The 57,723-nt window shown below is 30.8% G+C and overlaps 5 protein-coding genes and 1 pseudogene across 5 annotated transcripts; all 6 read right to left on the reverse strand.

The window, feature by feature from the left end:
• Positions 1-14,614: 14,614 nt before the first annotated feature.
• On the reverse strand, positions 14,615-19,618 carry LOC125837637 (DEAD-box ATP-dependent RNA helicase 41). The gene is made up of 2 exons (XM_049516728.1): positions 19,520-19,618; positions 14,615-17,303 (listed from the first exon to the last, which is right to left on the reverse strand). The coding sequence occupies exons 1-2, from the start codon at positions 19,560-19,562 to the stop codon at positions 15,763-15,765; spliced, it is 1,584 nt and encodes a 527-aa protein (XP_049372685.1). The 5' UTR covers positions 19,563-19,618; the 3' UTR covers positions 14,615-15,762.
• A 1,223-nt stretch (positions 19,619-20,841) lies between these two features.
• Positions 20,842-25,423, reverse strand: LOC125837653 (probable plastid-lipid-associated protein 12, chloroplastic). The gene is made up of 11 exons (XM_049516739.1): positions 25,114-25,423; positions 23,712-23,765; positions 23,416-23,490; positions 23,012-23,131; positions 22,655-22,846; positions 22,316-22,399; positions 22,133-22,225; positions 21,720-21,773; positions 21,535-21,614; positions 21,150-21,257; positions 20,842-21,066 (listed from the first exon to the last, which is right to left on the reverse strand). The coding sequence occupies exons 1-11, from the start codon at positions 25,357-25,359 to the stop codon at positions 20,976-20,978; spliced, it is 1,197 nt and encodes a 398-aa protein (XP_049372696.1). The 5' UTR covers positions 25,360-25,423; the 3' UTR covers positions 20,842-20,975.
• A 4,142-nt stretch (positions 25,424-29,565) lies between these two features.
• LOC125837257 (protein NDR1-like) lies at positions 29,566-30,254 on the reverse strand. Its single transcript, XM_049516424.1, has one exon. It carries the CDS (start codon positions 30,184-30,186, stop codon positions 29,587-29,589), a length of 600 nt encoding a protein of 199 aa, XP_049372381.1. The 5' UTR covers positions 30,187-30,254; the 3' UTR covers positions 29,566-29,586.
• A 1,660-nt stretch (positions 30,255-31,914) lies between these two features.
• On the reverse strand, positions 31,915-35,271 carry LOC125837549 (peroxidase N-like; annotated as a pseudogene).
• Positions 35,272-36,929: 1,658 nt separating this feature from the next.
• LOC125837267 (protein NDR1-like) lies at positions 36,930-37,739 on the reverse strand. The gene has a single exon (XM_049516436.1). It carries the CDS (start codon positions 37,659-37,661, stop codon positions 37,062-37,064), a length of 600 nt encoding a protein of 199 aa, XP_049372393.1. The 5' UTR covers positions 37,662-37,739; the 3' UTR covers positions 36,930-37,061.
• A 4,612-nt stretch (positions 37,740-42,351) lies between these two features.
• LOC125837528 (peroxidase N-like) lies at positions 42,352-46,066 on the reverse strand. Its single transcript, XM_049516630.1, has 4 exons — positions 45,783-46,066; positions 44,308-44,496; positions 43,506-43,671; positions 42,352-42,773 (listed from the first exon to the last, which is right to left on the reverse strand). Exons 1-4 carry the CDS (start codon positions 45,999-46,001, stop codon positions 42,352-42,354), a joined length of 996 nt encoding a protein of 331 aa, XP_049372587.1. The 5' UTR covers positions 46,002-46,066.
• Between the last annotated feature and the right edge of the window lie 11,657 nt (positions 46,067-57,723).

The raw sequence follows: 57,723 nt of genomic DNA on the forward strand, positions 1-57,723 counted from the left end.
TGTTATTATTAATGAAACTGGAGCTGGTAGTGTTTGGTAATTGTATACAAATTATGTAATATAATTTACATGAATTTCATTGTGTAAATCATTGTGTAAAGAGCTAATTACAATATTTTTCTATTCTTTTCTAAATTACAAAAAACACTTAAAATGTATGAATTTCGGATACTTCACTAATGTATGAATTTCGGATACTTCACTATACTTTCGGATACATCTACATAGGCGAGGGATTTATCCGAAAGGGAAGAAATGTATTAGAGAGGAGATAGGACATCCGAAAAAGAGGGGATAGGACATCCGAACTAGACTTTCGGATACATCAGCAGACATCGAGATGCATAGGGAAAGGATGTATCCGAGAAGGGATAGGGATGTATCGGCAAGAGGGATACATATGTGAGGGTTGTATCTGAGAGAGGGATAGTATCCGAGATGGGGGATAGGAATGTATCGTGATGTAACCAAGAGGGGAATATGGATGTATCAGCGAGAGGAGAGTGATGTGTCCGTGAGGGGATTTTTGAAAAAAATTAAATGGACGGAAATTTAGAGATATGATAAAATAAGATGTATATTTAGATAATTCCAATTAGGTATGCAATTGGGCTTCTAAAAGCTAAATGGGCTTGGGCCTTGCTAAGCAACCTTTAGCTAGTCCAATAATACTACTTATGGACCTAAATGGGGCTAAAGAGAGCAGATCTAAAAATCTACATGATCCTATCCGCATGCAAAATCTTTCTCGAGTTCAAAATAGTAACATCATCATTTGACATATAAAATACATATTGGAATGAATACAATCTACGAAACGATACAAGATTCTGAAAAGAAAAGAAAATACAGAATGAAAAAATACATATCTACAAATATGCTTCTTAAATTACTAGAGATTCATTTGGCATACATATTGAAATGAATACAAACTAAGGGCCTGTTTAATCATGCAGGGAAATCATTATTTGAAATTATGAGATGAAGTTGAAGTTTTGTTTGGACATGCAATTTGAACCTTTTATGTTGTAAGTTTTCTCTTAAACATAAAAACCTCATAAGTTGTAAAAACATTAAAATTATCCCAATTATTTATACAATCTTACTAAATAAGCACAAGTTTATAAAATTGCATAACACACTATCACAAAGATTTTCTTGAAAAATACAATATTTATTGATCAAGTTTTTTCTTTAAAAAAATTAAACATAAGTTATGATGTACTAGTCTTTAATATAATCCTCGGACATAGTACATACAATCTTCTCATGTTGAACTTGCATTTCTCGTTCATACGACTGATGTTGACACCCAATTTTGGACCTCCACAATATAGATTAATTATCGAGCTTTTTTAATTTAAATGATTTGAAATAATTAGTTTTATAAAAAAAAAATCAAAGTTATTATGTCATTTTCATAATTTTTAAATAATATATATGTTTTTATATAGTTATGTATATAATTAGTGTCTTTTACAAATATTCAAAAATCGTCTCAAAAAGATTTTGTTTTTAATTAGCTTATAATTAAGTTAATTATTTTATTTTCGTTAAGATTAAGAAGCTTGTTAATTAATTCATCTTATTCGAGTTTTAACCGAATTTGCTAATTAACCCAATTCATACACTCAACCGGCCCACCAATATAATACCATAGCTTCTCCTTGTGTTTTTTGCTGCCTTTTGTAGTCAACTGTCATGATTCCTTTCCTTTGCTTAGAATTGTATACCAGCAATATCATCTTCTTCTTCTTTTTTTGCATGAATTCCTTCGAATTGAGTCCAAAGAACTCTCTTTTATTCCTCTCCTTGCATCTCGAGTTGTGTTGAAACTCAACTCTTTTTCGACAAAGCTGATGGGTGGCGAGAGGTAGCTATATTACAAGTCTTAGGAGTCCAGAATTGAGTCGTATACATTGGATATACAGAAGTATACAGAAACTGTATACAACTCCAATAAACTCGAAATTGGGCCTCAAGCCCAAGATTCCAAAGGGGACTAAAAGGAGAAGTTTCAAAACTAAATATCATTGTTATTTAAGTCTTTGTACAATTTTATTTATTTTTTGTGATTTTAGTTCTTAGTCTTTTAATTCGGAGTTGTTAATTTACATGAATATATAGATCTATTATTTTAGTCTCTAAATCTATGTATAATGATTAAATAAAGTTAGGCATAGACAATGAGATGTGCACTTTTCTATGGCCAATAAATCTATTTATCTTTTTTATTCAATATTCGGATTTTTTTTTCTTTTTCTTTTTTTAATTTATTATTGCAATAAAAAAGGCAATGATATTTTTTGAAGGCAATCTGAAAACCATAACCCTAATATATTAAAACATCTTCGTTTCATCTTCATAATCCCTAAATCTGAAAACCCTAACCCTAATATAGGAAATCCGCCGAAATTGGAGAAAAATGACATAAAGAAAAAAAGACTTCATCTTCGATTCATCTTTGTAATCCCCAAATTCAACAAATTCGTCGAAATTGGAGAAAAAAATGACATAAAGAGAAAAAAAAGATTTCATCTTCGATTCATCTTTGTAATCCCAAATGCGAAAATCTTAACCCTAATACAGCAAATCCGTTGAAATTGGAGAAAAAAATGACATAAAGAAAAAAAGATGTCATCTTGGATTCATCTTTGTAATCCCTAAATCCGAAAACCCTAACCTTAATACGATAGCAAAACTAAAAAAATAAATTACATCTTTATTTCTGGTGTTGAAGAACTGCATCGCGTCGTCAAAAATTACTTTTTTTTAGAGGAGGGTCATTGTCAATTTACACAGAACTTCGTTCTGAAGAGGTCTTGGAACAAGATCGTCAAGGATATAGACGACCATGCTAAACTTCAACATGTGTTCGTCGGGTTGTCGGATACCTTTTCTTTAGATTAATTTGTATGATTTTCCGTTTTCCGTTAAAGAATCTCCACTATTTTTGATATTTTAAAGTCATTGGTGCAAGTTGAAATTTTTTTAAGGTGTTTTTATATTTTTTATATATTTTTCTTTGATTTTTCTATTTTTCAGACATTTTCAAAAATAAAATTAAATTTGATTTTTTTCGAAAATCATTATTTTTTATATTTTAAAGTCATTGGTGCAAGTCGAAAATAGTGCCATGACCTGTGTTTTTCGAGAAAAAATCGCCAGCATTTTGAAAGTTTGATTTGAAACATACCTAATATAATATTAAATTCACCGTCCCTTTTTGAGTCACCACTTACAACGTGTATGCTACATAACGTGATGGTTGAAAGAGGACAATTAACATTTCTTTTTTATTCATATTCATAGGTGGACTTTTTTAATATGATATTATATTATTTTATATATTGTCTTTTTCATTTAGGTGATACTATTTATGAAAAATCATGTATATGCTACTACTGATATTTATACTAGTTCTACTTAATAAGAGGTAATATGTGTTTGCAATATATTACCTTGATGTTAATTTAAGAACTTTATTTATTAATATGTCAATTTAAGTTATTTAATTCAAAATTCTAAAATATTTTTGATAAATTATAAATAGTTTTTCTTCTTTTATTTATATCAAATTTGAACCTCTGTTTATTGACTTTATGTCTATAAGATGTTACTTGCATTACAACTTAATATGATTCATGTACTAATAGGATGCATATTTTATATTACTTCCCCTTTATTTTTTCTACCAACATATAATAGCAATTACAAAATTCACTAAATAATATGATAACTATGAGAAAATGAAGGAAAAAGGCTTAATTCCCATTTTGAAATGTCACAACACTTGGAATGTTCCTTTGTGACTGTATTTTTGTCATCCTTTTTTATTTGCAGGCTATGCATTTTGGAAGTCCAGACAACCTGTCATCTTTCTTAGCTCGTTACACAATTTCAGGACAGAATTTTACACTATTTTATGAAAAAAACTTTGTGAGAATCTCCGTAATTAGTTGGAAGAGTATTATGTACAGTTTCACTATTTTTGAAACATATTTTTATATTAGGGGTCAATTTCTGAAATTAGAATTTTTTGTGTGTGTTAACCCATGGATTTTGACGCCTTATGGCTCCTAATTAGTTTTTCTAAAAACACTTTATGAGGACCTCCGTAATAAGATGGAAGAGCATTATATATAGTCTGACTATATATTTGGATCTATGGCCAATTTACAGGAATTAAGTGATTTTTTTGGTTTTTCGTGTGTGTTAGTCCATTGATATTGACATCTTATGGCGCCCAAACGATTGTCCTCAAAAACCTTATAAGAACCTCTGTAATGAATTTAGAGAGCATTACATATATTCTCATCATTTTTTTTGTTACATATTTTTGCATTTAGGGGTCAGTTTATAGAAATTAGGCAACTTTATTAATTTTCTCATGTGTGTTATCCCATAGGTATTGACGCCTTATGGCGCTCAGATAATTTTTATCAAAAAACCTTATGAGGACCTCTGTAATGAGTTGAGGAGGATACCATATAGTCTCACCATTTTTTGAGACATATTTTTGCATTTAGGAGCCAATTTATAGGAATCAGGCGACTTCTTTGGTTTTTCATGTGTCCTAACCCATGAATATTGACGCATTATGGCGTTCGGACGATTTTTTTGAAAAACCCCTTATGAGGATCCTCGTAATGATTTGGGGGAGCATTGCGTAGTCTCACCATTTTTTAGGTAAATTTTTTCATTTATATGCCAATTTATAGGAATTAGATAAAAAAAAATTGTTTTTAGTGTGTGTTAACCCCTGGATTTTAACGTCTTATGGCACCCGGACAGTTTTTCTGAAAAAACATCTCGTGGACCTCTGTAATGAATTGAGAGAGCATTATGTATAGTCTCACCATTTTTTTGTGGCATGTTTTTGCATTTAGGAGTCAATTTATAGAAATTATTCTACTTTTTTGTTTTTCATGTGTGTTAGCCTATGAATATTTACGTCTTATGACGCCTGGATGATTTTTTTGAACAAACCTTATGAAAACCTCCATAATGAGTTGGGTAGCATTACGTATAGTCTCATTATTTTAGGCATATTTTTGCATTTAGATCCTAATTTATAGGAATTAGTTGATTTTTTTGGTTGTTTATGTGTGTTACCCCATAGATATTGACACTTAATGGTGCCCGAACGATTTTTCTGAAAAAACTTTATGAGGACCTCCATAATAAGTTTGGGGAGCATTATGTATAGTTTCGCCATTTTTTAGACATAATTTAACATTTAGAGATCTATTTACAAAAAATAGGCAACATTTTTTTTATTTTTTGTGTGTGTGTTAGCCCATATATATTAACGTTTTATGGCACCCGAATATTTTTTTTGAAAAAAATATTATGTGAACCTCCGTAATGAGTTGGATAAGCCTTTTTTATGCATATTTTGCATTTAGGGGCCAATTTATAGGAATTATGCGTCTTTTTTTGTTTCGTGTGTGTTAGCCCATGGATATTGACGCCTTATGGCGCTTGAACGGTTTTTGTGAAAAAACCTTATGAGGATCTTGGTAGTGAGTTGGGGAGCATTACGCATAGTCGCACCATTTTTTTGAGACATATTTTTGCATTTAAAGGTAAATTTATAGGAATTAAATGACTTTTTAAAAAAAATAAAAATGAATATGTTAACCATTGATATTGACGCCTTATGGCGCCCAAATAGTTTTTCCAAAAATATTTTATGAGGACCTCTATAATGAGTTGGGGAAACATTAAGTATAACCTCACCATTTTTTAGACATATTTTTGTAAGAATTAAGCGATTTTTTTGCTTTTTAGAGCATGTTAACCCATGGATATTGATGCCTTATGACATTTTTACAGTTAATAAAAAAAAATAAATTATGTGGACCTCCGTAATGAGTTAGGAGAGCGTTATGTATAGTCTCATCATTTTTTAGGCTTATTATTTCATAATAGGGAGCAATTTATAAGAATTAGGCAATTTTTGAATTTTTGTGTGTGTTAGCCTATCGATATTGATGCCTTAGGAAGGAATTCAATTTTTGTGTAGCCCAAGTTTTGTAATGAGCTGTACATATCTGTACTGGTAACAAAATTCAATTGTTACCAAAAAAATATAATTTATACATGAAGGAAATGTAGCAACAAATGATTTGGTAACGGTCTTCAGCACTATTATTCAAAGCCAATCATTACACTTCTTCTCACCGGCCTGAAAATATATATAAATTATAAATGATTTGTTTTGGATGCTTTAATTATTTATCACCATTTAATTAAACTATCGTCAAAATATCTTAGTTTATAATAATTAAATTGTAAAAAATATACAAAGAAAATATCACCAATAAATAAGTGAGAGCACAACTATAAGTATTCTAAAATCACTTGTCACTAAATTTTTATTTTTAAAAATTTCTTTTAAGCTTTTGTACCGATGTTGCACTTATGTTTAAAAATTTAAATTATAAATCTAAAAAATCAATCAAAAATACATAAACAAGGAAAGAAGACTGATATGTTTACTAAGTTCAATCTTTTAATCATATTAGCTAGCACAAGAAAAAAGAAATAAAATTTGGATTATTAATTTATGATTCTCTTCAATTTCTATAAAATAAAAATGTATCAAAATAAAATAAAATAGAGAGCTAAAATACTATGAGGAGATTATGTATGTATTGATCGTGAATCAATGTCGTCATCTTCAACTAGGGTTTTGATTAGATCTTTTATGTATGTTTCTTCGAATATAATCTATTTTTTAGACCACGACAATGAAAGACTTCCATAATTGCTTTCTATTAGAAATCACTTATATCTTTGAATTAGAATAGCAATTAGTAGGGGGTGTACAAAATCGAATCAAACCGCATACCGAGTCAAATCGAGAAAAAAAACTCGATTAGTGGTTGGTTTGACTTGGTTTGGTATTGAGAAAAAAAACCCGACTATATTTGGGTTGGTTTGGTTTTAACTAAAAAAAATCAACCCGAGACCAAACTAACCCGACATTATATATATATAATTTTATTTTATACATAAAAATATTTACTTTGATATATATTTTAAATATTTCTTATACTTTTTCATAGTTTTTATCTTTTAATATATTATTATTTCAAGTTTGAAACTTACATTTCTAAATAGTTCAATAAAGATTATAGTCCACATATGTTGGTGATTATAATAAAGCTTAAATCAAAATCAAATTAATACTAAAGCAAAAAAAAATCAATTCAACACTAAGAATGACAATAATATTGAATATTTATTCTATGGTTTTACATTGATTTATTCAAATACATAATCTAATTTTAATTTCCTTTAATATTTAGTCATGTAACTAATACTTATTAACCTTATTTTAGCATGACTTAGTACTTTTAAATTATGATCATTTTCATTATGACTTGTTAATTTGCAATATTTGTTTTATGCGATTTTATTATTATTATTTTTTGTGGGATATTTTAGCATCATTACTCATATAATATTTTGTGTTATTTTCTTAAGAAGCACCTTAGATAGTTGTATTTTGGTAGGACTAAAGAAATATTTGAAGTACAAGTAAATTATATGTTTGTATGAATACTTTACCAGAAAAATCCGAAAATCCAAAAAACCCAAAAAAAATTCGAAGTTGAAAAACTTGAGATTTATTGGTTTGGTTTGGTTTATAGATTTAAAAATCCGACACAAATGGTTTGATTTGATATTTGAAAAACCCGAACCAATCCGACCATGTACACCCCTAGCAATTAGGGATTCAGAGATGAACTAAAAAGAGAAAAACTTCATCTTTCTTGACATTTACATTGAAATACCTAATCTTTTGGTATATTCGTCACAAAACCCTAATGGAAAATTTAATTTTTTTTATATCTTCATCAACTTACAGATTACAATGTTTTTGAATTTGGCAGGCCTGGGAACGTAACGTCATCATCAATGGTGTACACCACCTTCTGATACTTTAGCTATTTTTTCGCAACTTCTCAAATTCTGTCTTTCGAATCAAACCAAACATCTTTCGTCTCCCCGGAACTTCTCCTTCAATGATGGTACTCTTGCCATGTCTTTCCAATATAAATCACCTGCGTTTCTGCCGGCTCAGACAGATCACCAATTAATCCATAAAATCATAAACCAAATCCCCAAAATTACAAAACCAAAATCTCTGGAAACTGGCAGATTTGAAAACTACTCAATCTCCGATTAACCATCAGTTCTTGAGTTACAAAACGTTACATTATTTTATTTATTGTCTTTATTCATTTAGGTGATACCACTTATGAAAAATTAGATGTATGCTGCTACTGATATTTATGCTAGTTCTATTTAATAAGAGGTAATATGTGTTTGCAATATATTACATTGATGTTAATTTAAGAACTTTATTTATTAATCTGACAATTTAAGTTATTTAATTCAAAATTCTAAAATATTTTTGATAAAATATAGGGATAAGGGTCTGAAAAATACCCTAATTTTGGTCGAATTTGTTGTTGCGATACTAAACTTTCATGAGGACCTATTACCTCCCTAGACTATTTAATACCGTATTTTAAACACATATATTTACCCACGTGGACATAAAAAATAATGCAAAATTATAAATAGTAATGTGTCCACGTGGACACATATATACCTTTAAAATACACTATTAAATAGTTCAGGGGGTAAAAAATACACTATTAAATAGTTTAGGTTTGGCTAGAATGTATTGTTTGTTGTTGTTTAATAACATTTTAATTGTTTGGTTTGATTGTATCGTATTGTATTATAATTTATAAATTTACTAAAATATCCTTAATTATTCTATGGTAGGAGGTTTGACTAGAATTAAATAATATAAGGTAAAGGGTAAAATAGTAATTTGAAATATTATGTAAAGATATAATTGGAAAAAGAAATTAAGTAACAATGGGAACACACCAAATCGACTGTTCCATAAAATATGGGTTTTCATTGTTGCGTAACAATAAAATTTAACAATACAATACATTTTAAGTAACAATCAAAACAAGCATTGTAGGTATAGTAACGATACAATACAATGGGTAACAATGATCCAAATAGACGGTAAAGGAAAGTATTTATTACTAATATAATAATAATAATTTATTTAATCCTAATCCTAATACAAGCACGAATCCTTTTTTATCACAACAACCGATAGTTTTATATATATACCTTCATCTATTAAATTTACCCTAACCAATTAATTTTCTCCAAAACAAAAAAAAAAAAAAACAGACATTATAATGCCTCATGATATTCTTCCATGTGATATTATGTTTTCCATCTTTATTTTTCTTCCAATTAAAAGTTTGTTGCGTTTTCAATCAATTTCTAAGTCATGGAAAGCTACAATATGTGATAGAAATTTTATAAAGATATAGTTGTGATTTTGTATTTAGAGATCCGGAATTAATTACGATGGATGATCCTAACCATTTTTTACCTCCAAAACGATTTCATTACTCTGATATCTCGTGCTCATATGATGGTTGAAATCTTTCTCTCAAACATAATCATGGAGGATATCAGTAGAATGGAATTTACATCCTCTTGTAGGATATTCCTCCTCCATCTACATATTGTGATGGTTGAAAGAGGACAATTAAATTTACATATTGTGATGGTTGAAAGAGGACACTTAACATTTCCTTTTTATTCATATTCATAGGTTATTCATATTCATAGGTGGATTTTTTAATATGATAATATATTATTTTATTATTGTCTTTTTCATTCACTTATGCAAAATCATGTGTATGCTACTATTGATATTTATACTAGTTCTACTTAATAAGAGGTAATATGTGTTTGCAATATATTACCTTGATGTTAATTTAAGAACTTTATTTATTATTATGACAGTTTAAGTTATTTAATTCAAAATTCTAGAATATTTTTTATAAAATATAAATAGTTTTTTCTTCTTTTTATTTATATCAAATTTGAACCTCTGTTTATTGACTTTATGTCTGCAATATGTTACTTGCATTACAACTTAGTATAATTCATGTACTAATATGATGCATATTTTATATTGCTTCCCCTTTATTTTTTTACCAACATATAATAGCAATTACAAAATTCACTAAATAATGTGATAACTATGAGAAAATGAAGGAAAAAGGCTTAATTTCCATTTTGAAATGTCACAACACTTCGTAATGTTCCTTTGTGACTGTATTCTTGTCAGCCTTTCTATTTGCAGGCTATGCATTTTGGAAGTCCTGCCATCATTCTTAGCTCGTTACACAATTTCAAGACGGAATGTTACACTATTTTATGAAAAAAAATTATGAGGATCTCTGTAATAAGTTGGGAGAGCATTATATATAATTTCACTATTTTTTGAGACATAATTTTTACATTAGGGGTCAATTTTAGGAATTAGGCAACTTTTTTTTATTTTTTCGCGTATGTTAGCCCATGAATTTTGACGTCTTATGGCGCCCAATCGGGTTTTCTGAAAAAACTTTATGAGGACCTCCGTAATGAATTCGGGGAGCATTACATATAGTCTGACCATATCTTTGCATTTAGGGTCAATTTACAAGAATTAAGTGATTTTTTTAGTTTTTCGTGTGTGTTAGCCCATTGATATTGACGCCTTATGGCGCCCGAACGATTGTCCTCAGAAACCTTAAAAGAACCTCTGTAATGAGTTTGGGGAGCATTATGTAAGTCTCACCAATTTTTTTGTTACATAATTTGACATTTAGGGGTCAATTTATAGAAATTAGGCAACTTTATTGATTTTTTTATGTGTGTTAGCCCAAAGGTATTGACGCCTTATGGCGCTCGAATATTTTTTATCAAAAAACCTTATGAGGACCTCCGTAATGAGTTAGGGAGGATAACATATAGTCTCACCATTCTTTAAGACATATTTTTGCATTTAGGGGCCAATTTATAGGAATCAGGCGACTTGTTTGGTTTTTCATGTGACCTAGCCCATGAATATTGATGCCTTCTGGCGCTCGGACGATTTTTTTGAAAAAAAACCTTATGAGGATCCCCGTAATGATTTGGGAGAGCATTGCGTATAGTCTCGCCATTTTTAGGCAATTTATTGCATTTAGAGGCCAATTTATAGGAATTAGACAAAAAAAAAATTATTTTTCATGTGTGTTTGCCCATAGATTTTAACATCTTATGGCACCTGGACCATTTTTCTAAAAAAAACATCATGTGGACCTCTGTAATGAGTTGAGAGAGCATTACGTATAGTCTTGCCATTTTTTGTGGCATGTTTTTTAGGGGCCAATTTATAGAAATTATTTGTACTTTTTTTGTTTTTCATGTGTGTTTGCCCATGGATATTGACGTCTTATGGCACCTGGATAGTTTTTTTTGAACAAACCTTATGAAGACCTCCATAATGAGTTGGTGTAGCATTACGTATAGTCTCATTATTTTAGGCATATTTTTGCATTTAGATCTTAATTTATAGGAATTGGTTGATCTTTTTGGTTGTTTATGTGTGTTACCCCATAGATATTGACACCTTATGGCGCCCGAACAGTTTTTCTGAAAAAACTTTATGAAGACCTCCATAATGAGTTGGGGGAGCATTATGTATAGTTTCACCATTTTTGAGACATTTTAGCATTTAGAGATCAATATACAGAAAATAGGCAACTTTTTTTTTATTTTTTCGTGCGTGTTAGCCCATAGATATTAACGCCTTATAGCGCCCGAATATTTTTCCTGAAAAAATATTATGTGGACCTCTATAATGAGTTGGGTAAGCCTTTTTTTATGCATATTTTGCATTTAGGGACCAATTTATAGAAATTATGCGTTTTTTTTATTTATCGTGTGTGTTAGCCCATGGATATTGACGTCTTATAGCGCTTGAACGGTTTTTCTGAAAAAACATTATGAGGATCTTGGTAGTGAGTTGGGGGTGCATTACGCATAGTCGCACCATTTTTTGAGGCATATTTTTGCATTTTGTAGTAAATTTATAGGAATTAGATGACTTTTTTATTTAAAAAATTTGAATATGTTAACCCATTGATATTGACGCCTTATGGTGCCCAAACAGTTTTTCCAAAAATATTTTATGAGGACCTCTATAATGAGTTGAGGAAGCATTATGTATAATCTCACCATTTTTATTAGGAATATTTTTATAAGAATTAAGCGTTTTTTTTTTTTTTTGCTTTTTGGAGCATGTTAACACATGGATATTGACGTCTTATAACACTCCAACGGTTTAGCAAAAAAAAACCTTTATGTGGAGCTCCGTAATGAGTTAGGGAAACATTATGTATAGTCTCACCGTTTTTTAGGCTTATTGTTTCATAATACGGAGCAATTTATAGGAATTAGGCGACTTTGAATTTTTGTGTGTGTTAGCCTATCGATGTTGATGCCTAATGAAGGAAGGAAAAACTACAGAATATGGCAAACATCAATATACATTTAAGATAAATAGCTACAGTTTATTTTTTTTTTATGTTATATGAATATAATTGCACAATAAATAGCAAAGTTAATTATATATAAATAAATAGGAAATTATTAAATATTAAATAGGAAAGTTATTATTACACACATAATTAATTATGCTAAGCATGTTTTATGTGATTAGTCCCCATATTTACCCTCATTAATACTTTCTCTTTCATCAATATCTCTTTATCACAAATTTTCTATATTTCCCCCACAAATTCCTTCCAATTTAAGATTCTTTTACATAACTCTAGGATCATTTTTTGTGATTTGAATTCATCATCTTCTCCGGTGACCTCTCATTTCTCCGATGGTTGTTTAGAGCTTTTGTCTTTTTTATTTTATTTTGTCTTTGCTATCTTGTTACGTTTGGTTCTTCTTCTTCTTCTTCTCTTCTTTTTTTTTTTTTTGACTTGGGCTGAAACCAAGTCTGTATCATTTCCTTTTGTTTAATAAAATGGACCATTGGTTCTGTCTTTGAGAGAAAGAAATATCTTCTAATAGAATTTTTTCCTCGTTTTTATGAAAATTATATTTGTATACATTTACATTTTTTTCTACTTTTATAAGGTTTCAATTGAAGAATTATTTGTTTCTCCATTATAATGGCTATAGTTATAAAAAAAAAATAGAAGAAGAACATGAGCAAAAAGAGATTGAGGTTTGTTTGATTGTCAAATTTGTATATAGTAGAATACTTATATACATAGACATTTGTATTGTAATATTAACACAAATTGAAATGGTGATTCGTGAAATGGCGATTCCCTATGTTTACCCTCAGTAATACTTTCCCTTTCATCAATCTTCCTATATCACAAAATTTCTATATTTTTCTCCCAAATTTCTTCCAATTTAAGATCTTTTTGATGATTCTAGGAGCAATTTTTGTAATTTGAATTCATTAGATATAGCTTAATTGATTTTCTTCTCGTTTTTATGAAGATCATATTTGTATACATATATATTGCATCTAATTTTATAGGCTTCCGATTGAAGAATTATTTGTTTCTACATTACAATGGCTATAGTTATAAAAAACAAAAAGTAGTACAAGAAGAACACGAGCAAAAAGAGATTGAGGTTTGTGTGATTGTCAAATTTGTATATAGTAGAATAGTTATATACATAGATACTTGTATTCTAATATTAACACAAGTTGAAATGGTGATTTGTGAATACAAGTATATTTGGATATATAAGTAATCTATCGAATCTGAAAGGTTAATTAGGCAATACAAGTATAATTGGATACATTAATACAATATTTTTATAAACAAATACATGAGTCAATACCAAGCCTCAAGTATTATAAGAAAAACTTAACCAAAAAGAGATTGACGTTTGTTGGTTTTTTTCATTTGCCGAATACTTGCACACTTTTGCTACCTACACATTCTATTATTTTCCATTTTTTTTTGTTTATGTATTATCAAATATATCCATCTTTTGTTTAACAGCAATGTATTCATATGTATACTATATTGGTGTATTCATTTTTTGTTTAACAACAATGTATTCATTTTTCAAATTATCGTGTTTATATGCTAAATTGTTATACTTTATCTTGTTTAATATATTAATACATTAAGTTTTTACAAATACTTGTATCCTTGATATATTAATACTTTAAATTTTATAAATAAAGATACTAATTTGAATTTGTACAATTAATACAGTTTCCTTATTTAGTTCATTGTAATTAAAACTGTATTAGTGTATAAATAGAAAAATAAAAAAACATATACAATAATACAGCTAGAGAAAAAGTTAAATTTTAGTCATTTTTTATAAATACCATACTTATAGCTATTGTACTTTAATAACCCTATAAATATAGTCATTTTTGTAAGTTGCTCAACATTTTTTGTGTAGCCCAAGTTTTGTAATGAGCTGTATATATCTGTATTGATAACAAAATTCAATTGTTACCAAGAAAATATAATCTATATATGAAGGAAATGTAGCAACAAATGATTTGGTATGGTCTTCAGCACTCTTATTCAAAGCCAATCATTACAATTTACACTCCCTCTCACCGGCCTGAAACATATATAAATCATGAATTCTTCAGAATACGCTGGCAGGCCAAGCGTACGGGGACCATCTTCGCTCAACACGCCGCAGCCACTACTTTGGCTCCTTTAATGCAATTATGAACTCCACGGAACTTTATCAGTTCCAACGCAACTTATCCTTTTGGAGCTGACGTAACAAACTACGCGAGCCTCCCAACAAAGCCAACATAAATCCGATCCGAATTAAAAAAATAAAAGAAAGTTTGATTATTGCGGTATACCAGCCATCTGTTCTGGAACCTTCAGTTCCAATCAAAGCATATAGATTTTGTATGTATAGCCACTTCAGTCGTGCGTATCTTTTTTCTGAAAACATGGTCAACCAGAAATTATTATGTTCGCGATTCTTCATCCACCGATGGATAAATGGTGAGACATGTTTTATTATGCTGCTGCTTCTTGTAAGGGATCAAACAGAAAGCCTCTTCCTAGCATCAAAAGAGTTGGTAACTTGGTTCATTTATCTGAGATTTACAATCTGCTGGTTAACCCGCACAATTAAGCACCTCTGGCGTCTTGTCTTATCAGGATTCTTTTAATCCAAAAACCGCAAAGGCATCCGTACCCTGTGATGCAAACTGTGCAAAGTCGTGGATAGAACGGGATGTACTGGTTGAGGAAAAGCCCGTCAACAAAAAAATGGTGAATAATATCGATATAACAAAAACCGTTATGGATTCTATGCTAGACAAGCAAACTTTCAATGATCAGTTAATGACTAAGGTGGGTGAATGCTTACCAGTCCAGCTGCAGACACCGCCAAGCATCGCCAAAACTTTATATGCCTTTTTTGACTTTTAAGACTGACGCAAACAACTCAAGAAAGAATAGCAACTGCAGCATTCCCTCAACATTGCAAGCCATAGGTGCTTCAGCTTTGAGAAGCGAATCCAGTGCTGGTTCTCAGTTCACCAGATCTTTTCAAACGAGAAGAATCTCCTTTTAGCACTAGAAGAATCATTACGTATAAAATATGCACACTACACAGTATACGGTCCTACATACTGTGTGTCCGTGTGTCTGACAGAGTCCAGCTTCCTGTGAGAGAACTAGTGAACATCAAAGGAGGGCAAATGTCTAAGCAATAAAGTTTGACCGCCAGGTCCAAGAAGCAGTTGGAGGTAATGGCAGGTCATTTGCAGTAGAGAAGAGCTTTAGAGAAAATGTATCTTCTTAATTCTTAGCATAGGGAGCTTAATGTTAAGGAAGAGGAAGGGGAGCAACATCTTCAGAAACCATGTTTTCGTTTTTTCTGACCTCTGCCAGCAGAGAAAGAGCCAACAGAATACTGTGAATTAGCAAGCTCTCGGGGAATTGCCGCACCAGATGTTTTAAGAGCTTCAACCAACTGGGGAAACAATTTCTTATTCTCTTCATTCACAAAGACAATTGATGTACCTTCCTCCCCCATTCTGGATGCCCTTCCCACCTGGTGCACATACTCCTTGATGGAATTTGGCATATCAAACACAATAACCTGTTTCACAGTCAACAGATTGATTCCTCGACCCAACACTCCTGTGGCAACAATAACTGGAATTTCTCCAACTAGAAATGATCTTACAATTTCTCTCCTATCCTTCATGGATTTCTCACCATGAATTGATAATGCTTTTAGCCCAGTGCTTACTGTTATTGCTTCAGAAAGGAGATCTGATCCAAGTCGAGAATCCACAAATACAATAACTGGTGGCTTGTAATGCTGCTTGCTCATCAAAATATCAAAAAGCTTTTGCTTCTTCCGTTTCGAGTCTACCCATATAGCTAACTGCTTGACAGCCTGATTAGGTTTATTTGGCTTCCCAACAGAGATGACAGTAACTTTTTTCGCCATTGAGCTTGCCATCTTCTCTACGTCTTTAGGAATTGTAGCGGAATACATTAACACTTGAGGTTGAGACAGAGCCGTAAAAATCTGCATCACCTGCTCACGGAAACCTCTTTGGAGCATGCAATCAACTTCATCAAGAACAAGAATTGAAATAGTATCCAGTTCAATCTCGTGTTTCGTCAAAAGGTCAATGAGCCTTCCAGGAGTTCCCACAATTAAAGATGCTCCCTGCTGGATGCGGTGGAGCTGTCCTGCCATGGCATCACCACCTACCACCAATGCAGTTTTGAATGGCAAACCCTTCCCGAGAACCTTAGCTTGATCCTCTACCTGTATGCAGAGTTCTCTAGTAGGTGTGAGAACCATAGCTAATGGTTGTTGCTGGTTTTGGAAATGCTCTTCATTGAACTTTGCACACTGAGAAACAATAGGAATTAGAAAAGAGCCAGTTTTACCAGAACCAGTCTCCGCTGAAACAAGCAAGCTTTGCCGTGCTAAAGCAGCAGGGATTGCTTGCATTTGAACAGGAGTTGGCATTTCATAACCAGCAACTTCAATATTCTCGAGAAGCTTCTGAGGTAGCTTGCAAGAAGCAAATGACAAGATGGGAGGCGGTGTGGTATCTCCCTTCACAAGAATATCAAGTTTCCTTCTCAGAAGTTCAGTCTGGTCAGTTGTTAGTGGATTCACTTCAGATTTATCATTATCCCTTACATAATAGCACTCATCAGTTGCTGGTAACTTCACAGGACATGGACGAGAAGTTGGTTTCCGCAATTTTGCAAGTCGCGACAACAATATACCTTTGCATTCCAAGCTACAAATATCATCATCAGTCTCATCGCAAATGTACTCACCATAGCGGCCACATACGACACATCGAGGCTCATCCGGCAGCGCCTCTCTTTGGTCCCAACACCTCTCCTTCACATTATCCTCTGAAGCAGACATGAAAGAAGCAATCCCATAAGCACTTAAGCAATGTGATTGCTACATCTTGATAATAATAAAAAGGGTAAATGAAACATGAAATCTAAATTGACTTTAATGGTTAATTTTTTACTATATGTTTTGTGAGTGATATTTGACCTCAATATTTCAAAATTTAGAAAGTAATTATTTGCACTAGAAGTAAGATAACAAAATGATTAGATTTGGTTCCTTAAAGCTCAACTTTTGGTACTAGTACCAGATTTGACTAATAAGATTTGGGAGAGAGTACTAGTATGATGAATTGCTGTGAAATTGAACAGAGAGATACATTTATTCACCAGGCAACGAATGGAAATTGGTCAATGACCGTAGAATTATGGATTAACACAGAAGAAAACAAAATATTTGTTACAACAACTAACCAAAAGTGAAAGGGAAGAAGAAATTGTTTAATGTTTATATTTTTTTTCAGAAAAAAATCTAAAACTCTTAATGAGACATTGCTAACACCAGAATTTAAATATGGTCCTTGACTAGAAGAGCTTGACTCACAAACAAAGGTATGGACAACGGGCTTAGGTAGCCCACTAATAGGCCATCACAAAGTTTGTCCACAACCACAACATTCAAGAAGAGAAACCAAGGGTAACATTAAATCCAATCCACAAAGCCCAATTGGAGCAAGACAAGTTTGAATCCTGCCTTGATAAACTTGGAATTACTATGGTGGAAGGAGAGCTACTGCCTTATAACAAGTGTAAAGTAAGGCTGTTACAGTTCAGGATAGGTCAGCAACTGCTTCTCACAAGATATGGGAATGAAAATACATTGATTAAACGTGAATCAAAATGATAAGCCAACAAAAAATGGACACCAGACTAGCAGAACTGCAGAAGACTATTGCAGTTGAGATGAAGGCTAGTTCAAGCAAACCAAGGACTAGCAGCAGACCAAAAACTTGCTTAGCGAGATGGAGAGACCGAGGGGCAGTCCAAGTAAACCTAGGATCAATTAGCTGAATCAGAGACCAAATCCATGAACTCATATCAGCTATCAACTCGAAAAAACGTTTTAGGATTTTCATGATGACAGGTGAAGCTTAAATAGTAAGAGTGAGCCAGATAAGCATGAATAACCACAAGTAGAACAGGTTGCGCCTAAAGCGCAATAGTACATAAGAAAATTATCATAGAAAAGTTACCATATCTTATTATAGTCCAGGAGAACTCTTTCACCAAATATCAAATAAGAAGTAACTACTTTCTACAAATTAAAGAACAATAAACAGACTATTCAACTGACATAATCCATAAATGCAAGAAAGCGGACTGAAAGCAAACTGCCGACTATCCTCTCGACCAATGTCCACAATCCAACAATGGAGACTTAAAAGAGCAAGTCGAAAAGTACGTGGCAACTAGTTAGGAACCATTGCCATTTAAATTTTATATATATGCAACTATTGCTACGACGGACATTAATTCAGCGGGGGAACCAGAGCTTTTTGTTTATGGGTTCTAAACCATAAATATCTTTGCTTACTGGGTTCTGGATAAGCTACTGAGCTGGCTCCACCTCTAACATTATCCAATATCAACACAATGTATCTCAAATTCTATCAATTCAATTCATTTCAGCTTATTTTGCAGCTTTCTCTTTAAAAATCAAACCGTTAAAACGTTTCATCACAAGCTACTGAGCTGGCTCCACCTCTAACATTATCCAATATCAACACAATGTATCTCAAATTCTATCAATTCAATTCATTTCAGCTTATTTTGCAGCTCTCAGTTTAGAATAATGTTAGCCATAATGCTTTCACACAATCCTTCAATTCAAGAATTTTTACAATAAAATGCTTTTAAGAAGCAAGCCTAAGAACACATAAAAAAATTGGAACCAAAACATGATCTACAGAACTTTATATGACATTTTGATATATTTTACCTGTCTTTAGTTTAACACCACAAGATTCAAAAATTTCCTTTTTACTTTCTAAAACTCCGTGCCAAGTCACAATCAGCTAACCGAAAATTGAACCTGAACCCATTCTCAACCCACTTCATTGACCACTAAGTCACACCCGAGATACATAATCCCCTAATTATTTGGCTAATTCAACAACAACAGCTAATCTAGCTCAGTCCACTCAAATTTTTTTTGCAAAAACTCATAAATTGAAATTAAAAAAAACAATCTTTACTTTGTTAAAGGAAATTACCTGGGGGATTACTATCATTTTCTGCAGCTACAGAACTTTCCATTGTACAAAAAAAACTTCAAAATGCAAAATCCTCAAGATATCACAACCCTATAAAAATTACAGAAAATTATTAAGCAACACCATAAAAAAACAAAAAAAAAAAAATATTAAAAAAAAAACTACATACCCAGAATTCTCCTTCAAAGCTTCGGTTGAATTTATCAAATTTCTTGATTTTTCGGTGTCTCTATAGGTATATGTATAGCTGCCGGGTTGTCGGATCTTGATTGGGCCTTTTCGGGTTGAAAGTGGAGCTAAAGTTTAGGAATTATTGTTTTAGCCCCATTATTTTGGATAAAATGCAAAAAGGGACCCTGAACTTTAATATCACTACAGATAGATAATTTTATTTAATTTTATATTTAAAGGACTATTTTGGAATTATCTTCATACATAAGGGACTGTGTTTGTCATTTTCTACCTAATAAATATAATCGAGTTGTGTAGAAACGTGAGATCGAATTTGAGATTTGAAGTTTATTCATTTGTATAACAACCTCAAGTTAATGTGTAATAATATTCAGTCCATAGCTAAATATTTATAGATATCTAGTGAAATTCTTAATATAATATATACACAATCCCTTGTTGTCGTATAAGTGTTCTCCTTTTCTTTTTGGTTTGTTCTAGAAAAAGTATTTTTTCTATATGTAGTAAGTTTTTCAATTTCAACATTCTGTGGGACAAATTTAAGATCGAAGACTTGAAGAACTACATACATCTTTAATTTATGATTACAATATTCAAAAGTCTCTCGTTGTTTCTAAACTATGTGTCAAATCAAACTAAGTCACTTAAATTGGAATGAAGAGAATATAAATATGTGACACATTTCGAATTTCGAGATATGTCCCAATTTATGTGATACTTTTTAGATTTTGAGATTCAAACAAATCTATGTTTAATCGTAAATTCTTCGTATACATTTAAATATTCCAAATTGTGACTTATAGTATTTTTTTTACGTAGTTTACAAATATATAAATTTCATTTTAAAAACTTTCAAGATTCCATGAGGCAAATCCTCGATCAAACCTAAACTGTTTAACTCTCGAAAAACGAAATGTGTTACATAAATTGGGACAGTCAGAGTATTAGAGAATTAGAGCTTCCTCATTTGCAAATGCTTTCATGCTGGTTTTATTATGCTCCTACTTTTCAAAAATAGATGCCAAAATATGTCTATCGGAAATAACTTCTCTGTCCTACAAAAGTAGGGGTACAACATGTGTATATTCTATATTCTTAGGACCACACTTGTAAGATTACACTGAATACGTTTTTGTTGTTATAGATGCCAAAATGAAGTGCTTTCCAAGTTGAATATAAGTTACAATCTGAGAAATACTTGACTATGCTTGAAGTTTTAACATAACAAGTTGGCCTTAATGTAACTATATGGAAACCTTGAGAGTTATGACTTCTTCTTGGATCCGTCTACGCGTACATGGACAAAGAGAATTTTGTTGTAGCCGCGTGAAATTCTGATCTTGTCATCGGTATATCTGCATTGTACAAAGTTAGAAGATAGCATAACGATTGATGACAGTTAATTTCGTTATGTCTGCAATAGATCGATATATCTTACAGTATTTCTATGGTGAACTTGCTTTCCATTTCTACTGGAATTCCATACATACCAGCCAGGATTGCTCCATCATCCATTATGACATCGTACGTGTTACTTCCAGATTTCCTGTATTAGAAGACGAGCAGTTAAGCTTAACGAGCATACCAAATAAAAGGCCTCCTAGGTGATCGAGCACGTTCACTCCCTATACCTTAGTATCTCTCTGGCTTTTAGTCTATATAAAGCGTAGTTAACAGAGTTCGCTATGTCTAACATTTCAGATTTCCTAGTGTAAAAAACTGCTTTTGCATCGACTCTCTTTCTCTCGTTAGGTAATTACTGAGGCAAAAAACAGATCTCTCACAAGTCATTTATATCAATAGCTGAAATGGTAAGTACTTACTCATATTTGCCAGTCATGGAGAACCTAATACCGAACAATATGCCAACGAGGAACTTCAACTGTCCATCTGGTTTGACAATCTAGAAAGAACAACACAAATTCCGAATAAGAAAGTATAGTACGTGACCAAAGATATCAAAGTCGATAGAGAAAATAAAACAGCAGAATGAAGAGGCCCTATGCACCTGATTTCCCATCAGACCGTTGCCAGCATTCTCTAACCAACTATCTGTTTCAACCTGTAAAGCAAATAACGACCTCAAGTTAATATATGATATGAGAAATGAATGATCTATTCGGAAAAAGGAGGTTTAAGTGTATTCGTATATCAGAGTTATTTCCAAGTAAAAAGCTCTAAGTATCTGATATAACCAAACAACATGTTTAGAACTTATCTTTTCTTCATTCGTTAAGCAGAGTCGGATTCAGGATTTGAAGTTTATACATTCATACATCGACCTCAAGTTAATATATAATAGTAATAACTGGATTCATCGTCAAATATTTGTCACTCGTAAGTTGTGTTCTAGATATCAAAGTAGCGCAACACACTTATCAAAGTTTGCATTTGAAAAGAAAAGAGACGTTGGACAGATACCTGTGAACTCCATATCATTTGCCACTCTCCCTCGAGGAGTTCCAGTTCAGGGTTCGCGACATTTTGGTTTAAGGAAATAAACTCCTCAATTGCCTGTTAAAATTCACATCAAGCAAATTATTAATCACAGAACCAACACATGTTATAACAGGATTTTCACAAGAAACGAGCGTAAATTTGTACCTTTTCTACCCTTGTCCCCGTTGAAATGGACGAAAGCAACTTTTGCCTTGGTTCAGTTTCCCTTTGCAGCACAAATGTAGTTCCCTGCACTATATCAGTATAGTTTGTGGCCCTTAAACGCTTAACTGATTACCCGTTACAAAGAAGCTGATAGTATACAGTTAACTGATTTTATGCTATGTTGCTTGGACCCTCCGAAAATGCATAACTTTTGAAGGATCTGACACACACCAGCGATATCTTTGAAGAGTCCAAACAACGTTTTATGCATGGTATAACGTCTAACAGTGAGGAAAAGCAAAACAGAAAAAATGACACGAGCTAATTATGTTCTCCTACCTTGTTTCCTCTTGAAATGCGGAGATTCCCGGATGGAGACAAATATGTTGTGTCTAACCAGCCCTTAGCTTCATCTCCCAGAAGTCTAAAAGGTACAGGATACGGAACCTTGAACGGTAGAAATTTGAACGAAAAAGCTGCTCTATCAAACTGGAAAAGAATACGTTTTCCGTCTTTGATTGTTGCAAGTGCCTGAGGAACATAAGACTTGCATTCAGTAAGATACCAAAGAGCCAAATTATTGTTCAAAACTGAAGTAGAAAACTACGCCTCGGTCCAAACAGGTTGGGGTCGGCTATATGAATCTCCACTTCGAAAAACTTACAATATTCAGTAAACTGGATAAAAGATACATACCTCTACTTTCAGCTCACCTATTGCCTCAGAAAATTTTACAATGTTGGATACACGTTGATCGTTCGTTCTAAGGAACACTTCTTGAAATACACTGAATGAGTCAACCCCAACAAATGTTCTCTGCAAAATGGCTCATATAAGGAAAACGATAAGTTAGACAACCCCACGTTTTCATTACTGCCTTTTGTCCCAAGGAAAAGAAGATATTTGCTGATGTTATGATCAATGCTAATGTTAACGAATAAAATTTACTTCTTTGAAATCCACAATACAGTATCGATTTTTAGTATGTCTACGAAATGAATATTGACCATCATTTCTTCATTTAAGCTCTCTAACCAATCTACGCACCAGAAAAATGTAGACAGCTGAAAGCACAGTAAAGAAAAAGTATAACATCTAACCTGAATAGGAGATGCTGATCCTGGCCTAGTCGTGAACATCAGCTGCCACCGACCCTCTATCAAACTCGAGCTTGTCTATAGATATTAGCCCATGTGAATATAACACCAAGTCACTAACAACATTGTAAAGTTGCAAACCTCCAAATCCCTTTTGTTACTTACATTGAAACAACATAACTTATCGTTTTTAGTATATTTTTCTCGCAGATATGCAGTCACATTTATCATAATCAACACTAAGAAATGAGTACAAGGGAAATGCAATGAAAGCGAAAGCACTCAAAGACAATACTCACCGGTTCAGAAACACCTTCTGATCCTTCGAGAACTTTAACAGCATGTTCAACCTCCTGCATAACCATATATTTACTTTAGATCCTGGATCCGCCTATAATATTATACGACACACAAGATGACCCCTAAAAGATGTCAATCTCAGAATGAAATTCAAATACTGTAACAGTAAATGTACCAACAACTATGGGGCAACTCCAAACAAGTTCGGATCAGCTATATGAATCCTCACTTCTCTAGTTAAGCTCAACTCGTGTTACATCTCACTATAACAATAAAGATAACAACAACAACTATGGCGCAAGCCCAAACAAGTTGGGTCGGGCATATGATTTCCACTTCTATATTTATGCTCAACTCATGTTAAGCCTCATTACAACGATAAATATAACAACTACTACTACTATGCCTCAATCCCAAACAAGTTGAGGTTGGCTATATGAATCCGTACTGCTTCTTTTATGCTCAACTCAATCGTTATCATAGCAAATTAAATACAACAACTTACTCGGTGTAATCTAATATGACATTCTTTATCTGGAGCATGACATTCAAGGACCGGGAATATATTCACAACTCTATGCACGGTCCACACCAGACCCAATATTGGGCGCACCATGTCAAATTAGGTCCATGAGTGTATGCAGACCTTACCTCTAACTCGTGGTGGTAGAGAGGTTGTTTACGATCATATAAATTATATATAAAAAGTAGTAGTAACTATAATATTATAAGTTCTCTAATAAGTCTAAAACTTATTTCCAACTCGTAAATATTACATATATGGATCTTTTTCTTCCATTCTAATGTGTACTCACTGTAACATTACATGCTTCAAACTACTTAATCCACTTTATAGCCCACACATTTTCAATCTCTACGTTATAATATCGTCTATAGTATCTTATCTAAGCCATGAGCAGAACCACAATGCAGCTTACAGGTTCAGCAGAACTCAGTAACTTTGGAAACAAATCCAATAAACTACAACAACAACAACATATCCAGTGTAGTCCCACAAAGTGGGGTCTAGGACAGGTAACATGTACGCAAACCTACCTCTACCTCAGAGGTAGAGAGTTTATTCAGCTCAAGGAAAAATAATCCAAAGTAGTTTAGAAAAAGAAGTAACGAAAGTAAAAACATAACAAAGTAAAATACTACTACTAATCATCAAAGTACAAGACACAATAGACAATAACAAAAATCGAAGGACAAGAAACTATAGGAGCAATACTACAACTACTAGTACAATAGTACGTACGGATAGCAAGACAAATCACTACTACCTACTAACCTACTATCCTAATCCGTGTCCTCCACAACATCAACCATAACAAAGCACAACAAGAACAAAATATCATACAAAACAAGAAATTTGGGGATAAAAAAATGTGAACTAACTTGAAGTTGTTGAGGTGAAGCAGCGCGACCGCGGCCTTGAATACCAATAAGAGCTTCAATTAGTCCATTTTCTTCTTCACTAAAAGAACAAACTTTACTTGCAACAGAGCATACAAGCAAAAACCTCTTCTTGTTTTGCATTTTTTGACCAAGAAATTGCTTGCAACGCCATTTTCGAATCGAATTTATCGCAATTTGAGGCCTAAATCCAACACCCAAATTCCCGATTTCCATTATTGTTGTCATTTTTGCTAAGTGTGGAATTTTTTTATTTTTTGGAGGGAAGGGATTTGTGTGTGTGATAACAGCTTCAACTAACTTTTCAAGATTTTTATTTTATTTTATTTTTTAGTTAGATATATAAGGGATTTTCTTGGACACGTGGCAAGTTATTGGCTATACACGTGTACATGTGGGCCATGTAAATATTATCTATTTGACTATATAGATAATCAATTGCTATTGAATTATTTTGGCTAAAATAAAAGGAGTTTGATTTGTTATTTTGCGGGAGTCTTATTTGTTTGCGCTTAATAAATATTTACGTAATTATTTTGATTTTGATTTTTAATTATGCTTATTTTAGGTTTTTGAATTTTAATTATTTAGTGTATTTCTATTTTTCTTTTATGATTTTTGAATAAATTTAAATGATTGAAATTTATGACTCAAGTTTTAATATTATTAAGGTGTTATCTATTAAAGAATTGTTTTAAAACAAAGGCATTTTACCGTTGCTTCGTCTATTTTCATCGTTATTTGATCATCGTCATATATTATTATTATCGACTATGTGCCATGACACACCACCACACAATATTATTATCATTAATCAGTGTCATATATTTCGATGCTATTACTATAATCACCTTCAATTACTATCATATATTTATCAAACATTAATGTAGATCACTATTATCATTATTTATCATCATCATCCATCAAAATTACAATCCTCTATCACTTTTATCTATCACTATCATTCACCATAATTATCAGTCGTAATTATTATTAATCACTATATATTATCAATCATCATCATTACCATCAACTATAACCGTCTATTAGCACTCATAACCACCACTATTAGTCATTATCACCGCTATCATCACTAACATATTATCTTTTAAATATTTTATAAATTAATTACATTTTATCTAAATTTCATAAATATTTTTTTATAAGGAATATACATTAAATCTTTTTTTACCCTCTTACCTACTTCAACTTGACGACAAGAGCAATTAATAACAACACCATAATAATAGTAAATATTAAATGACAACGTACGTGCACTGACAAGGTAAAACTAATAATATTAATTGTATGAACTTGAATTAGACCTCAATTTAATTTTTATATATTAAAGACAACTCCATGAATTTTTTAAAGAAGGCTACGTACATTAACCTCAATGAATTATTTTATTAAAAGCGATATCAATGATATAAATTATTAAAAAATATTTCGTCTATTTCAATTTGTTTGTTCACAGTAACATTTTAAATATCATAAAATTATACTGATGTATTTGGTAATTAAGTTACTATCACGTGAATAGAAGATAACGTGTTCAAATTACGAAAACAATCTTTCATAGAAATATATATATCGGGCACGACAGGCGATATCAGTCATCATTATTAGCCACCAACGATAACCATCTATTATCACTCATAGCCACCGCTATTAGTCATAATCACTGCTATCAGCCTATCACTAACATATAATCTTTTAAAGGGCCTAAATAGCCCTTCAATAATTTGAATTGGTACAAAACTATCCTCCATCCACCTTTGGGTCTTGAAATACCCCTGACGTCAACCTTTTGGCTCAAAAATACCCTTATGTCTAACGGATCATACTCATAAGGTGGATGGAGGGTAATATTATACTAAATTCCATAGTTTAAGGGCATTTTAGGCCCTTTTCCGTTAAAATAATTTGAAATTACTTAATATATAAGCTCACGTGATTGACTTGATTTTGAATTTCATAGTAAATTAAAAATAAAAGAAAATGTTAGGTATCTACTCTCTACACTCCCCCCCTCCCACCGCCACCCCTTCACTTCCTATCTCTTCCTTTTTTTTTATTGATCGTATCCACCATTTTAAATATTATTGTTTTCCAATTAATGACAAACAATAGAGAAAAAAAAAGTAAAATTAAGCAGCGATGCATTCGTATAGAAATAGTTAGTTCAATTAAAAATGACTTAATTAAGCAAGTATGTACAAACATTGCATTTTTCTTTTGTGTTTACCTAAAATTCAAAATAAAAAAATTAAAATAATCATTTCTCTTATCCCACCATAATAATAATAAAATTTAAAAGAATATAAATAAGTGATCAGTTCATTTCAAGTTTGAGTCCCGAATATTCTAATTAAGAATAGTAGATAAAAAGGAATAAAAAATGAAAAAGACATTTGAATAATTGATAGAAAATTTTATATTAATAAAAATAATAATTTGTTTAGATGGACAATCAATCGGGGTGAATTTTAGTTGGATCCTCATTTATGAGTTGTGTTACGTTATAATAAATTGGGTTGGAGGTGAGGGTGGGGGGGGGGGGGTTGATTTAAAATATGCCAATAGGAAGATATCATGAAATTAATTATTTTTTCAATATTATTTTCAAGTGTATCGGGTCAAAATATGAATCATATGTGGTTTAATAAAAAAAATAAAAATTAAACATATAATTTTTATTATTTATATGAGAAGGGTTTAAATTTGGATCAACCACATTAGGCAACATAATAAATAAATATTTAATAATTTTACTTAAAATGAACTATTAAAATTAAGGGAAAATATGAGCCAACGAATTAATATCGAGGATATTTTTGAGCCAAAAGGTGGATGTCAGGGTTATTTTAGGACCGAAAGATGGATGGAAGATAATTTTGTACCAATTCAAATACTTGAAAGACATTTTAGGCCCTTTTTCGTTTTTTTTTTTAATAGGAATATACATTAAATCTTTTTTTACCCTATTCCCTACTTCAACTTGACAACAAGAGCAATTAATAACAACAACCATAATAATAGTAAATATTAAATGACAACGTACGTGCACTGACAATGTTTCCTAGAAATATATATCGGGTACGACAAGTGATATCATATAATAAACTCTCATAGCATGATATTTTGATATATTCTATATATTTTTAGTTTTAGAACAAAATTATCTTTTAAAAAAATATATTTTTTATAAATTTTGTGTCAAATTAAAATCAGATAAACAAATTGAAACGGGATCAATACTATATTTCTATCTGGTGAACCTAACATCTATATTTGGACGTTTGAGTATGGAATAATTAAAGTGGAAAACTTGAAGCAGACAGCTTTAAGTTTCATAAAGATATTTTAATTTTAGGAATATATTCATAAATAAATAGTGGGAGGAGATAAAAATAGAATAATAAACAGATGTGATTGATAGATAAAATCCCTTCGTTCAAACTGTGAAAATAGAAACATACTTAGTAGAGGACGTTTATTTGTTAGCCAAAGACATAGTTATCTATGATGAATGTTTCGAAATATTATATTGTATGTATAAGTTAAATATTTGAATATTTTAATGATATTTCTAATTTCGTTATTATCTTTAGAGAATCTTAATACAGAACGTAAATTCAAATTAATTGAACTTACTTGAATGCTTTGACTCCATCTATGCTCAAGAAAGTACAAATTGATTAGGTATTAGATTTGATTTCTGTGTTTATGTCATATATATATATATAGTTGTATATTTTGATTAATTAAGTATTGAACTAAAATCAATAAAATTTGATTTTTTTTTTATAAACATATAATATTTTATTCATAAGATATTCCATTTAATTAATAAGACACAATACAAAAATATACCTTTCTACTTGACATCAATTGTCATCTACGCTTTTCAATTTTGAATGTGTACAAGTAGACATACGTATTCTACGTGGCATAATACATGTAAGACGCCACGTAAGACACAAAATTGTCATGTAGGACGCTACATAAGATGAACATGTCTATCTATTCAATTTTATACAAGTTTAAGTGTCTAATTATATACACTGAAAGTTAGAAGGTATAGATATCAGTTGAAATTGAGTTAAATAACACGTCTATGTATTATGTCAATTAATAACAATATACATTTTAATGTACATATTCTAGTATTTGTATTCACACACGAATTCATATTATCAAATCCTTAAATTTATATGATGAACAATCCAAACAATATAAGCCCATTGATTTATTACGCACGTGACACAAATTCAAATTAATAATTAAAGAAATAAAAAGAACTATGTATATCCAATGATAATTGTTGAAAGAAAAGAAAATATGAATATTAACAAATACTAGTCCTTTACAACCTGGAAAGAAAGAATAACAAAAAGTACACTAAATTAATTAATTAAAAGATGCTCACCTTTTTCATGGACCCTAAAACAATTAAAGTAGAAATGACAAAATTACAAATAATAAAAATCCAAAAATCCCAAAACAACAACTAATTTGTTGTGCACTAGATTTACCACTATCATCAATTTCAACTTTATTTTCCGCAAAATAATGATGTCTTTTAGTATACCAAAATATAATTTTGTACCTAATTTTAGTACTCACATCAACTCTAATAATTGCCTTAGAATTATTTGAAACAGCCTTAATTGCATTATCCCATGGCATATTATGTGCCTCAATCATGCCACTTTTAGATGCTTCTTTATCTTTACCTTGTTTAAATTTATCAAATGTAAAATTACCTAGAGGGTAACTTGTATTTGTACCATAGTAAAAACTAAGGGTAATGTTATCGTAACGAACAGCTTTGTCCTTCATTTCATTCTTCAAATTGAGTTGAAATGACATATGGTTGTCACGCTTCGTGCTGTTGTTGTTGGAGTTGATTGATTTGTCAAGGCCTTGCACGTAAACATCTCCGATGGAACATTTGGGCTTCGTGGTACGTAGAATTAACCATAGGACCAGAGCTGTGATGCCTAAACTCACTGTCAATTTGACACAATTACAAGCACGTGAATCCGACATGTTGGAAAGTCAGAGAGATAGTTTCAGGATTTGAAGCTATCAGAAGAGATGAAAGAAGAGATGGGAAATGAGAGTAGAGAGAAGTGGTGGAACAATATTCTTAGAAGTTTTTGTGGGTTTTTTAAAGGTATATATTGATTCTCAACAATTATATTTTTTTTGCTTTTTTAAAGACTTGAGTGATTGGGTCAATGACAAGTTAGTTGGTGGTTTCCATTAAATTCTTGGAACATTTCCTGCACAATAGTGTGAAAGGAAGACTGAAAGAAATAATTATTTTGCGAAAAATATTTTTTAGAAAAATAAGTAACATTTTTGGTATTTGGTGAATAAGCAAAGTATTATTATAAAAGTATATGTAAATAATCTAAATAAATATTATCGGATATGGTTCCACGAAATTTAAATATGTCCCCCCACACTCATCTAATTACTCCTCTGACAAGTTACAAAGCACTTTGTCATTACTTATACAACTTCTTGGAAGATGATATAAAATAAAGAATAAAAAGTACAAAGACTAGTTGACTCAGCCTGTATTTTAAAAATACTTTTTTTAAATCTAGGTCTTTTAAAAAAACAAATAATAAATCCAATTATTAAAGCTCTTCTCAAGAATTGATTTTTTTTTTCATGGTCCCGCGTCTGATACTCGCTTTGAGATACCAACTAATCAGGCGTCAAAAAATTTAAATCGATTGTTCCTTCTTGGTGTAGTTGTTTAATAAATTTATCAAAATCATAGTGACACCTTAACTTAATGAGGGTTTTATACTCTCTCCTGAATTCATTTTTTCTATATTTTCGTGCACCTTTTGTGCTGACGTGATATCTTTAATCCGGTAATGTTCTTATGGTAAGTGGGCTCTTTGGATAGCCCATGAATAATTCAAGTAATTGAGTTAAGTCCAATTCTTGATAACTTCATTTCTAGCCCAATTCTAATGAGACTAGAGATCAAGTTAGTTGATTTTGCAGATTTGGCCCTTGAATTTTTACTTTTCTTGGTAGTAACATATTTAGACACAATTTTATAGAATAATATTTTGGAGAGGAAGTTACTGAATTAGATTGAATTCTGTATTTACTTAATTGTAATCTATTATGGCCAACTACGAGGAAATTCTTTTGAATAATGGGTGACAGTGAGCCCTGAATTTAGGACGGCCTTTGCTTACTCTAATGTTAATATGTGTGACTCTATCTCATATAAAAGCTTAAATTGTTACAGATATATAGATGATGATGGAGTACATGAGACTCAAACATAGAGACTTTGTTTGCTTCGCTACCATGTTGAAGTGTATAACCATCTCATTAAAAACATAAGTTAGAATATTAGAAACATAAGTGAAAATAAAAAGAAGGCGAACACTAAAGTATCTTCATTAAGTAATTTAATATAAGATCATATATTTCACGATACAACAACTTATATTAGTACATAATAACTATATGTAGTGCTCGAATCCTTTAAAAATATTGTCATATATATAGCGGATCATTCAAAAGTTATATATTTTTAAGGGATCCAATATGAGTGTGACAATATTTTTAAGAGGTCCAAAAGCAACATATATCATACTTAATTATACTAGTACATGCCAACTATTTGCTCAAACTCTTCAAAAATACTATTAAATGTATGTTGGAGGATTTGACACGAGTACAACATCATTTCGAAGTGCTCGAACAACGTATCACAATATTACATACTAATTATTCAAACTAATTAACAACCCTACAATTCGTCCTGATTTGACCATTCGATCCGGTCAAAGGACTAATATTTCCTATCTTAATCATGGAATTAACAAAGTCATTAAAGAAAAACTTAGAGCTATTACTATATGTCTCAACTAGGGTTTTTGTTGTTGTATAGCATCATCACTAGAGAACAAGATTTGGTCTGATTCAAGAAGTCCTCTTCCATTAATCAAATTCTTGAAATAATGATTGTCAAATAAATTTGTGGAATTTCTATCAAGTGGGGTTGTGTTGTTTCCATCACTTGTGGATGGACACAAATTTTGAAGTTCACTTACTAAGGTTGTGTCTAATGTTGTCTGGTGAACTTGTCCCATTGAAGTTTCTTAATCTATTGTCAAATGTTGTACACCTTGCTAATCCAATTGTATGTGCACCTACAATAATATTCAATTGAACATTTAAAACGGGTTAGCGCAAGTAGATGCGTATCCAGAATTTTGGGATGATGGGTGCACTATTATGAAAATTAAGGTGGATCTAATCGGTTTGACATTTAGGTTTTTATCATTGAAAATCATTAAAATTTTAAAATTATAAAATTATAGGTCCAAAATTGAAATGCTTAATTAATTAAAACACCAAAATTGCTATCAATTACCACTTAGAGATGTGTTACTCAATTTTAGAAAGAAATATAAAACAAGATAGATATAAAATTCAAGTTTCTGACCTCACTAAGAGATGCACTCAATCATCGTCACATTATATGATATTTCGAGTGTGGGTTCACACATCTATATTTAACAAAAAAATTAAAAATATAACACTACTATATATGATTTCGGGAGGGGAGCATGGGTTCACGTGAACCCGGTGACCCCATCTTGCATACGCCTCCAACAAGTCTACTATTTCACTTAAAAGAAACGACGAACAACTTTTGTCACCAAATAATAAAAAAATTATAAGTAATCCTGCTTTAAAAAAGAGTTAACGAAGTTTTTAGCAAGTTCTGATTCTCTCATTCACTTAAAACACAACCTTTTATTATATATAAATTACATTCCTAATATAAGAAAAATATCTTTACTATATATATTATTGTATATAATTTTATTTTTATTTTTTTTTGTAAAAAAAATATTTGAATATTACCTGATAGGCTCACAACATCTGTTAAGTTTAATCCAACATCCTGGAATTTAGAAATAATTGTATTAAGATGATCAAATGGTGCTGGAAGTCCATTACTTGATCCAGAAAAATTAGCAGCTAATCCATCTCTTCTCCCTAATAACACCTTCCAAAATGGCCCTCCACTCTGAAAAAATAAATAATAAATTAATTAGTCTGAAGAGATAGATAGGATTCCGTCACTCTTAATTAAAGATCTCAAGTTCATATGCTGAAAAGGAAAAAAGAGAAAAAATCATGATAGAAAGCGCTACTTAGTTTAACGGGCCTTAGGAAGCGTGAATCTGAATTAATCAGGACTCTGTTGGTAAAGCAAGTATTAGACACCATGTATATAGGAAATAATCAAGATTAGTTAGAGCCTTAAAGCGAGTATCAAACATCAAATAAATTTACCTTTAAAAAATGTAAAATATTTACACAATTAGATTATTTTTACTAGGGACATAAGTCCATGTAAATTTCTTGTAAATATTAATTTATTTGATAAAAATGATAATTAACCTATTATTATAGTATAAAATTCATTGAACGTATAAAAAATATATTTACATAATTAGTGCGTAAAATTTAAATTAATCAAGAATAGCGTTTCACTTTATAATCAGTTCACCTAAATGTAGAGCTAGGCAGAACTAGAGTATCAATTACGAGTTCGATGGCTCAATAGCTTTAACAAAAAAAATTATATTTGTATTAAGAAAATCACTTTATATATATAACAGGTTAAATTACACTGATAGCGTAAAAAAAATCTTACCAATAACACTGAATCTCTTGCAGCTATAGCTAATATATCTGCACAAGAAACAACTCCACTACATGTATTCTCAACAACAGTTTTTATATTGTCTATCACTTCATATCCTCTTGCTGAGTTCAAATTTCCTGGAGTAAACTTCTCACTTGTACAACTATTTCCATCCAACAACAATGATGCATCACAACCCTACAATTTTATTAAATTAAATTAGTCGAAAAAGTTACAAATATACACCGTTCATTCAATTAATTTATCAATATGATCGAAATATCAGTGTATACATTGTGTATGTGTATGTATACTATATATAATATACATGTTTATTTAGCATAAAAAATATGATTGATACACTATACATATTTTGTAATCTAAATTAGTAGGAAAAGTTATAGATATATATGGTTCGTTTAATTAATTTATCAATATGGTAGAAAAATCAGTGTATATATTGTGTATATTATATATAATATATGCGCATATTTAGTATAAAGATTACACAATCTATACACTTTATACATATTTTGTAATCTAGTTGGTTGAAGTACGTTTAGGGACGTAATTATCTTTAAAAAATAAGCATTAATGGTTGCATTTTAATTATCAATGTATTTTTACATGTTGTAACAAGTGATGATTTGTTTAGTTTTTTGTTATTAATTATCCACTTCTTATGAATAGTTAATTTCATGTAACTACATTTTATATTTCTATATTGAGTCAGTATATAGAAGTTAATTAATTAACTCGTAGACAGCTGAAGAGCTTGAGTTTTGTACATTAACGGTGTATAAATTTTTCAAACCATGAAACTAAATTGACATACAATACAGCGTATAGATAACTCAGTTTAGCCAGTTAAATTGCATTGATAGGTTTTTAAAAAAAATTAGCTATTAGTATACATAATTTAAATTAAAAAAATATTGAAATAAAGATATTAAAAAAGGGAGTCTTGGAGTAACAATGTTATTATCTCCATATGATATTATATCTTTCTCGGGTTAATTCGAGTCATGTGAGCTATGGGTGTTAATTAATCACATGATACATTTTTTATGAGTAAAGATGTCTAAATGTCAACTCGTGCTAACTTTAAGCCCTTTTATATGTATTTGATCTAATAATAACTTTGAAATAAGGTAAAACGGTCTTATATTATAACAAGTTAAATTATACTGTTAGCGAATATAAAAACTCACATTGACAAAGCAATCGTGGAAGTGAAGACGGAGCAAAGAAGCAGCCATTCTTATTTCACTCTTGATTGCACTTTGAACTTCTTTACGAACAACTCTAAGAAGATTTGGACATGTTTTAAAGTAAAAATTTGGTGTTAGTTGAGAATTCACACCTACAAATAACACCAAGAAAATCACAATTTGGAAATATAAAATAAAATTATAAGGTCTAGTCTTCATGATTTTATTATCGACTCTTGACAATTGTTTTTTTTTTTTACTCAGAACGATTGAATTTAGACTTTTAACGACTAAACGTTGGGTTGTGAATGCATGTCAATGTACTTGAACCCTAATTTATAGTCATGATTAAGGGATGATTAAAAATTAAAAATTTCATTAATATAAGCTATAGTGGTATGATGTATGGCGGCTCCATTTAGTTTTTTCTTTCTTTTTTTAAAAATCAAACTTAATTAAAATCTACAACTAATTAATCTACAATTAACAGCTAGAAATATTTCAAAGACAAAATAAACTGATTGAAGCTCAAAATTTTTTTAGTACTACATAAATTGAGAAAAAAGAAATGACCTCTATTATTTGAAAATGGCGTAAAAGTATTACAAATCATACAATAAGAATTAACAATTTAAAATTTTAAAAGACTTTAATGTTTTATACTTATTCTATTTCCACTTTGGACAAAAATATCCTCCCAATATGCATATTTTTTTAAACAAAAAGTGGGACCCATTATTGATGTATTCAAGGATGATTTGGTAATTTTCTTATGATGAATTCGTTTTGTTTGTTGTTTAATTTTTTTAAAATAATTGTATAAAATACTATAAATCACAATAATTATTTACTTAAATATTCAAAAGATATAAAAATATGTAACAGATCTGATCAACTCTTCAAATTTTATCGGTGACACATAAATTGGACAAATGAAATAATATATATTATTTGAAAATTACTTAGAAAGTACAATAATTAACAATAGAACATTTTAAAGACAAAAAAAATTGATTGAATCTCAAAATTTTATTAGTACCACATAAATTGAGAAAGAAGAAATAACCTTTATTATTTCAAAATTGCGTAAAAGATATTATCATACAACAATAATTAGCAATTTAGAATGTTAAAAGACATAAAAAAAATTTTACCATAGTTAACAATAATTAAAAATTTAAACTATTTTATTTTGATTAACTCTTTAATTTTGTTTTTGTCACATAAATTGAAACAAAAAATGATACATATTGGGCCCGTGCTAGCACGGGCTCCGATGTCGTGTATATATATATATATAGTTGTATATTTTGATTAATTAACTATTGAACTAAAATCAATAAAATTTGATTTTTTTAATAAACATATAATATTTTATTCATAAGATATTCCATTTAATTAATAAGACACAATACAAAAATATACCTTTCTACTTGACATCAATTGTCTTCTACGCCTTTCAATTTTGAATGTGTACAAGTAGACATACGTATTCTATGTGGTATAATACATGTAAGACTCCACGTAAGACACAAAATTGTCATGTATGATGCTACATAAGATGAACATGTCTATCTATTCAATTTTATACAAGTTTAAGTGTCTAATTATACACACTGAAAGTTAGAAGGTATAGATGTTAGTTGAAATTAAGTTAAATAACACATCTATGTATTATGTCAATTAATAACAATATACATTTTATTGTACATATTCTAGTATTTGTATTCACACACAAATTCATATTATCAAATCCTTAAATTTATATGATGAACAATCCAAACAATATAAGCCCATTAATGATTTATTATCGTATGTGACACAAATTCGAATTAATAATTAAAGAAATAAAAAGAACTATATACATCCAATAATAATTGTTGAAAGAAAAGAAAATATGAATATTAATAAATGCAAGTCCTTTACAACCTGGAAAGAAAGAATAACAAAAAGTGCACTAAATTAATTAATTAAAAGATGCTTCACCTTTTTCATGAACCCTAAAACAATTAAAGTAAAAATGACAAAATTACAAATAATAAAAATCCAAAAATCCCAAAACAACAACTAATTTGTTGTGCACTAGATTTACCACTATCATCAATTTCTACTTTATTTTCCACAAAATAATGATGTCTTTTAGTATACCAAAATATAATTTTGTACCTAATTTTAGTACTCACGTCAACTCTAATAATTGCCTTAGAATTATTTGAAACAGCCTTAATTGCATTATCCCATGGCATATTATGTGCCTCAATCATGCCACTTTTAGATGCTTCTTTATCTTTACCTTGTTTAAATTTATCAAATGTAAAATTACCTAGAGGGTAACTCATATTTGTACCATAGTAAAAACTAAGGGTAATGTTGTCGTAACGAACAGATTTGTCCTTCATTTCATTCTTCAAATTTAGTTGAAATGATATATGGTTGTCACGATTCGTCCTGTTGTTGTTGGAGTTGATTGATTTGTCAAGGCCTTGCACGTAAACATCTCCGATGGAACATTTGGGCTTCGTGGTACGTAGAATTAACCATAGGACCAGAGCTGTGACGCCTAAACTCAATATCAATTTGACACAATCACGAGCACGTGAATCCGACATGTTGGGAAGTCAGAGAGACAGTTTCAGGATTTGAAGTATCAGAAGAGATGAAAGAAGAGATGGGAAATGAGAGTAGAGAGAAGTGGTGGAACAATATTCTTAGAAGTTTTTGTGGGTTTTTTAAAGGTATATATTGATTCTCAACAATTATATTTTTTTGCTTTTTTAAAGACTTGAGTGATTGGGTCAATGACTTTATTACTTTACCCCTCATTTTGTTTTTGTTTTTTTTGCTTTTTGTACTTATAGACAAGTTAGTTGGTGGTTTCCATTAAATTCTTGGAACATGTCCTGCACAATAGTGTGAAAGGAAGACTGAAAAAAATAATTATTTTGCGAAAAATATTTTTTAGAAAAATAAGTAACCTTTTTGGTATTTGGTGAATAAGAAAAAAGTATTATTATAAAAATATATGTAAATAATCTAAATAAATATTATCGGGTATGGTTCTACGAAATTTAAATATGTCCCCCCACACTCATCTAATTATTCCTCTGACAAGTTACGAAGCACTTTGTCATTACTTATACAACTTCTTGGAAGATAATATAAAATCAAAAATAAAAAGTACAAAGACTAGTTGACCCAGCCTGTATTTTAAAAATACTTTTTTTTTAAAATCCAGGTCTTTTAAAAAAACAAATAATAAATCAAATTATTAAAGCTCTTCTCAAGAATTGATATTTTCTTTTTTTCATGGTCCCGCGTCTGATACTCGCTTTGAGATACCAATTAATCAGGTGTCAAAAAATTTAAATCGATTGTTCCTTTTTGGTGTAGTTGTTTAATAAATTTATCAAAATCATAGAGACATCTTATCTTAATGAGGGTTTTATTACCCTCTCCTGAATTCATTTTTTCTATATTTTTGGGTACCTTTTGTGCTGACGTGATATCTTTAATTTGGTAATGATCTTGTGGTAAGTGGGCTCTTTGGATAGCCCATGAATAATTCAAGTAATTGAGTTAAGTCCAATTCTTGATAAATAAGTAACCTTTTTGGTATTTGGTGAATAAGAAAAAGTATTATTATAAAAGTATATGTAAATAATTTAAATAAATATTATCGGATATGGTTCCATGAAATTTAAATATGTCCCCCACACTCGTCTAATTACTCCTCTGACAAGTTACAAAGCACTTTGTCATTACTTATACAACTTCTTGGAAGATAATATAAAATAAAAAATAAAAAGCACAAAGACTAGTTGACCCAGACTGTATTTTAAAAAAGACTTTTTTAAAATCTAGGTCTTTTAAAAAAAAAACAAATAATAAACCCAATTATTAAAGCTCTTCTCAAGAATTGATATTTTCTTTTTTTCATGGGCCGGCATCTAATACTCGCTTTGAGATATCAACTAATTAGGTGTCAGAAAATTTTAATCGATTGTTCCTTTTTGGTATAGTTATTTAGTTAATTTATCGAAATTCTAGCGAGACATCTTAATTTAATGAGGATCCTACCATCCCCCCTCTTGAATTTTTTTTTCTATACTTTTAAGCACCTTTTGTGCTGACGTGACATCTTCAACGAGGTAATGTTCTTGTGGTAAGTGGGCTCTCATAATTCAAGTAATTGAGTTAAGTCCAATTCTTGATAACTTTCATTTCTTGGGCACCTTCTGTGCTGACGTGACATCTTCAACAAGGTGATGTTCTTGTGGTAAGTGGGCTTTTTGGATAGCCCATGAATAATTCAAGTAATTAAGTTAGGGAAAATTAGCAATTAAGTCATAATACCTAACATAATTAGTCAAAATAACAATACTTTAAAATATTTATTTAAAATGGCAGAATGACAATATTTTTATAAAATAATATGTATTCAGATTTTAGTATTTAAAATTAATTTTATTTATGGAAAAAGTCCTATATTGGACGAAATTATATATCAATAACCGTTTAAAGAAAAAAAATTAAACCAATACACATTAACCTTTTTTCAACTCCATTCACGTTTCTTCCCCACTTTTCACGTCTTCCCCACCTTTAACGTTTCAAGTTTATCTTTCTTCAAGGTGCTAAATTGTTGTTCATCAAGAAATCTTCTTTATTGTTAAATGAAATCTATTTATTAATTCAACCAGATTTCTCTATTGGCAAGGTAATTTTCATTATCCATTTTGATTTATTTTGATTTGATGTTTAAATCACCGATTCTATATATTACGGATTTCCAGTCGAATTTTTCAATTATTATGTGATTTTGTTTAGTTATTCATCAAATAGTTATGATTTTCAATTTTTTCAATTTTTTTTGTGATTTTCTTTTAATTTTTCAGATTTTGGAGAATCTAGAAATTCATATGTATGTTTATTTTGTTTGATATTTAATACATTCTAATTTTTGATAATTTCGAAATTCAAATTATCAAAAATTTTGTTTTCATATTTGAGATTTAGTAGATTGTAGTAACTACATTAGCACACATACATCATATATTGTTTGATTTTTTTATACATTCATATTTAATAATTTTGAATTTTGCTTATAGGGTTACTAATGCACAAGTGAATACGGATTCAGATTCGATTTTGATAGAAAAAAATCGGAAAAAAGAACATAGTAGATGAAGAAGAAGAAGAAAGACAAAGTCAAATAAGAAGGTTACAAAATTGTATTCATACCACAATTGTATTCATATTAATTTTTGTTTGTCAATTGTTTTTCTTTTACTCATCATTTGTATTTTTATTTTAAAATATTGTATTTCTTTTTTAGTTTGTAGTAATTTAAATAGGTATATAATGTATTCGTCACAATTCTATATATTATGATTGAATACATAATTTATAGAATTGTGACAAATACATTATAAAAAGGGAAATGAAAACTTATTGGTATTCATTTTTTCGTTTGAAATACAAAATCATACTGAAATACAACCTGATATTTGAAATACAAACTTAGTAAGACATATTTTGTATTTTATTTGGCTAAAGCAATATAGTTTTATGAATACATAATATATAAAATTGTGCGACGAATATATCACAAGAAGGGGAATACGAATTTATTGGTATTCATTCTGCGTTTGATATACAAAATGATATTGAAATACAACCTGATATTTGAAATAAAAACTAAGCTAGAAAATACTTTCTGCAAATTTAAAGTGAAATAATAATATAACAAAATTGGATATTGAAATATAAATACAATTTATTTTGAATAAACTTATTCTATGTATTCATCGCAACTGTATTTTTCAATATCATTTCGATTTACAACTAATTTGTATTTATATTTTGGTATATACTACACAACTGCCTTTATTTTTGTACTTGAACTAGAATGCCAAAGAGTTGTATTCATCATAAATCAATACCAACATGTTTTGTATTTTAAATTAGTTATACATATCATTAGGTATTCGAATACATTTCGGATGAACACATATTCAAAGAAGTTCAAACATTTAAATATCCAAAACAGAGGGCATTAGAAATTTTCCAACACTTCCACTCATATAAGATATAAAATACAAAATACTATTTTCAAAAAAAAAATTGAAATTCTTAAGAACAAAGAAAAAAACGCTAGAAAGGAAAATGGCAACATATGCTCTTTCAAAAACGTAACTGATGTTAACTTCAAAATTTTTTTACCTTTTTTGAAATTTTTTGTTCCATGATTTTCTCTATTCAGTTATTAATTATTTGTATTCTTTCAAATTAATCAAAATAAAATAAATACATAACTCAATCCTTAACAAATTAAAATATTGACATTTTAAATAAATAGTGAAACTATTGCTAAGGAGTCCCATTAAAAGCTAAAATATTGTTGTTTTGAAATTTTTCCCATTAAGTTAAGTCCAATTCTTGATAACTTTCATTTCTAGCCCAATTCTAATGAAACTAGAGATCAGGTTAGTTGATTTTGCAGATTTGGCCCTTGAATTTTTACTTTTCTTGGTAGTAACATATTTAGACACAACTTTATAGAATAATATTTTGGACAGAAAGTTACTGAATTAGATTGAATTATGTATTTGCTTAATTGTAATCTATTATGGCCAACTACGACGTGGAAATTCTTTTGAATAATGGGTGACAGTGAGACCTGAATTCAGGACGACCTTTGCTTACTCTAATGTTAATGTGTGTGACTTTATCTCATGTAAAAGCTCATGATGGAGTACATGAGACTCGAACCTAGAGACTTTGTTTGCTTCACTATCATGTTGAAGTGTATGACCATTTCACTAAAAAAAACTTAAGTTAGAGTATTAACATACCTCTATTTACTTAATTATATTCTCAATAAATTCTAAAATGTTATGACAAAAGTGAAAATAAAGAGAATACGAAAACTACAATTTCTTCATAAAGTTCAATATAAGATCATATATTTCACGATACAACAACTTATATTAGTACATAATAACTATATGTAGTGCTCAAACCCTTTAAAAATACTGTCAGATATGTGGCGGATCATCCAAAAGTTATATATTTATAACAGATCCAATATTGGTGTGACAATATTTTTAAGAGGTCCAAAAGCAACATATATCATACTTATACCTCACAATACAACAACTTATACTAGTACATACTAACTATGTCACTCAAACTCTTCAAAAATACTGGCAAGTGTACGTTGGAGGATCTGACACAAGTACAACATCATTTTGGAGTGCTCGAACAATGTAACACAGTATTACATACTGATTATTCAAATTAATTAACAACCCTACAGTTCGTCCTGATTTGACCGTTCGATCCAGTTAAAGGACTAGTATTTCCCATCTTAATCATGGAATTAACAAAGTCATTGAAGAAAAACTTAGAGCTATTACTATATGTCTCAACTAGGGTTTTTGTTGTTGTTGTTATAGCATCATCACTAGAGAACAAGATTTGGTCTGATTCAAGAAGTCCTCTTCCATTAATCAAATTCTTGAAATAATGATTGTCAAATAAATTTGTGGAATTTCTATCAAGTGGGGATGTGTTGTTTCCATCACTTGTGGATGGACACAAATTTTGAAGTTCACTTACTAAGGTTGTGTCTAATGTTGTGTCTGGTGAACTTGTCCCATTGAAGTTTCTTAATCTATTGTCAAATGTTGTACACCTTGCTAATCCAATTGTATGTGCACCTACAATAATATTCAATTAAACATTTAAAAAGGGTTAGCACAAGTAGATGCGTATCCAGAATTTTGGAATGATGGGTGCACTATTATGAAAATTAAGGTGGATCTAATCGGTTTGACATTTAGGTTCTTATCATTGAAAATCATTAAAATTTTAAAATTATAGGTCCAAAATTGAAATGCTTAATTAATTAAAACACCAAAATTGCTATCAATTACCACTTAGAGATGTGTTACTCAATTTTAGAAAGAAAAATAAAACAAGATAGATATAAAATTCAAGTTTCTGACCTCACTAAGAGAAGCGCCCAATCATCGTCACATTATATGATATTTCGAGTGTGGGTTCACACATCTATATTTAACAAAAAAAATTAAAAGTATAACACTAACATATATGATTTCGGGAGGGGAGCATGGGTTCACGTGAACCCGATGACCCCCTCTTGCATACGCCTCCAACAAGTCTACTATTGCACTTAAAAGAAACGACGAACAACTTTTGTCACCAAATAATAATAAAAAATTTAAGTAATCCTGCTTTAAAAAAGAGTTAACGAAGTTTTTAGCAAGTTATGATTCTCTCATTCACTTAAAACACAACCTATGATATAATTACATTTATTTTATCTAAAATTACATTCCTAATATAAGAAAAATATCTTTACTATATATATTATTGTATATAATTTTTTATTTATTTATTTTTTTGTAAAAGAAATATTTAAATATTACCTGATAGGCTCACAACATCTGTTAAGTTTAATCCAACATCCTGGAATTTAGAAATAATTGTATTAAGATTATCAAATGGTGCTGGAAGTCCATTACTTGATCCAGAAAAATTAGCAACTAATCCATCTCTTCTCCCTAATGACACCTTCCAAAATGGCCCTCCACTCTGAAAATACAGTTAATAAATTAATTAGTCTGATGAGATAGATAGGATTCCGTCACTCTTAATTAGAGATCTCAAGTTCATATGTTGAAAAGGAAAAAAGAGAAAAAATCATGATAGAGAGCGCTACTTAGTTTAACGGGCCTTAGGAAGCGTGAATCTGAATTATTCAGGACTCTGTCGATAAAGCAAGTACTAGACACCATGTATATAGGAAATAATCAAGATTAGTTAGAGCCTTAAAAGCGAGTATCAGACATCAAATGAATTTACCTTTAAAAAATGTAAAATATTTACACAATTAGATTTTTTTTACTAGGTACATAAGTCCATGTAAATCTCTTGTAAATATTAATTGATAATTTGATAAAAATGATAATTAACCTATTATTACATTATAAAATTTATTGAACGTATAAAAAATATATTTACATAATCAGTGCGTAAAATTTAAATTAATCAAGAATAGTGTTTCACTTTATAATCAGTTCACCTAAATGTAGAGCTAGGCAAAACTAGAGTATCAATTACGAGTTCAATGGCTCAATAACTTTAACAAAAAATTCTATTTGTATTAAGAAAATCACTTTTATATATATAACATGTTAAATTGCACTGATAGCGTAAAGGAAATCTTACCAATAACACTGAGTCTCTTGCAGCTATAGCTAATATATCTGCACAAGAAACAACTCCACTACATGTATTCTCAACAACAGTTTTTATATTGTCTATCACTTCATATCCTCTTGCTGAGTTCAAATTTCCTGGAGTAAACTTCTCACTTGTACTACTATTTCCATCCAACAACAATGATGCATCACAACCCTACAATTTTATTAAATAAAATTAGTAGAAAAAATTACAGATATATATCGTTTGTTTAGTTAATTTATTAATATGATCGAAATATCAGTGTATATATTGTGTATATGTATGTATACTATATATAATATACATGTTTATTTAGCATAAAAATATGATCCATACACTTTGTACATATTTTGTAATCTAAATTAGTAGAAAAAGTTAAAAGATATATACCGTTAGTTTAATTTATTTATCAATATGGTCGAAATATCAGTGTATATTTTGTGTATAGGTATTTATATCATATATAATATATGTGCATATTTAGTATAAAGATTACACAATCTATACACTTTGTACATATTTTGTAATCTAGTAAGCAAAAGTACGTTAGAGACATCTTTAAAAGTAAGTATTAATGGTTAGTGTATTTTAATACTCCCTTTGTCCTTAATTACTTGTCCATTTTTTTTTATAGTTGTCCCTAATTACTTGTCCATTTTGACAAATCAAGAAAGGACAATTTTTTTTACCCTATTATACCCTCAATAAAATGACTTATTACTTTGAAAAATGTAGAACTTTTCATCCACTTTATAATTAGTAGGGATAAAATGGTAAACTCACTATGTCATTAATTGTTTTCTTAATATGTGTGACAATTCAAAAGTGGACAAGTAATTAGGGACAGAGGGAGAGGGAGTATGTCGTAACAAGTGATGATTTGTTTATTTTTTTCGTTACTAATTATCCACTTCTTATGAATAGTTAATTTGATACAAATATTTTTTAAATGAATAGATAGTACAAAATATTTAAATATTGTGTCAATATATAGAAGTTAATTAATTAACTCGTAGACAGCTGTAAAGTTTGAATTTTGTGCATTGACGGTGTATAAATTTATCAAACCATGAAACTAGATTGACATACAATACAACATATAAATAACTCATTTAGCCGGTTAAATTGCATTCATAGTTTAAAAAAATTATACGATTAATATGCATAATTTAAATTTAAAAAAAATTGAAATAAAGATATTAAAAAGGGAGTCTTAGAGTAATAATGTTGTTATCACCATATGATATATTTTTCACGGGTTAATTCTGAGTCATATGTTAGCTATGGGTGTTAATTAATCACATGATACATTTTTGACAAGTAGAGATGTCTAAATGACAGTTGGTGCTAACTTTAAGCCCTTTTATATGTATTTGGCCTAATAATAACTTTAAAATAAGGTAAAACGGTCTTATATTATAACAAGTTTAATTATATCGTCAGCGAACATAAAAACTCACATTGACAAAGCAATCATGGAAGTGAAGACGAAGCAAAGAAGCAGCCATTCTTATTTCATTCTTGATTGCACTTTGAACTTCTCTACGAACAACTCTAAGAAGATTTGGACATGTTTTTAAGTAAAAATTTGGTGTTAATTGAGAATTCACACCTACAAATAACACCAAGAAAGTCACAATTTGGAAATATAAAATAAAATTACAAGGTCTAGTCTTCATGATTTTATTATCGACTCTTGACAATTGTTTTTTTTTTTTTACTCAGAACGATTGAATTTAGACTTTTAATGACTAAACGTTTGGTTGTGAATGCATGTCAATGTACTTGAACCCTAATTTATAGTCATGATTAAGGGATGATTAAAAATTAAAAATTTCATTAATATAAGCTATAGTGGTATGATGTATGGCGGCACCATTTAGTTTTTTTTTTCTTTTTTTTTTTAAAATCAAACTTAATTAAAATCTACAACTAATTAATCTACAATTTACTTAATGCTAATCACTGTGGAAAGTGAAGAAAATAAAGGTTTTAATATTGCATGGTTATGGTAATGGGGGCTTAGTTCTTAATTACTTATCATAGTATATTAAATTTTAGTGACCAGTGACGATTAATTTTTTTTCTTTCGATCTTTATTGACTTCTAGCGACTGGATTCGAATTTTTTATTGTTATGTTTTGGTAAGGATGTTGTATGTGCATGTTAATGTATTTGAACCCTAATGTATATACATGATTAATAGATGATTATTGATCAATTAATAAATATAAAATTCATTTATATATAAGTTATTAGGTGGTGTAGAGCTGTCAATATGGGCTGGCCCAGTGGCGGAGCCAGAAATTTCACGAAGGGTGTCCAAGATTTCTGGCTCCGCCACTAATTTCACAAAGGGTGTCCAAGAAATTTCACGAAAAAAAGAACTGCTACTAGTGAGATTCGAACAAACAAACATTTTAAATTTGTGTATCTTTGCTCTTTTAAGGCGCCTAAAACCACTATACTACATTATATTGTTATGTCAAGGATGTCCAGAATAGGTTATTTAACCACTTTATTTATCATTTTACTTGCATATACGATATAATTTTCCGACGAAGAGTGTCCAATTGGACACCCTGACTTAAGGATAGCTACGCCACTGGGCTGGCCCACTTCATCCGGGCTAACCCATGCATGCTTTAGAATTTGACGGGCAAGGTCGGACTAACCCATTTTTATGTGGGCCAGAAAATAGTCGGCCCAACCCACAAGTGCGTTGCCCAGCCTCTTTTCTTAGAAGTATATTTTTTATAATTTTTTAAATTAAATTATAATTTAAAAATATTATCATAAATATCGACTAATGTTTACTACTTATTAATCAAATACACAAATAAAATTATCTATATAATATTTATTAAGTTTGATTTCAAGTAAAAACATAAATAGCTAAATAGAAATATTAACCTAATTGTTTTCCAATGATCATAATAAAACACAAAAACTATGATAATATTCCATAGGCTATGGCCTATATAGTGATTCCCTAGAAATTTTAGAAACTTTATTTTACGTAGTACATATTTTATAAACATAATTTGTATTTAAATTGTGATATTTCAAACTTTACACAGATTTTGAGTGTAGACTCCTGTTATTTTTAATAGAGCAACTTTCGCATATAGCAAACACAAAAATCATATTTGTCTGCTATAGCTATAGTTTTCATAATTGCGCTTCATAGCAAACATAAATATGTATATTTCGCTATACATATACAAAAGAAAGCAGTTGTATAATTTCGCTATACATATACAAAAGAAAGCAGTGGTATAATCTATTTTGGTATACATATACAAAAGATCAATTGTATAATTTATGTTTGTATAAAGCGAGAAAGAGAGAAAGACAAAAGAAAACTGGGCAAGGGAAGATCGTATTTGTATAATCATAAGTGTATAGGACGAAAATATATGCATTTGTATTTGTATATACAATTTTCTCTCGCTTTATACAAACACAATGTATACATTTGTGTTTGTATAAAGTGAGAGAGGCGAGTGAGCGAGCAAGATCTGGGAGAGAGGCGAGTGAGCGAGCAAGATCTGGGAGAGTGGCGAGCGAGATCTAGGAGAGGGGAGAGAGGGGAACAAAAATATATCTATATATATAATTTTCTCTCGCTTTATACAAACACAAACACATTTTATACATTTGCGTTTTTGTATAAAGTGAAAGATGCGAGTGAGCGAGCGAGATCTAGGAGAGTGGCGAGTGAGATCTGGGAGAGGGGAGAGAGGGGAACGAAAATATATGTATATATACAATTTTCTCTCACTTTATACAAACACAAACGCATTTTATACATTTACGCTTGTATAAAAAGTGAGAGAGGCGAGGGAGAGAATGAGAGTGGCGAGCGAGATTTACCAGGAGAGAGGCGAAATAGCAACAGTTTGTTATGGGGTACAATTAAATCAAACTATATTTATAGCATTTAATTTGAATTAATAGTTTGCTATTATATACAATTTTTCCTTTCTAATACTCTATTTTATTTTTATTTGGCCCACGGGCCGACCCTATCCATATTTCTTAAGCTCCACAAATCGACATGCTTATTCAGGCCGGGCTAAAAAGCCATTTTCTTAAATGGGCTTCAAAGATTGTAGCTCAACCCTATTAAATCACGGGTTAAGCCAGGCCGGCCCAACGGGCCTAGCCCATATTGACGGCTCTAAGGTGGTGTATCACTAAAAAAAAAGAATTAGTGATGGACAATATCTTTTATTGTTAAACAGAAAGTTTTTGTCGCTAATACTATTTAATAATGGATAAGCTAGTAACGAATTATCAAAATAACATTATATTATTAACGACGAGTTTCTTTTAACTCATTGTTTAGTTTTTTTTTTTTTGGTAGTGGCATGATGTATGGCGGTTCCATTTAGGGTTTTTGTATGAAACTTAAAATGTATAACCATTTACTTAATTATAATATTAATCACTAAGGAAAGTTAAGAGTTGAAAGTTTTATATTATATTATTATATTGAAAATACAAGCATGTTCATGAATGTGAGTTATGTTTGAGGGATAATTTAATTAATTAATTGGATTGAACTTAATTATAGTGCATGATAATTATAAAAAAAATGTTCCAATAACATTGTGTTTTTTTAGTTGTTTCTAATATGTATTAGTGCTTAATTACGTTGATAGCATGATTATTATCTTTAATATATCTTCTCTCTTGGACTATAATAGTAGTTATGCATTTCTTTTCGTACCAAAACATTGACTTTTACGATAAACACGTTGAAATTATTTTTGATAATATATGGAAGACGATTGATAAGACTAGAACTTATAAGAGGAAAACAATTAGGAAAAAATACATGGTTAAGCAAACGTATACTAGTTAATTAGTCATCATAGAAATAGTTTTAGTTAATTACCACTCGCGACCAACATTCAGTGATAATTACGTGGGTTGGGGTTTCGAGTTTGTATAATTCACACGTCTGTATAATTCAAAATTTGTATAACATTTGTATAATGTAATTTTGTATAATATAATTTGTACAACATTTGTATAATGTAATTTTGTATAATATAATTTGTATAATTACTTAAAGTTCAGATGTTTGTGTTTGTATAAATTCGTTATTTCGAATTTATACAAAATTAGCTCAAATATACAAACGTACTCACGAATTATACAAATTCACCCGCGAATTATACAAACGAGGCAGTTTAAACTGTAGCTACAACCCGCAACTATGCAAACTATAGCTATGAAACATAATTAAGTTTATTATTGTTGCTATTTGCGAAAATTCCCCCAAACGATTAACGGCCCATTTTCCCATAGAAACATGAAGAATGTATACAAGGCCCATTATATATAATATATTCAGACCTCAATATATTCGATTATAAGCCCAGTCTTATTGAGCCCATTACATCCTAGCCCAAAATTTATATATCATAATTCCTAGGGAGAATTACACAAATAGCCACCCCCACCCCACCCCGACACCGGAATAGAAAAATAGTCATTGCTGTGGAGTTTGAAATTTTACAAAACTCTAGGATATTTTCTTCGAGTTTCACTTGTGAGATTTGATACTCTAGAACTTATTTTCAAGAATCGGGCCAAAAAGTGGCTAATGTGCGTTATTTCTACTAAGTCATGCGGCTTTGAAGTAAGGTCGCTTATACCATATACGCTTTGTTCTTTAAAACGGGCTAGTTTTTAATTTTTGTACTATAGCAATTGAACTTGTGCCTACTAATTTTTTAGAAGCTGAAGTCCCGCCTGAACATAACTTATGAAATATTATAATGCGAAAATATAAACTTATATCCTGTGAAAGAAACTTTATTATGAGGGATAAAAATTAAAGACTAACACAAAATATGAGCAAAAGTACAAATGATACCACTTATATTACAATACTTTTGGGCATGAGATGAAAGGTCTTTGGTAAGAAGAGATGGTTGGCTTGACACGAATATTATTACTTATCATCCACTTTAAAATTAAGTGTTTTATTTAAAAATATAAGTAAAGGGAAAATGACTGAGTTTCTGAAAAATCGATTAAACTTATGGTTTAAGAGAAATCGAATTTCCAAAGGACAGAGTCGCCACTTGATTTTTTAGTAAAAAATCAAGAAAAAATACAAGATTTTTCAAAAGATTTAAACAGATAAAATCAATTGAAAAAGGGTTCGAGTTCAAATGTACATTCCGAGAAGGTGTTAGGCCCTCGGAATGTCCGCTAACTTGCGGTTGACCGACGATTTGACTAAAAATGATTTTGACTAATTTTGAAATTTTAACTAAGTAAAAGAATTCATTTACTTTAACTAAAAAAAATTTAAAATTTAACTAAGTAAAGAACACACAACTTTGACTAATTTTGAAAAGTTTAATAAAGTAAAAGAACTCATTTATTTTAACTAATTATGGAATTTTAACTAAGTAAAAAAAAACTTATTTATTTATTACTATTATTATTGTTTATCAAGGGGGATAACTTAAAAGAAAACTTTTAAAGGGAAAACCTCAAGTGTTGACGGGACTAATAAAAATGAAACTGACCATGGAACAATAAAATATATATAAAAAAAATAAAAAATCTAGTATTATTTATTACTATCATTATTTATTTATTTATTTTTATTTTTTTAAGAAGGGAAATAAACTAAAGAGGTTAATCCTAGAGGTAAGTAATTTCAAGCGACGAGACTAATAAGAAAAAACAAAGCTAAGTATGAAATAGTTTAATTCAGATATATGTATATATGTATATATGTATAAAAAAAAAGAAATGGCCATCTTCGGAAATTTAATTAAGTTAAACCATAATTAAACAAGATGTTAGTCAACATAATAAACATATAAGTAAGAGCAAAGGGAAAACAATTCAAATTTGGGCCTGAGATTCTGATTTTAGGACTTTAGATCATTCGCGTTTTTGTATACACAAGTTGTATATCAGCGCATACAACTTGTATATCAATCCCGTTTCCTGTATCTCGGGCTGTATGCCGAATGTATATAATATATTTTAACCCCTGCAACCTGTGTCCTGCACCTCAGACCTGTATTTCAATGTTTAGACCCGTATATCAGCTGTATACGGCTGTATACAGACTGTATTTCAGTTTGTTTTTCAAATTTTCAGAACGTGAAAGTCCTATTTTTAGCCTGTGCGCCTGCTTCCCTAATTTTCCCTGACAGCTGACTCAAGGAGGAGAGGACATCGGGCCTTAACGGCCCCTTAGCAATGCAAGGATAAAGGCCTAAGTCCCAAAGGACTCGTCAATAAATCACATGCATCAGAAAACAAAAGAAATACATAAGCGTCATCCATTGATAAATTAATATAAAGAAAAGACATCAAGTAAAAATTGCCCACACATTATGATATCAAATAGCTTATGCCATAGCCAAGATAACTCTTCCAATAGAACCTAACAATGCTAATTCACTACGACAAAATAAGCATGGACGTTGGGAGCAATAGTGTACTGGACCATTAGATGGCAAAGGAAAGAAAAGAGACTAGGAATGATTAAATAAATAAAACAAATAAGAACATTTATGACTCAACTATCATATGCTGGACACTAGCATAAACCAGCATAAACAAGCAAATACATCTAGAGAGAATTAGCACTATCGAGTAGAAATACCAAACCAAGTGAAGAAATTAAAAGACATGCTATTTTCAGAACAAATGTTTTCCGACTAGACAGGGACGGGGGTTACTTGTTGAAAAGAAATAAAAGTAATATCGGCTAAATGACAATGTATAGTAGCCTAAGATTGAGCATGGTATCACGAGTTAAATATAAGCTAAATCATTGTCAACAAGATGTGATCAAGGGGAAGAACAGAGGCAAGTTCCCAGATAGCAATTACCCTCGTATTGTGTTAAATATATATATATATATATATATATATATATATATATAGTGGAGAAGCCAAGTTAGGAACAAAAAACCAAAGCAGACTACTACCATAACTATACTAGAAATAAATAAAAATAAAAAGTAAAAAAAAAAGAAGAACCGAAATGTAACTACATCATTCTGGCAGGGACAAAAAAAGATTATATGACATGCTTTAACATAGATGGAAGACACTCAGTTGACTTTAAGAAGGAAAAAAAAATAAAAATGAAAAGAAATCAAATCATATCAAACTAAGACACTGATTCGGACTAGCAGCTCATTATTCCAGTCACAACAACATAGAACACTCTTGGCCTGAAACAAACGAGTAAACAATCAAGGGTAACGAGCTATACCTTTCTCGGACCAGCGAACTCGGGACGGCGAATGGTAAACAAACGAACTTCCACCACCAAACTTGAACGCGAATAATCGATCTCCCTATTTGTGTTGGACCCTTTTGTAAGCTATTCTTTATACACGTGAGTTGCGGCTCCCCTTCAAAAATGAGGAGAAAGAGCTTTTTATAGAGGGAATTTAGGGTTCAAAACCTGGGGGGAAAGGGATAAAAAATCCGGATGAGACAAGGACCAAATCGAAATTCAAATTCAAAAAGAAAAAGCTTTCACCATTGAAGGGAGGCATGCTTTTTCTGAGATTTTCGCCCTATTCCGGAAGAGGAAAGGGGAATGGATGGCTGGGATCGATCTCCCGTCCTCACACTCGACGTGGCGCCCATCCGAGCGAACCGAGGACGCCATAACTTTCTATTGCAGTTGTACGATTGAAAGGGATGGGAAGAAAAGGACAAGAAAAGTGGACGTTGGAACGTCGTTTTGCTCTTCCATATTCATACCGCTTCGATTGAAGTTGTTGTCGTCTTTTTGCTGATGACCATGTGAGCATCTGGGTTTAATGAGGCCGGGTCATTTAGGAGTTGGGCTGAAAGAGGTAAAAGGCCCAACATAATCAATTAAAATTGATTGAGTGAATTGGCTAGATGGCTAAGATAAGTAATAGAGAATTAATCAACAATTTAGTCAAATTGAGTTAATTAGTAAATTCGGCTAGTAATTAAATAAGACGAATTAATATAATTAACTAACAAGCTTCTTAATCTCAACGAAATAAAATAATGAACTCAATTAAACTTAAATGACTCAAAATTAAAACCGTAACTTAAACTAAACTAATTTAATAAAATACTTACTAGAATTAAAGTCTTTTTGAGATGATTTTCGAATAATCATAAAATATATTAATTATATACCTAATTATGAAATATATATATATATACATACATATTGTAAATATACAAAATTTAAGCAACCACCATTCGAGATATACATAGAGAAATAGGTCAATTATTGATTCTTGCCAACCATATTCTGTATGAACGTGACAAAGAGGAGTAATATAAACAAAACAAAGAAAAAAAGAATTAACTAAAAACAAAATAGATTCAAATCAAATTTCAAGGTATAGATACAAGAATGGAGTTACTCGTAAAAAAAAATATATTAAAGAGCTCACTCATCCCTTGTTGATTATGCAAGATATCTAAAAAATTATAAAGTCTTGGTCATTTTATTTCCCTAAATTTTGTAAAAGATTTACGAATATTTTATTTGAATACCGCTATTTAAACTAGCTTCAATGTAATATGCATGACGTAATATACTTACACATAGTTGAAGTTCAAATATATGCGTTCAAAGTTTACGTAAAAATGGTTGAAATATGTACATATATATTTGAATATTACAACATGGTAAACCATTAACTAGTTGATGTCCCAATTTTATTTTATTTTTGATTTTGAAAGAATATTATAAAAAACTTCAATAATGGCTTAGCAAATTAACTCTTACTTCCTCCCATGTGAGTTATGATAACATATAAAAATTGCTGTCATATTATATTTTGAATTTTAGGAAGCTCGATGATTAATTCTTATCGGGGAGGGTCAAAATTGAGTGTCAACAACTGTCCCTCATTTGACTTGGATTGATGAAAGAAAAATGAGGAAAATGAGATTGACGAACCCAATTTTGACCGACCACATCCTCATCCTTTGGAAAAGGGATTTGGTACGGACTTTGGGAATTATGGCCGAACCCTGGAAGTGGGTTTCCTACATATCTCAGGCTATATGAGAGTTCATGCCACTTTTAGTTCGACACGCTTGATTTACCGCACGATTCTGAAAGAATTCAAAAGTTATTCCGATATCGAATTATGAAGAGATCGGAATGCTCGAGAAATAAGATTTGGGAGTGAGTGTTGGATACAGCCGAGTTTTCAACATTGATCCCGCCTACATATCCCTTAGCATAAGGAATCAGGCTGCATGTAGTTCGACTCAATCGGTTGAAAAGGAAATCTATTATGCAAGATAACTTTCAGTTCTGGAGGAGCGACAAAGTAAGTCGAGTATGAAAAGGATGCTTGCAACCTCTTAACCATGAATGTGGTGCACTTCACATCCATAATTAAGAACTTACACAGACATAATTTCCAAAGCTCTTGGTGCATTGTCAGTCAGATTGGAAAGCTGCTTCCGGTAGAGACCAAAGATTTCCGTATGCGAAATTGAAACCGACAAACCTAAAGAATAACCCACATGCCTTCTGATAGGGGTGTGGTTTGACTGTGGTGGAAGTCGCTCATCTGCTCGTGTCCTAAGAGTTTGGCACTCCTCTTTGGACTGTGTCCCAGTTCGCTGCTAAGAAAAAGTTCCACGTTGTGCTGCATCCTAATTGATGTCGTCCGCACCTGTGCTTTGTTTTGAGAATTCATCCTCTTGGATGCTCTCGACAAAGACTGAGATAAAACTCATTAGTATAAAAATGTAATTCAAATGGGAGACAGTGTCTTTTACCGTGTTGACACTTAATTTCTCTCCTTGAACGCTTAACGTCAACTCCATCATATTTGACGTGAAGCAAATAAAGCTTATGTCTCATATTTGCAATATAATCTTCAATGTACTCTTCATTTGATGTCAAAGTAAATAAAATAGGCTGATATAATATGTTGATAGTTCTTTTGATGTCGTTGTTGCAAAGAAAAATGATGCATCCGATGTCAATCTTCTTTGATAAGCGAATCTAAGTGAATCTTTTTCCCGCGATGTATGAATCTCTTTTCGCGATGCATGAATCTTCTCTTGCAACGCATGAATCCTTTTCCCACGATACATGAATCTTCTCTTGCTATGCATGGTTTCTCCGCGATGCATGACTTTTCCGCGATGCATGACTTCTTTCTCTTGCTATGCATGACTTCTCCGAGATGCATGACTTATTTCTCTTGCAATGCATGATTTATTTCTCTTGTAATACATGAATCTCCTTTCTTCTCTTGTAATACATAAATCTCTTTTCTTGTCATGCATGACTTCTCCTCTTGCAATGCATGGCTTCCCCGCGATGCATGATTTCTTTCTCTTGTTATGCATGAATCTTTTCCTCCGCGATGCATGACTCTCTTGCAATGCATGAATCTTCTCTTGCAATGCATGACTTTTTCCGCGATGCATGGATCTTCTCTTGCAATGCATGAATCTTTTTCTCGCAATGCATTGATCTTTTTCCCGCAATGCATTGATCTTTTTCCCGCGATGCATGGATCTTTTCTTGCAATGCATGAATCTTTTCCTCACAATGCATAGATCTTTTTTCGCGATGCATGAACCTTTTCTTCTTTCGCGATGCATGACTTTCTCTTGCAATGCATGAATCTCTTTTCTCGTGATGCATGACTTCTTTTGATGATACCACATTGATACCAAATAAAGATAATGCTTCACCGAGCAACATATGTGATCTTCTGGGTATCTTTTGGATGGCGGTATCATCTCAATCGACAATATAAATAGAAATGACCCTCGGAGTAGTGGTATCATCTCATTTGACAAGACGATATAAATGACTCTCCGGGTAGTGATATCGTCTCAATCGACAATATAAATAAAAGTGACCCTCGGAGTACTGGTATCATCTCATTTGACAATACGATATAAATGACTTTTTCCGGGTAGTGGTATCGTCTCATTCGACAATACGATATAAATAACCTTCAGGGTAAGAATATTATCATATCTGATAATATAATGCAGATAAATATCCTCCAGGTATCTTTAGTTTGCTGGAAAATAATAATATTTCTCTCTTCAAGGTTTTCATTTGTCCCATCTCCGAACATGATTGCATGTTCGTTATGAACCTTGTCTTGCTGAAAATTTGAATAAATTAATGCTACTCATATTCCCAATTCTTAATATAAGAAGCATGAAATATTTCCTGCATCCACAGAAAAGTTGTCAATTCGGAGAGCTCTTCGCCCTTTTGACTTCTTCATATTCATTGAATAGAAGAATATGTCGATCTTGAGGCAAACCTATAGACCTGCATCCACAGAAATTTTTTTAGTTTTTTACAAAATGAACTGATCTGTGTTGATCTCTTCGGTTGTCTGCTCCTTGTCTTGCTATCTCCGGTTGATTTCTCCGATCTCCCGCTTCTTGATAGATAAGACAAAACATTTTTATGTAAAAATAATTGAAACATGTAGGAAAAGTTTAAAAAAATAATAATAAAAAAATATATATATATATAGATTTTCAAAAAGTAGCATTTGAAAAATGTCACTGTCAAGTGTCATGTCACGCCAAGCTTAGTGGACGTCATTTGAAGTTGATGTTTTGGGATCTATCTGATTGCTTGTTGGGAAGTATTCAAAGTTGTTCTAAACTGCCGATAGACCCGGTTGAAATTTTGAGGCCATCCTCAAAATTTCTGTCCCAGTTAACTGTCTTGGTTTATCCTTAACCATTGGCGAGCAAATCACAGGGATTTTTGAGGTTTTCTCAAAAATTCTGTCCAAGTTACGAATCTCAAAGTAACTTCAATCTCACTTTGTTGGGGAGATCTTCTTTCTTGAGAATTTTTGAGTCCTTCTCAAAATTCTGTCCCAGTTTCTATTGTACAGAGAAATAGAAATCTTACGGGAAATATGATTGAACCCTTGTGGCGCCTACGTATCCCGTTGAGGCAGGAATCAGGTCAAACGTAGTTCCCCTCAAGGTTGACAAAATAGGAATTTTACAAAGAAAGCGACCGAGGCCGACATAGCCGCCTACGTATCTCGTTCTTGAGAATTCAGGTCGAACGTAGTTCAAATACAAGAAAAAAATATTAAAAGGGATAAAGGGGTGACCGAGGCCGACATAGGCCGCCTACGTATCTCATTCTTGAGAATTCAGGTCGGACGTAGTTCATTACATAGGGATAGATTTTAAACAAAACGATTACAAGCAAATAGAACGATTACAAGGAAATGACAGAAAATACAAACTGAAACTTCACACATAATATCTTTTGACAGCATCTGAGTTGATCGGTTTCGGCCATTCGGTGCCATCCATCTCCGACAGGACCAAAGCACCTCCAGATAACACTTTGCGAACCATGTAGGGTCCTTGCCAA

This window comes from Solanum verrucosum, unplaced genomic scaffold (genome assembly GCF_900185275.1).
Source record: "Solanum verrucosum unplaced genomic scaffold, falcon-dt-bn FXZP01000284.1, whole genome shotgun sequence".
NCBI classification, from domain to species: domain Eukaryota; kingdom Viridiplantae; phylum Streptophyta; class Magnoliopsida; order Solanales; family Solanaceae; genus Solanum; species Solanum verrucosum.

Excerpts from the sequence above, each read along its gene's own strand:
- LOC125837653 (XM_049516739.1), bottom strand. The coding sequence starts at position 25,359 with ATGACAACAATAATGGAAATCGGGAATTTGGGTGTTGGATTTAGGCCT. Across the intron at positions 22,400-22,654 it reads GCATTTCAAGAGGAAACAAG|GGAACTACATTTGTGCTGCA; the intron begins GTAGGAGAACAT and ends GATATAGTGCAG. Across the intron at positions 21,774-22,132 it reads AAATGATATGGAGTTCACAG|GTTGAAACAGATAGTTGGTT; the intron begins GTATCTGTCCAA and ends TTTGCTTTACAG.
- LOC125837528 (XM_049516630.1), bottom strand. The coding sequence starts at position 46,001 with ATGAAGACTAGACCTTGTAATTTTATTTTATATTTCCAAATTGTGACT. Across the intron at positions 43,672-44,307 it reads CAAGAGACTCAGTGTTATTG|AGTGGAGGGCCATTTTGGAA; the intron begins GTAAGATTTCCT and ends CTGTATTTTCAG. Across the intron at positions 42,774-43,505 it reads AGATGTTGTGAGCCTATCAG|GTGCACATACAATTGGATTA; the intron begins GTAATATTTAAA and ends ATATTATTGTAG.
- LOC125837267 (XM_049516436.1), bottom strand. The coding sequence starts at position 37,661 with ATGTCGGATTCACGTGCTCGTGATTGTGTCAAATTGATATTGAGTTTA.
- LOC125837637 (XM_049516728.1), bottom strand. The coding sequence starts at position 19,562 with ATGGAAAGTTCTGTAGCTGCAGAAAATGATAGTAATCCCCCAG. Across the intron at positions 17,304-19,519 it reads AAATGATAGTAATCCCCCAG|AGGATAATGTGAAGGAGAGG; the intron begins GTAATTTCCTTT and ends TGTCTGCTTCAG.
- LOC125837257 (XM_049516424.1), bottom strand. The coding sequence starts at position 30,186 with ATGTCGGATTCACGTGCTTGTAATTGTGTCAAATTGACAGTGAGTTTA.